The sequence below is a fragment of the Lissotriton helveticus genome, chromosome 1_1, assembly GCF_964261635.1.
Source record: "Lissotriton helveticus chromosome 1_1, aLisHel1.1, whole genome shotgun sequence".
In the NCBI taxonomy this organism is placed as follows: Eukaryota; Metazoa; Chordata; class Amphibia; order Caudata; family Salamandridae; genus Lissotriton; species Lissotriton helveticus.
The window spans coordinates 1739073204-1739145292 of NC_136057.1; the positions used below are offsets into that span (position 1 = coordinate 1739073204).

General features: G+C 45.3%; 1 protein-coding gene across 1 annotated transcript; it reads right to left on the minus strand.

Annotated features, from left to right (window-relative positions):
* Nucleotides 1–14637: 14637 nt before the first annotated feature.
* TRIR (telomerase RNA component interacting RNase) lies at nucleotides 14638–59872 on the minus strand. The gene is made up of 3 exons (XM_078689215.1): nucleotides 59323–59872; nucleotides 44382–44459; nucleotides 14638–17991 (listed from the first exon to the last, which is right to left on the minus strand). The coding sequence occupies exons 1-3, from the start codon at nucleotides 59824–59826 to the stop codon at nucleotides 17884–17886; spliced, it is 690 nt and encodes a 229-aa protein (XP_078545341.1). The 5' UTR covers nucleotides 59827–59872; the 3' UTR covers nucleotides 14638–17883.
* Nucleotides 59873–72089: the final 12217 nt, after the last annotated feature.

Consider the following 72089-nt stretch of genomic DNA (forward strand, 5'->3'; position numbering starts at 1 on the left):
GTGAGGAACATTACACATTGTGGTAATTTATTGTTTTCACTTTTACATTTTACATGTGAGTAAGGGGGGTTAGTGCATTAACCCTTGTCCTGAAGAAGGGGGCTTTGACCTCCGAAACATGTTGACTTTTAATACAGTGGTTTGATACCCTAACACGTATCTCTTAAAACCACGCCCTGCACTTTTATTTTAATAATACCAGCCGGGGATTTAATAAAGTTTTTTACTCCCACGTGCCAGGTATTTTTTAACTACTCACCTTTTTTCACCTCACCTCACTCACTCTTTTGTAATAAACACACACCCCCACACTTAGTTCACGTCAAGTGCTCCTGCGTATTCGCGAGTCGTAGCACGCCGCATTCCGTAGAGGGGTGCGAAGGCCCCAATGATGAAGCATGACACCAAGGGGCCTGTTGGTGTGTGAGGGGCATTTAAACAACATTGTGTGTTCCCCATCACTCTAGAGATCACTATCACCTTGAGTGGATTCCACTTTGTTTATTCGTATGACTCGGGAGACTGAATCCACTGACTCTCTCTCTCCCCCCTCTTGTTAAAATTTCCTTATATATGATAGCCAGCCCACCCCCTCTACCCAACGGTCTGTGCAAACAAAAGATGCAAAATCCGGGGGGAAGGGCGTTCACCACATCGAAATCAGAACTGTCCGCTGTCCAAGTTTCCGACAGGAACAGAATATCTAACTTGTGATCTAAAATCAGGTGGTGAATATGTAAGGAATGCCTCGGTAAGGATCTACAATTCAGGAGAGCCAGCCGTAATGGATCCCTGGGAGGGGGAGCATTCAGAGCCTCTTTGCTCCCATTGATGCAGAGGTCGCAGACTTTGAAAAGCGCATCTAACCTCAGTCCCCTTGGACAAAGGCAGGAGGCTTTGGGACATAGATGCATAAGTTGTTCTTGCGAGTATATTAGGGGTACTCGCACAGCATTGGGCAGCGTATATGGCCCTAGGTCCGTACTGGCCCAGACGGGCTTGCCTCTGGCGCGCCATCGGCGCGCCCGCTGCGCGGACGAGTGAGTGCGGCCATTTATGAAGCGCGAGGGCCTGGAAAGAAAAGGTTTCAATTTCTTGAGGTGTTTTAGAGAGATAAGAGTACTTTTTGCAGAGTTTTTGATGTTGGCCTCGATTGATAAGTTCTTGTCAAGGGTGATGCCTAGAGACTTCACTGAGTCGGATAGGACAAGGGGGCAGTTTAGGGCAACCAGATTCTTGAGCCACTCTTGTTTTATCTGGGTTGAGCTTTAAGTGATTAATGTTTAACTAAGTTTGCATCTCAGTTAGAGTGGCATTAAGGTGTTGGATGTCACTGGGGGTAATTGAACGCATCTGCGTTTTGCTGCGTTAGAATAAAAATAAAGCTCATTTTAATTCTTTGCTACTCAAGCTAAAAACCAGAGTTGGTACAATGAACTGACCTCTTTTTTGGGTTTTCCTCTATTGAATAACACGTTCCCCCCCCCCCTCACGCTGATACTCAGTGCAGACTTCGCCATGGGACAGAGCGGAAGAGCACTCTCTACTGTACAGCTTTCCAAACTTTTCATGTTGGGGACACATTTTTTGGAGATGCATCATTTTGGGACACAGGAAGGCAGTGTAGCGAGCGAGCGTAGCGTAGCATAGCGAGCCCAACCACCTAGGGGGGGGGGGTTCTCACTTACTCTGTCTCCCTCTCTTTCTCTCGCTCTCCCCCTCTCATTGTCTCCGTCTGTTCCCCTCTGTCTGTCTACCTCCCTGTCTCTCTCTGCCATCCTCCTCCATCGACTCCCTGTCTGTTGCCCTGTCTCCCTATGTTTCCGTCCCTCTGTCTTCGTTCCTCTCTCTCCCTCCCTCTCTCGGTTTGTCTCCCTCTCCTTCCCTCTGTCTCCCTCTCTCTCTGCCTCTCTCCCTCTGTCTCCCTCTCTGTCTGTGCAGTACTCAGAGATGGTTGCTATCTCATAACAGAGATCCATATTTGAATGGAGAGTGGATGCCGCTTGTACACTCCAGAGCAGGTTGGAAGGCTAATGGTGCAGGTGGTAACTCAGTGAGTTAAATAATTGCCTCTGGTGATTGATAGGTCACAAGTTTGAATATTGACAATACTGATTCGATGTTCCGTCCTCCAGAAAGTCTGTATATCGAGTATCATAAACTGGGCAATAGTACTATTTTGTTATTTACAGCGCTTAGAAACAGTCTGAAGAACAAGCGTTCCCGACCCATTTTGGGCGTGGAGTCTTAGCGTTGTCTCTGGCGGGTTCTGCTCACCTCCTATCCCGGCTGGTGCTTGGGAGGCTCTGGGGCTCCCTCCGATCCCTGAGACAACAGACAGCGGGAGGGGGGCAGGAACGGAACAAGGAGGTGGGGGGGATGTATAACACTGCCAACGGGAGGGGGCAGCAGGAGGGGGGTGGGAACAGGAAACTAACACGACGAAGCTTCTGATAAGAAGCTAGGTTGCCCTGGACAATGGGAAGCTATCGGCACAAGATGGCGTCGGACTGTCCACAGTCCCATGAACATGCTGTTTGCAATGGACAAATGGCAAGAGCAGCCATATTTGTCCATTGCAGACATGTGCATGAGAGCCCTCGCAGAACTTATTCCAAAAGGTCCTCTCTGGCGAGAGCAGCGCATGCACTGCTTTCGCCAAGTGAGACCTAAAAAATGTAGGGAGAGCTGCGGGTTGGTTCAGATGGCATACGGTCAGCAACTTTGGATCATCTTTAGAACTTTGCCCTGAGACAAGAATCACCAGCAGAATAAGACTGCATCTCAAAATAATCCCAGAAAATAACTTATTTTTCAAAATTACATACTGTACCAGCTTCATGGAGGAGCTTACACAATTGATTCATGGGATGGGAAATAACCACGTTCAGTTCCTAGGCTAGCAAAGGTCCTTCTGCAGTCAAAGTGCTTGAATGGCTATTGCATACGTTTCTTCATTACGTGCTTAGACTAAAGAAAATCTTGCATCTCTTCTGAACAGTGTTATGGCTGCAACATAAACCTTGACTGAGGAGTGCTTTGAGACCACATCCCATGAGTAATAAGTGCAACAGTATCTGATGGGGTTGATTTAATAGATAACACCCCTTATTGCAGTACAGCCAGCAAAATGTGTTCTACATTCAAGCATACCGACTCCCAATAGATAGCCCTCTGAATGCACGGTCAGCATTCTAGTTGCCAAGAAGTCTAGCCTCTGAATGTAAATATGCTGGCATTGGTGTATGTAGCACTTGGTCCCTCTCTTTCATGCATTCTGAGTGAACTCTGAACCTGGAAAGCGTACAAATGTCTATATCCTGATCATCTGTTAACCAACCATTGGCAGGTCAGAAAATAAATACCAGCCGCAAGTGTGTCATTTTCACAGCTACACGGGGTACAGGTGTAAGCAAAGATGCTTATCTCATCAAAAATGCAACTGACAACCTTCAGACCACACTCTCACAGAGGAGTTTAGAGAAACCACTACTGGCAAACTACTGTTTTTGGGTATTGGGGTTGAGGGTTGTCCCCTCGTAACTGAAGATTTGTCACTTGCCAAACTCCCACCCATGGCATGCATTTTTCCCCTGGTCAGGGAATCTGCCAGTTGTCTACTACTTGCTGGCCAACCCTATGTTTGATTTGAAATGCTGCAAGGTGCCCAGTGCTTTTACCATGTAGAAAACACCAGAGATCTTATGAATTTTTTTCCAGCCATAGAACTTTGATAGCAGGTTGTCTGTTCTGATTCGCAAGGATGAAAAGGTAAAAATGGACACACATTCAAACAGATTGCTTATAGCTCCTACATCTTTATTTGAAGGTTTTAAGCACAACAACCTTCCAATGATGCATTACTAGGCAGGCTGAACTGGTAATCTTTTTTCCCAAGAGAAACCAATCCCGATATTAAGAGCATGCAGCCACAGAGACATTTACGATTATTGGGGTTTTCCAATGCTTTGTCAAGGTGACCTCACAGTCTGTCATCACTACACATCAAATGACTCCTGTGTGCAACTAAGAATGTTGAACCTTTAGGATACAAAAGCACATTGAGTCTGTATTTGATTACTCTGCAGGATAGTTTACTTACTCATCACAGGTGGAGGCCTGTCAGTATTCTGACCTGGTCAAATTCGTTTTGATCCCTGAAAATCTGCTTTATCAAGCAGGGTGAGGAACGGCAGAAGACAATAGAATCAGTCAATTCAATGTGCTTTCAACAAAAAGGCTATATTTGAAGGTGGAATACAATTAGCACCTATTGGACCTGCTACTCGTCAGATAGCATTTCCCTGAACTTTTTTGCTTTTTCCGCCTGGGTTTTGCTGATTCTCTTATGTGGCCTCCGGGCACTTTCTTACTATTATTTAGGTGGGAAAATGTGTGCGCCATTCCTATCTGTGTTGGGCAATGGAGCCGATTCAACATTCTGAAACACAGGCCAATCTTTCATTGCAGACTGGTGGGTGCGCACAGGCATCTATAGTGAGTAAACTCATGAGTAGCTTGTCGTTGTAGGCTACTGTAAGTGCGCACCTGCACCTAGGGGGTCAGTGATTGTCTGTGCCACTGCAGTCTTGTGTGTGAACACCCGGGTCAAGTCTGTTGTGCAGACTTGGGTGGGCGCATTTGCACCCCTAGTGCTGGGGACTGTGTGTCCAACCTGCCCTTGTAGGTCGGTGTGCGCACTAGCGCACATGCACCCAGGTAGTGAGGAATACCTACGTGCGCTTTCACAACCTGTGAGGCCGGCTCTTCCCATAGAGTAACATAGGGAAGCAGTTAACTGTATTTCAGACTACAATAGTGGCTTGCAGTTGAGCCACCTAATGAGGTTTCATGTCAATTGATTCGCAGTGCCTAACCCTTTCCATTGGTAAATGAGGTTTGGGCATAATTCGCATAGAAATGCCACTTATAGAATACGGAAATGTCTATGCTCCAAGAGTCTCAGTACCGTGGTGCCTGGCTCCAGTGAACACTAGGGGTCAGTGGGAGCACATCTGTGCATTCCCCGAGTAACAGCCATACACGATGGGCATCCCATGGGAAAGGCAGGCCTCTGCCATTTGCAGACCGAATGGAATAGAGTGAAGATAGAGGTTTTTGCCACTAAGCCTCTAGGGGCCGGATACTGGCCCCACGGCAGACAGGCCTACAATTTAGGGGAGACATATGTGGTTCAAAGGGAAACCCCCTAAACCACACTGAACTTCAAAGACACACAACAGTATAACTATGGGTGCCATTCTTCAGCAAAGGGTGAGATATGCTTGTGGGGACCTGGGACCGGAAATTCGGGGCCGCGTGGTGCACATTCTAAGAGGACTTTGTTGTGCACATGGAGGATAACTGGTCAAAGTGGCTGACCTGGGCCGAGGACCTGCTGAAGTGAGGCACCCTGAACTGTGCTCTTCAGGGGCTCGACCGCAGATCTCCTGTCCTCCCAGAGCCCTCAGGGATATCAAAGATCTCCCGCAAGGGTCCTACACCATCTTCCTAGGACATCTAGTGAGAGTACCCTATCAAGTACCACATCGGCTACTAAATCCAAACGGTACTGTGGTTTGTGTGGAACTAAGACTTGTGTATGGACTGGATTGCCTAGTGCGAAGGCCCAGAAATTGTGGCTGCATTTGATGTGTGTGGTTCCTCTCCTGGGGGGAACCCGATACTCAAGCATATAGCTGGTGATGAGCGTGTTCACCAGTTGCAGGACCCCGCGTGGCCAGTTTCATCAATCATGCTGCATTTCTTGCATGATCACTGCGTGCAGTTTCCAATTCACAGGATGCGACCCTCGGAGGTGGGGTTATACTTGTAGTAGTGCCCGGTTCTACCTCATGTGGCTCTACTGGACTTCCGCTTGTGAGTGTGCATCCAGAGCGCTCTGGTGCAACCTGTATCATTGTGCCCTGGATGTTGTGCCCTTATCCAGGAAGTTACGGAACTGTATCTCTTCGCCGTACGTGACCGGAATTGTCTGGTGCAACCCATCGCAACATGCACCAGTCATTGTGCCTCATTTCCAAGGAGGTGCGGATTTTGCAACTTGCGGTGTTTGAAATCTTAAATCAGCTCCTACCAATACACATCACACACTGTGCCCAGTCTGCATGGGCATGACCCAGATCACAGTGTACAAATCGAGGCGCCTCATCCCATTGAGAGGCTCCCCTGTGTTACTCCCTATTTATTGGTTGTTCCCTTTTTGACCCTCATCGCGGCAGACCAACTGCCCACTCCACAGCTGGCCCCTCCCAAAGACATCTTGCAGCTAGGTAGCAGCAAGAGATTGACTGGGTTGATGGAACGGTTCCAAGAAGCGGGTCAAGAGACTGCATGACTTCTTTGTATTTTGAGACCCGTCAGTGAAACTCCCAAGTGTCTGCTAACCTCTCCCTTGTTTATGTCTACCTCCTAATTAAAACATGCTACTTATTACCACCTGCTTCCCGAGGACCCAGACTTATTGGGAGGTCAGCCGCATGTGGGCCACTGTATAACTTCTACCTGGAGTATAGGACAATCAGGGTGAACCACAGGTGGTATGGAGGCTTGGCCCACAGAGAGTAAACCATTGACCTGCTGCTCTGGCTCTAAAGCAGCTCTGCTGACGTGGCTCTCTTCCTCTAGAGCAGCGCTGCGGACATGGTTTCTCAGGCTCTAGAGCAGCTCTGCTGACCTGGTTCGCTCTCTAAAGCAGCTATGCTGACCTGGTATTCCAACTCTGCTGACCTGGTTTCTCTGGCTCTAGAGCAGCTCTGCTGACCTGGCTCTTTGGCTCTAAAGAAGCTGGTTCTCTCTCTCTAAAGCAGCTCTGCTGACCTGGTCCTCTACCTCCAGAGCAGCTCTGCTGACGTGGTTCTCTACCTCCAGAGCAGTTCTGCTGACCTGGTTCTCTACCTCCAGAGCAGCTCTGCTGACCTGGTTCTCTACCTCCAGAGCAGCTCTGCTGACCTGGTTCTCTACCTCCAGAGCAGCTCTGCTGACCTGGTTCTCTACCTCCAGAGCAGCTCTGCTGACCTGGTTCTCTACCTCCAAAGCAGCTCTGCAGACCTGGTTCTCTACCTGCAAAGCAGCTCTGCAGACCTGGTTCTCTGGCTCTACAGCAGCTCTGCTGACCTGGGTTCTCTGGCTCTACAGCAGCTCTGCTGAACTGGGTTCTCTGGCTCTACAGCAGCTCTGCTGACCTGGGTTCTCTGGCTCTACAGCAGCTACAACTGCTCTGCTGACCTGGTTCTCTGGCTCTAAAGAGGCTCTGCTGACCTAGTGCTCTGAAAGAAGGGTAGGTTTTGTAATCAAATAAGACTGAATTGCTAGAGCCCCCTTTTTTTTCTAAATGCTGGATGATGCCCCCGGTAATTCTGGTGGGTATAAACAAACAGTTTTTTAAAGTGCCAAGGAGATCTTTGTGAGGAGGTAGGCAGAGCACGTGCATATGTTTTTTCCTGCATGCGGAGAGAGGGAGCAGAGCGCGTGCATGTTTTGTCCTGCGTGCGGAGAGAGGGAGCAGAGCGCGTGCATATGTTTTGTCCTGCGTGCGGAGAGAGGAAGCAACCGAGCAGAGCCATACGCATGCACATCTTGTTTAAGCTGTACGCCCACATCTGCTGTCTTCAGTTAAGCTGTTAGAGAGACATACATGTGCACATGTCCTGTCTTGAAAGCATGCACATATGTCCCCCTACGCCCACCAATCCAACATTAGGTCTCACCAAGGCAACAGCGCATGCGCTGCATCGCTAGGCGAAACCTAAAAAGCTATACACCAGTGAAAAGCGCTAAACTCCCATCAATAAGACTACATACCTGGACCAACTTGAAGCAGACATATCCCACAAATAAATTAAAAGGGAAGCAAAACATCTGCACGTTTCACTAGATTTAGTACACGTTTACTGACTCTAAAACATAGGGTACGGATTTACAGCACCCAATATAGGTGCTCATACCTCTAAATTATATGTGCAATTAGCTAATACTGGATTGGCATATTTAACTTGTCTGCAAGTCTCTAGTATAGGGTACTCTCGATGCCTAGGGTCTTTAAATTAAAGAGGAACTAGTTGACTGCAGAAGCTATTGATCCACCACTAAATCACTTGGTTGCTTTTAACACTTTAAAAGGTATATCTTCAATATGGGAACAGCTAAACCCATGGCTCACCACTCAAATGAATTAGAATTTAAAATGTAAAAACTGACGGCACAGTCTGCTTTAAAAATTACTATTACGAAAATGTCACTTAAAAAGTTGGCATTTTTCTGCCTTACGTATCCAATAGCCCTTTCAGATATAATCCCCAACTGACACCAGGCAGCCTGCTGGCAGGTGTGAATGGCTCTCAAGAAATAGAACAAAAGGGTTTTGGCTGGGAGGTGTGACCTTCACCTAATGAGATGGGGGGAGGGGGGGTGTTGTGTGTGTGTGTGTGACAACCATGAAGTGTACAAACTTGCAAGGGGCAGCCCCATCACAGGCCAGTACAACTCACACATAGGCCTACCCCTACCATTGTCCAAGTAGCCAGAGTGGCACCAAAACGAGTGGGGGGAGCCCTGTCTCAGAACAGTTTTTGCAGGGGGATAAAAGCATTTCCCTAGACACCATAGGGGTGGGCCTGTAGTTCTGACCCAGTGAAGGAAGATTAGGACATCTTTAATTTGGGAACAGAGGTGAACTGTGGGATTGTTTAGCGCCAACCCCCCGTATGTGTTATTCCTAGTTTCTGCCTGGTAGTGCACCCTAAAGGTAGCACTTTCTCCCAATTCAATTTTTTGTAACCCTTCCTAAAAATAGTTGGGAAATTTAGAATTGTCCCTAAATATTCCAAGGACTGGAGTTTGAATAGCAAATAAGCCTCCTGGAATACATGGGGTGAAGTATGCTAAATATTCTCGGACTGGAGTTCAAATAGTAAATTTGAACTTCCAGTGTCTGCGACGCCCACTGCTGCCCTGAGGGCATAGTTTAAAGCAAGATGTGATTTCATAGAATCTTTTTCTGAGAAACCATTTCACCCCGTTTAATGGGAATTTGTCCGAAATTGGCTTTTGCATGCTTAATTTTTTAATGTTAAATACAATGGTTGCCAAACGTACTTTTTTTTTAAAAAAAAACATTTTATTGGCATTTAAGTATCAGCAGTACATACTCAATTCGTTCCCCAATCACAACCCTTTCTGGTCCACAGTTCAGAGTAGTGTCTCTAGCTTCGTAGCTGTTCACTTGGCCATATCTCTACTTGTTGCGTGACTCTCCGCCGTGCTATAGAACTCTAGGAGTAAGGGACTGCCGTCCAATATGATCATCAAACAGTTCCCCCCAACTGTCCCCTCCACCTCCCCCCCACCCCTCGCTGCTGTTGACTAACCTGCCATTATGTCTCTCATAGCACGAGTGATCTGGGTCTCACTCTTTATAAGCTACGCCGGAGGCCGGACTCACGGAAGCATTCAAGCCTGTAAATGTTAGGGTGCTATGGTCTACTTATATCGCCCCCTCTCTTCCCTCCTGTTCCTGGCTAGGAGGGCTGGCCAGAGGCGACCTGGCCTGAGGTGTGCTGGGAGCAGACTCTCGATCTACGTTCTTCAGATCTACTAATACTCCCTAAGCCTGCGCTCTCTCTAGTCTGCCTATGCCCCATTGCGCATTCCGAAGCAGTATTCTTTGCTCGCAGCCCGCCCACTTCTCTAATTCCCGCTTCCATCTAACCACCCCAGGGCCCGCTGTTGCCTTCCATGTGCTAGTGAGTTCACGTTTTGCCGGTATATATGCCAGATCCTGGAACCTTGCCGTGACCTTAGTCTTAGCGGAGTGGGAGAACTGGTTGAGCAGCACATGACTGGGGGTGCATGGGATCTCCTTCTCTATGACGCGCGTTGTCTCTCTAACCACTTCGTGCCAGTACCCTTCCAGCTGCGGGCAGCTCTTGCCAAACTTACTTTTGAGGTACTTATTTTAATACTTTCCTTTGGGGACATTTCAGATTTATATATTTTACATTGTAACAAAATTACTTTGGATGCTTTTAATTTGCTGACCTCTCACTAAACACCTTCCATCCCAAACCCCTCATAACCCTTGAACGGCATTCTTTCCTGCTCCCTAAAGATCTCTCACCACACCTAAACCCCACACATCCCTGAACTCTAAAAGTCCTTTCTCCCCCTAAACTCCACCCATGCCTAAAACCCTTCACTAAACCTGAACTACACCCACCCCTAAGCCCTAAACTACACTCATACATGAACTCGACAAGCCCTTTCTGCTCCTACACTCCATCCATTCCTGAACTGTAAAGCCAGTCACTATAAAGCCCCTTACGACCCACACTCTACCCATTTCTGTACCCTAAAACCAATTTCTATGCCTAAACCCAACCACCCCATACTCTTTTAAAACTCCTCAGCTCACCCAAACTTCACTCAACCCTAAAAAAATCCCCACCACCCTTAAATACCACCCATTAATAACCCCCAAACACCTTTCACCACTCCTAAACTCTACCCATCCCTGAGCCCTAAAAACCCTTCTACTGCTAAACTATCCATTCCTGAATCCTTAAAACCCCTCACCACAAATAACTCCACCAAATCCTGAACCATAAAAACCTCTGACCATCCCTAACACCTCTACCCCATCACGGAACCTTAAAAAACCTCACCAGCCCTACTCTGCCCATCCAAGAACCCTAATACCCCTACACTCAACCCATCCCTGAACCTTCAAAACACTTCTTGCCCTTAAACTTCACTCATCCGTGAACCCTAAAAATGTCTCACCTACCCCTAAACTCCATTCATTCCCGATACCTAAAAAAACACCTCACCAACACCAAATTCCATCCCTCCCCGAACCCTAAAAAAACCCTTTCAACTCCTAATCAGCCCTAGACCTCTAAACTAAAAAATCCCTTCAATTCCTAAACTTCACCCAAGTATAATGTAATTTGAATGTCTCCTTAAGATGCTATTTCCTTTCATTTTCGATTTCTTTGTAAGTCCTAAAAGTTATTTTAAAATTGGTTTTCGATCCTCTGGCTTCTTCCAATGTGGTGTCTCAATTTTCGGATTTCCATTAATTACCATACATCGAGTAAGTAATAAAAGAATGGGTGGGGTTGGTAAGTTGTGTGCAAGTCAATACATTCTAACCCTGCTTATCCTTTTTCTAGCCAAGGTCTGGATATTGTGTGGACTTTCTGCAGCAGTGTTTTAAAAAGCCCATTTTCTCCTGCTGGGGAAAAACATTTGCTAACTAGCACAGCCTCTTTAAATCAAATGATGTCTCCTTAACAGCCTGATTCTTTCATATGCCAGAGAACATTTTTGCTGGGTCTGAATAGACTGCTTCAACTATGAACTATAACATTTGTGCAGAAAGCAAATGGACTACAATGATCAGATCTCTGTGTATTCTTAATGTCTGGTTTTATACCACATCTTCAGATTATGTCTCTTTGTACAGTAGACAGCTAGCTTTCTCTTTTGAACACAATACATAAGAACTCTCCTGTACAAGTGGCCTGGGACACCATGTGCTCACTCTGTATGGGTCTGGGTCTTTTGCTAAACTGCATGGTCTGGCAAGGATCTTTAGCTGATGTACCATAATGAACAAGGATCAGATATTTGTCTCACGTCAAGTAGCATATTCTTCTATCACAACTTAGTTTCCATTACAAATCTCTGGGCAACAAATACAGCAAAACCCAAGTGACTACGTTTAAAAATAAAAAGTGTTGCTTGATATGGTTAGCATTCAGTTGTAAATGGACATATTGGCCATAGCTCGTTCACAGAGATAATCATTAAAAAAAAAGTATCTGTGCAGTGAAGATTATAACCTTATATAGTTATCAAATCCCAAAGAGACAATTATCCTCCAACTTTAGTAAACCATGTATTATTCTGGTGACTGCAGCTAAAACAAAGTTATGAAGGCATTTGCAAGATATGATGTATGCCACCTACTTGGCGTCTCAATGGGACACTATGGTGTCGAAGTTACCGAAATGGTCACTAACACTGGGGAACCCCAGGATGATATTCAGGCCCGACACCCACAGCCACCCCCCTCCCCGGTAGGTGTGTTGAGTAGCACCAACTTCCAGAGAGACATGTCCTTTTCAGAATCCCATTGTCATTGGGCCCTGATAGGGCTGGCTACCCAGGCTATACTAGGCACGGTAGCAGGTTTCATGTGGAATCTCTTACCCCCTCCTTGGCATAAGTTGTCCTCCTTTTGTTGTACCCTATGTCCACAGTTTGGCCTAAGATGCACCATGTCTGAAATGTCCACAAGCCGCCCAGTGGTAAGATTCTTAGGTACCGCTACCCCGTCTATGCAGGCGCTATCATGAGACTCCTTTTAGCCTGTGTTGTACAAATCATCTGTTCCTTTCTTTACAGAGGAGTACTGGGTAATATAACATTTGCAAACAAATACCCAAGGCGTATAGGCATTGTTCTGGTTGTATGCTGATAATGAGAAAAAGGTTAGTGAAAAGATTTATGCCACCTACTTTGAAAACTTGCAGGTAGCAATGCAAGTCTCCCTGGGTCACTTGTTTGCAAATAAGCGTTAGGTCACTGATTAACAATGTGCCTACTTCAGATTATAAGGTCCTTGCATACTATTACCACAACCCTGGGAAACCTTTTGAGTGTAAATCCTTTGCTTAAGTGAGACATTGTCAATATTCCGCAGCATAGCTGCTAGAATATGAAACTAGCAGTTAGTACTTGCACTTTTCATATTCATTGCCTTATCTTTTGAGGATAGTACCAGAATTCTCAGCATGGCAGCCATCTCTTGCAGACTTATTAAGCAATATGAGGACTAATATAATAGCTTATAATTTAATGTGTCTTTTTTTCAACCTCAACAAAGGACAATAATGTAATAGCCACGGAAACTGGCTCTCCTTTTACACTGCTGGGCAAATGGCACCAGAGCAGGATATAATCTCACACAAAATGTTTGAGGTAGACAAGGGCAAGGCAGGCTTAGCTCACAAAAAAAAATAAAGTGTCACATACAAAGCAGTGCCTCAAATTTGCGATTACATACTTTATTAATTGTACCCATTGGAAACCACATGAAAGTACATTAAGACCAAAAAACATACCTGAAAATGTTTGAGTTCCACGACATGAAGCTGTGATACTGTTTATGACCGAGGATAATCACAAGAAGCAATAGGGGGGGGGGGGGGGGGAGGAGCCAGTGAAAAAAGTAGCTGTGAAAAAAAGTACAGTTCACACAAGTAGTGATGTATTTATGCACTTTGCACATAACTGCCAAGGGATGCCATCTAGATACTTGAAATCAATTATTTGCCTCTTTGAATCTCTACCCCTCCCACCTCCCTAATACCTCACAAGCTGCATACAATGAAGCCGCTGTACCTGACAACTGGAAAACCATATGCTCAGCTCCAAGCTGTTTAGTAAGCTGGTATGGCGGTTTACATTTTTTTGCTGTAAGCAGAGCTGCCATCTGGCCAGTAGTCACAGCCTGGCCTGTATTTTTAAGTCTATGCTAGTTTAAATAGAAAAGGAAAAGCAGTGAAATAATGTATTCTCTTTTGACTAACCTAAATAGGCACAAAGATTAAAAAACGAACTTTAAAAGTTTGACAGTTTTCTAAATATTTATAAAGGATTAAAACAAAAATATATAACTGCCATACTACAAAAGATATTTACACAAAAGTGCGCTCCAATTACCATCCCTTATAGACCATCAAAACACAAGAAAATTACTGATATTGATTTTTAAGAGATGGTTACCCTAGCTCTGTTTGTGCAAGCAGCCTCAGGTTGGTGGAGACGCAGTAACTGTATGACTAGAGGATAGGGTTGCCACTTGACCAGTATTTCACTGACCCCACCAGCAATTTAAATTATAAGGCACTGTGGTCATGTGGAAAGTATACCAAGGCACTAATGAATATTACACCACAGACATGTTGCGCGAAGAACAAAGGAAAAGGTAGTCCATATTCACCATAGTGGGGAGTTGGAATTAAACCAAGCACATGACGGTCAATTTGCCCTCACTTTTAATTTGATCATACAGACTACGACCGTGCAATGCAGTGAACCCTGTGAGCTGCATGATTCACAGCAGGAAGGTTTCGCTAGAACCAAAAACGAGTATGTTGCAGAATAATTCCTTCAGATTTGCTAGGAAGTAGTGTGGCAAACTAGGCTAGGAGATGGAAGAGTAAAACATTATGCTGCTAAATAAATAGGTTCACGCAGAGGAAAATATTTTGTCTACGGTGGCAACAGTCCATAGGGCCGGGCCTCTACATTAATTTTCTCTAATCTCATTCACCTTCAAGTGCACAACTCTTATTCGATGTTGTGCAATTAAAGTGTTTCTTAAATATGTTAATTTCTACCCAACGCAATGGGAAGAAACTAAAACATCTCTAGAGAACCAGCCTTTATCACCTAGCATAATCCCCGTTTGGCTGACTGATAGCTTTTCTATTACAGATTATAACGGTCATTAAGGAGTTCAGCAAGAAAAAAAAATGAAAGGTACGATTTTCAAAACATTACATTTTCGAAGACTGTGCCAGATTTCATTTCAACAATCAAACATGCTAATTGTCAAACACTTCTTTCTTTTATTGGTAGGCAGTTGAGTATCATCTTAGCAATTAAACAGACAAAAGGCTACAGGAAACATAACTAGCAACACTGAAGTCCCAATACCAGTTGAGAGGAGACTTGTGATTGCACTGTAAATATGAAAAATTCTATATTAAGAAGTTTTAAGAAAGGTTTTGAGACCTTTAGGAGACAATAGTTACCTACCCTATTCAACTCTAAACATAAGTAAAGGAGATCAAGTGAAGATGAATAGTCAAGGAATGGATAATAACCAGTCAACAGTCACACTTCTATTTCATGTAAAGGTCTAATTAACATTCACACCTCCTATCTACTCATTTCAATTAACTTTAACTCTGAACATTAATTATGGTCTATACTGCATCTATGTATAACAAGGAAGAGAAAAAAAGCATTGAAAGAACCAACAGGTCTGGCATGCAAGGAGTACTGACAAAAAATATATATATATCATAAAAAAGACATTTTTAAATCATCAGCAGAGAAAACACAAATGCTGTCTGTATGAATTGCAGCTTGCAAGGGCTCAATAAGATGCAAAATATAACTGAACGCGTAACAGCATATATCAGGAGAAATACACCTCTGGAAAGAACCAGAGCCCATTTTAAGTATGTGTTTAAAAAAACAAAACAAAAAAATATTGTAAAAGAAAATCAGTGACAGGGCTATTGAAAGCTAGACCTAAAATTACAGCTGGGAGGGGAGGGTGGGGTGAGGAAGATCTCAGTATGTGTAAACAGGCGAAAATAAGCACACAAAAAAAAGGGAAAGCATGGAAGGGGCTTAGGGTAGCTTCCCATTAAAAACCCACATATCTGACTACTATTATTGTAGAGGCACAAACAATGTAAAGAACCAAAAAATACTTCCTTCTTTGCAAGTATATAAAATCTGGGCGAACCAAGAAATCTGTGGACATTTTCAGCACAGCCATTCTCAAAACAATCAGAATACGGCCAGAACAAGCATTTCAAATTCTCAATCATGTTACAGATCCTGTTTAATTTGGGCAAAATTATGCGAAGACTATGAAGCATTAGAGCATGGCACCACAATTAAGTGGAATTTGTCTGAAATCTCGGCCATTCCCCGACAGGGAGTTTCCCTTCACCTACAAAAGGCTGTGAAAATGTTTTATTTTTAATTCCTGCAGAAGAACACAGCACAGATTTTCCAATAATCAACGGCTTGTGGTTAATTTTTTGATAGATGATTTTGCCCGATTACCTGTGCTTCACACTGTATAAAAAAGGAATGTTAACTGAAAATCTCACTGCACCTTCCTTCTTCCTTAAATCTGAAAAGCACAAAGTTGTTTAATGCCCTGATTCAGAGTACCTTGCAGTCACATCGGCACAGTCTGAGAAACTAAAATGTTTGCTCTTACATGTATCCCACAATAAATCTTCCAAGTTATTCTTCGAGGCCTGCACAACGAAAAACAGCACCCGATGCCACGGGTTCCCCTTTTATTGCACTCCCCTTGCACCAACTTCATAGCTATTTTGATTTGGATAGAGCACCCACACATTCTTCATAGATTGATCTCTGGGCGTTCCTAGGGATTGAACATACACACTTTTGATGTCCCTCTGGCTACGAGGCCATTAGCCTACACATTGCAGGAGCTTCTACAGACTGGGCAGCTAATCCGGATCCATCTGTACTCTGCTGCTTATTTTTAAGCAACCAGGGACTTATCAGTACGTGAGATATTCGTTCTTTGAGGGGAGAAGGTCCTCCACAATGTCTGTTTCCATCCTTTAGTGAAAGTACAAGGTGCTTAGTATACTGCTGATTTGTATCTCTTGACTAAGCATGCTGTGTTAACTGCTCACCTGTGCAAAACTGCACCACAACGGATCACGGCTATGCGCCACATTTGCAAAACTTCTGGCCAACAGGTCAATTCTGCCTCAAGCACACAAGGCACAATAATACCACTGATCAGCAAACACCAGCTGCAGTCAATGACAAGCTTCTGTCAATTCTCAAGGTACATAAAATAAACACAATTAATCTTCCTCCCCTTTTGGTCAAAATAACACATTTTGTTTATTTGTAATCCCTCGACTCTTGCCATGCACTGCATTGGACAAAGCTCAGCACTTGTCTCCTTACAAGTTTATAAGATACCAGCAAAATCATGAGGAATGGAAAACAGAGCTCTGAAACTGAGATACTACCTTTCGAGTACAGTAAAGTGAAGTTGTTCATATCAGAAAAGCAATAAAACATGTACTGCGTATGGGAAGCTGCAGAACGTTGATGATCCCGAAGTCTTCCAGTTCAACAAAAAGCATAAGACTGGCAAAAAAGACAAGTACAACACAAAACCATAACTCATTTAAACCTCAATCTACTTTTTCTATCTTAACTGAGGAATATATGCAAGATTTGGGGGCGAAGGGGTGGGGCGGGGGGGTGGGGGAACAGAAATGTTTTCACATTTAAGCATATCTTAAAGCGTTATTAGCGAAGTCCTTGTCTCTATGGTCTTTCAGCCAGTCACAGAGGAAGTGGACTCCACAAAAGTCATGGCCTGCACCTGCAGAGCTCCCCTGCAAAGGAGCACCCAAACTAAATGGTATCAGTACACAAAACAGAAAATCAAAAACAAAGATCCATCGTTAGTTATACTTGCTTGCACGCAGAGGACCATCAGTTGTCTTCAGCTTGGACACTTGGTAAAATGGAATACAACGTACTGAAAGCTTTTGAAGGCCAAAAGAGCCCATTATACAGAATTTACTAACGCAGCTGTGCTGGGTACCAGGACCATACGCTTCCATGAAACAAAAGCACACCATGACTATATGCTGAACAGGCTGCTGTGCTGGGAATGATCTACACATTTGGTTCTACTAAGATCCTTCGTAGGTATTGGCATTAATTTTGAAGACTGTTGACAAATCTCAATTATTTTGGAACGGGAAAATGAACAGTAAATTAAGCAAACCTTTAGTACTCAAAAGGTGGACAGCACCAACTTCTTAGACCCGTCATTTACTACTAAAGCTCCAAGGTGAACAAGTCGGTCTTTGACAAATCGATCAGTGCAGAAGTGTTGAAGAATAAAGATCTGAAGTCCGCTGCTCCCAGCTTCTAGAGTCAGAATGTACAGTCCTACTGGCTCCATCCACTTTGAGCTCCTGGTGCACAGCAGTGAGTTTTAAATAAGTATGTACAAAGTCCAGTCATCCCAGGGGAAAGTTATTTAACAAGAGGTCTGGTTTTGTCGTCATCGCTGCACTGGTGAGCTTTGTACTTTTTGACTTCAGCCATATACTGTGCCCATGCACCACCTTTACTCGAGGAGATCTGGAGGGAGAAGAGAACATTACATCAGTAAAGGGTGTACAAACAAGACCAAGAGTTGTTTCGAAAGCAAACCAGCAGGCAGCTGCAACAGGTTATTCAAACATTTGCACATCACAGAACGAAGCTTTAGGAAGGAGATGCACTAAACAGTAAACTCGACAATCCAAGATCATACTAACTCTCGTCCACATCAGGACACAGTAACAGCAGAACCTGAAACCCAAATGACTGATCAGTCTAGAACCTTGATGCAAGCCATAAGCACCCTCTTTCAAAGGATCATTTCATCCTTTAAATCCAGGTTTTAAACCCCTTAAATTTGAAGGCTGACCTTCGTAATATGAATGTCCTCGAACTGTGCTATCTAAAATCCCAATAATGCTGCCCTACCCTCTTAGAATTCTCTTATGAGATGGAAATCATCACTACTATTAACATCAGGACATTTATATGTAATCTTACAGGTTGAACTCTCCAAGTAAAAAGTAGGTTTCAGTGCTTGAAAGAGTTAGATATTAAAGAACTCCAGACAAAATTTGCAAGCATCAGTTCTTGTAGAACCTGGTTACTTAAAATCCTTCTAAAATATGTAACAATTCAAAACTGGCTGTAATTAATGTCACCATTTGTGCAGAATGTTTGCAACGCCTTTTGCTTCAGCCACTTCGATGTCTTCAGGCATTCAACAAGTTTATATCATAAAACATTCAGACTTCTAGGATGCAGTTATTCCTTTCCAAGGAAAACCATCTGGGTAGGGGGCACAGCTGGCAATGCACCATGACGGCTATACTAATTGCTTGGGTACAACCCTGACCTTGGGCCATGATTAGATATCAAATCGTCAGACTGAAGTCCAAGGAAAGAGCACCTATCTCCCGGAGGAATAATATACCTGTACCAGTTATGTGCTGGCTAGAGTCAGGTCAAGCCAAACAAGTAAACAGCACACAGTGAAAGACTGTGCGAGGCTCCTTGTAGAATCTTACTGCGATGGAGGTGATTAACAAGTCCCTTACCTTCAGTAACTTTCTGGGAGACTATCTAGCGGAAGATTACTCCTCTTGAATATTCTGCAGGCATTAGACTGGATCCAGAAACATTTCAGCAGTACTTCTCACTAGTAGGTGGCACCAAGTAGCTCCACACTGAAGCTGTTCTGCTTCAGAAATGACATGTGGAGTCTATATAGGGGTCACTCCCGCATGCTGACTTCAGTTGCTTTCTAGACCGTCTGCATCACCAGACGCAGAGCCCCCAAAGCATATTGTGAACAGTGTGCAGATTCCCAATCTTGGGATTTTATTAATGGATAGAGTCCAAACTCAGAATGAGGAGGGAGACCTGTGCCGATGAGGAACACAGTCTTAATAGTAAGGAGCCGTAAAGGACAGCTGTGAAGCAGCTCAAATGTAGAGCACATCAAATACGTTGTGATCAGGTTAAGTGACTATTGGGGCACTGCAAAATTAGAAAAGGAGAACACTTGTTGCGCCCTTTCAAAAATCTTATCACAATCGGTGTCTTAAACAAGGGCTAAACTGGCAACCGTAAGAAGAGGGTAAGATAACTCGTGTGCCCAAAGCACAGCCTTGCTGTGTAAGAGATAAAACAAACGAATGTCTGATAACCTGGCCTGGAATGGGTCAATCTGGCATGTGACGCACCAAACCATAAATGTGTTCCAACGACCAGCATATACAGTTTTTGTCTAACGATACCTGGCTAACAAAGAAAAACCAAAGGTGGTGATGGACGGAGCGTTGACAATACAAACACTCACCCCCAGTCAACTGATCTGGGTTTAATCCATCACCGTTCTTTAGCTCACTCCGCTACCCCAGTTCAGACATGGCCATATGCAAATCAGTCTGACCCTGAGCCTCATGGGAACAGTCCAGCCCGAACTGCCAAGCCATGTCTTCCCTGGACCGGAATCAAGCTTCCCAGAACCGGTTTCTGGCATTACAGCCGTCTTCAGCCGGGCTTGCTTGACTCCAGTGGCAAAGTGAGCAAGGGACTCACGTCTGGGCATACCCTGCCAACTTAGGGCGTTCTTTAGCTCACTCCGCCACCCCAGTTCAGACATGGCCATATGCAAATCAGTCTGACCCTGTGCCTCATGGCTGCCAAGATTACATCTACCACCTCCATAGAAAGTAGACCGTGTTCAGATGTCACTGCTGAATCTCCAAGCAGGAAGGTGGAGACTGCACAGGCATGTTGATGAGGGGAAACATCCGTTACAACGCAACTTTTACGACGAACTACCTTTACAACGCATTTTTTACAACGCAGGATCCATTACAAACGAATGTCTTTACAACGCATGTTTTTACATCGTAGATGCTTTTACAACGCATGCCATTACAACGTAAGTATATAATTATATTACAAATGTTATTTAAAAAAAAAATATTAATTCATATATTTAGAAATAAAATATTTATTTAAAAAAATAATTTAAGTAATTCTATTATTAATTAATATTTTTACCCCTACGCTATCCAGCACTTACCCTACTATTTCACCCCCCTGCAGTTAGAATAGTAATTTTTACCCCTACACTATCCAGCACTTACCCTACTATTACACCCCCCTGGAGTTAGAATAGTAATTTTTACACCTACACTATCCAGCACTTACCCTACTATTACACCCCCCTGGAGTTAGAATAGTAATTTTTACCCCTACACTATCCAGCACTTACCCTACTATTACACCCATTATTATAAAACACAAATTATTAAATAAAAAATATGTATATATGTATAAAAAATAAAATTAAAGTAAAATTAAATTAAATTATATTAATTTTAATTAATAATATATACTTACCAATACTTACGTTGTAATGGCATGCGTTGTAAAGGCATCTGCGATGTAAAAATATGCGTTGTAAAGACATTCGTAGTAATGGATCCTGCGTTGTAAAGGTAGGCGTTGTAAAAGTATGCATCATAACGTCATACATCCGTTGATGAGACAGTAGATCCTCTGGAGGGGTAGCCTGATCAGAGGATATGTGCTCAAGCTCAGGAGTTCTAAACACCATATTCTCAATTCCCAATATAGAACCACTATGATGACTTGGGTTTGGTCGGTCCCGATTGTCGAGAACTCATATAAGTATCGGTAGAAAGGAATACAGGAGTCTAGAATTCCACTGGAGGCAGAAGGCGTCTTCGAGCGAGACGCCTTGGAAACGCTTAAGCGTGCAAGTGCAGGCACTGCACGTTCTTGGCAATGGCAAATAGATCAAGCAAAGGTTCTCCCCATCCATGGAAGAGACCATGCACCACATCCAGGTGTAACTGCCATTTGTGTTCAGCTAGGGGCTAAACAGCCGAGTTTGTGTGCCCTGAAATTCAATACCCCTGCCAGGTGGCTCAACATCAAGAAAATCCCTTGGAGGTTCAGCCCTTTCCAGAGATGCAAGGTCTCCTAGCATAAGGTCTGTGAACCCCCAACCCACCCAATTTGTTGCAGTATTACATGGCGGAGCACCTGTAACTGGCTCCCATTGATTCACAGCGGGAAGGCTTTCAGCTATAAGTGGATGGCCCTCTGCTCCAGCAGGCTGATGTGGAACCGGAATTCCACCAGAGTCCAGAGGCCTCTGATCGCCACAATTCCCAGAAGTGGGACCAATAAACTGGTCACAAATGGAGCGATCTTAAGCAAATATTTTATTTTACAGAGGTGTCTTTCTTCATCACAAGAGCACCTTTATATAGTGGAGTTCAGCATTTGTGTTATACAAAAAATCTTGTTTAATTTAATAGAATAAAACTTTGTTTAGTGTATAAGAACGTAGCCCACATACAGGAAACACATGACCCCCGACTTGCCTCTTAGTTCACTAACAGCACTGTCATCAGGATGTGACAGGAATGCTTTTCAGTTCATGTTTAAAAGCTCACTTTTAATAAATATATTACTTAACCACTTGGATGCTAATGACAAGGGTAACTCGTCATGGAGTTTCCATTGATTTCAATGGAAAGTGTTAATAAATCTTTCCAGGGCCTTGGCATCCAAGTGGTTAAGTATGATGCGATAGTGCATGGTCATTTACAGGCTACTCATTTCCCACTGAAATGGCCACAAACCTTGCCACGAACATGCAGCTTTGAGATATTTTGAAGTATTTGTGCACTTTATAAGCTATTTCAATGTTGTGTGGTCTACAACCTCTTAATTCGCACATAATATACAGCATAATTGTTAGGCAGTTCAATTTACAAAATCCTCTAACTTTGCAGTCAGAGAAAGAAAAGTAAACACAAACCTCAAGAATAAAATAAGCAGCAAATTGCAAGAAGACAAGCTGCCATGTGACCTCGGTCTCTGAACGCAGAGCAAATGTGACAAGATAAAAACAAGATTGAAAGGCATCTTTGTAGTTCCTGCTCTTCCCGAATGAACAGACCACTAGGCCAGTAAGCCTGAAAAATAGCTTGCCCTGATAATATCTGACTAGCCATAGTGAATGGGCAAGTAGATTTCTCGAGGCCCGTTCAGATCACTGTAGAGCCTGACATGGCATTGGGAGCACTCGATCAGCAGGACGCAGGAGGTCATGAGTGCTACAGCCTCAGTCCTGACCTCACTAAAATCCAGGACAGTGACTGAAAGACTGGGATTGACACGTCGTTCCTGTGAAAAGGCACAAAACTGAACATTGTCCAGAATGGTTCCAATGAAACTGAGTGAGGAGTTAGGTGGGACTTCAGCATGTTGACTGAACTCCAAAGACAACAGGAGGCTCGCCATAGTCTGGAAGTAACTGACAACTGCCCGGGGTGCGCTCACCTTCAACAACCAGTCGTCAAGGTAGGGCGAAGACCATCACCCATGATCTCCGAATGTGTGGTGCCACCACTTTCGCGAGTACCTGAGGGGTGCTGGTTAGATGAAAGGGGAGCACGGTGAACTTTAAATGCTCCTGTCACACCACAAACAGTAGGTAGCATAGATAGGCTGGCAGAACGGATATACAAATATGTGCGTCCTGAAGGTCCAACACCATCATTCAGTCTTGAGGAAAGACAAGACCTGGGTAAGGACGAGGATTTTTTCAATTCTACTACCGGAGGAAGGCGTTGAAAGGGTCCAAGCTGCGAATAGGCCTAAGACCTCAGTCCTTTTTGGGCACCATAAAGTAACAGGAATAACCAAGTCCTACTTCTGGCAACATATCCTTTGGGCAAAAGGCATTGCACTTTCTGCCACAGAACAGAGGGATGGTACTCCACCAGTCACTGAAGGGATAAAGAATGAAGGGAAAGGCATATTCCCTGCGAACAACATGTCAGGGCCCACTTGTCAAAGTTCGTCGCCTGCCAATCAAGTAAGAATTAGTAGACTGATACCACCATGTGGCTGTGTTCTTGTAAGAGCACACTAAAGATGTTTAGCAGGTGGGGGATGTGGTGGAAAGTGGAAGGGTGGGGATACGCAGTAGGAAGGTTTGAGTTGTAGAATGAGCATCTTTCTAATCGTGGACGCGATATGCACCTCAGTCAAAGCTATAAAAAGAGCGATGGAATTGTTGCAGTTGGCGATGCTGATTCAGCTCTCCTCTAAATGCTGGAGAGCTGAATCAGCTTTGTCCTCAAGCAGGCGAGACCCATTAAAGGGCATGTTCATCGAAGGAGACTGGACATCATGAGAACCCAGTTGATCACAACCATCTTGAATCACCTGAGAGACCAGAGGGTCAAAGTCTTGGGCAACACCAGCTAGGATTCATCCCACCAAATCTCAAAGGGCATGAGAGTTTTAAGAGAGTGAGGAACATCCCATCAAACAGCTGGTGTTCACAGCATGGAAGGCCAGGATGGTGGAGGAAAACATTTATCAAATGTTTCCACTCATTCAGATTCCCTATCAGATGAGTGGTAGAAAAGCTTGCATCGCTAGGATTTCTGGAGATGGGTGGTGTTAAAGAAAAACGGTCGCTTTGAGCAGAGCGATGGCTACTAGCAATCTGTTGATTTACTGGTGGGCCGGAGCACGGCTTGGCCCAGGTCCCCAATAAAAAGGTGTTGTTGAAAGGAAGAAGGGACTCAAAACTTCGAGCCAGTTGAAGGACCTTAGGCCAGGCATTCGTCTTAACCTCCAATTTGGGGGGCTGGAGGTCAAGAACTTCAGCCGCCCTGCTAATCGCCATGGCATAGAAAGCCACACCTTCTCTGGCTCATAAGTGGCATGAAGGCATGGAATCGCGTCCAGATTTGTTTTATTTCTTAAACTTACTAGCACAAAGACCAGCCTCAGGAGTGACTCAGTCTACTCCAGAAAAGGGACAGAGACCGAATCCTGGATGCCGAGTGTGCCTTGGAACAGCCCCGGCGAGAGGTCTTCTGCTTGGCGACGTAAAGTTACATATTGCATTCATGGATGCCCTTTGGGTTAACGAACGTGCATTCTCTGCAGGTCTTGGGAGTCGCAGCCAGACGCCACCAGCACACTTGATGGGGATCCATCACAGACACTGGTATGCTACAGTCCCAATAGGGCTTATAACCAGTCAAATTCTTTTTTTGGGAGGGGGGTGGAGCTGTTGGGGCAGTGATTTTCATCCCTGCACACTAATGAAGTTTTTTTAGGTAATGTCTCAGACAGAGTTCTGGAGCTGCATCTCAAGGCACGGAAAGAAAGGTGCTATTCCTCATGCTGACATTAGTTCCTATGTCAGCTCTACACACTTCCGGAGTAGAACGGTGGCAGTGCGGAGCCACATGGCTCCACCCACTGGCACGCAGAGGTTCTTCAGGAAGGTTTCCTGATCCAGTCTGACACCTGGGGAATATTCAAAGATGAGGAAAATGCAGCCAGAACTCAATTAACATGTCTGAATTGCACACCTAAAGTCCAAGGTGGACCATATGGAAAATTAAGCCCAATCGAAGTTTATTTTGGGGGTTACCAGGCCTTCGACTGACAGCTTAAAAATTATAGTACAGTTCCTTCTATGGCAGTCTGTTTTGGATTGAAAAATACGGCCCACAATGTTAAACTGCAGACCATTTGATTGCCCACCAAGTGTTACGCAGGTTAGGAGAAGAGTTTGGACACTGTGGGAGCTGAATTGGACGATTCAGTTCCAGACAACTTGTGACCAAAGTTGGTAGCCAAAAAATCTGAAATTAGAGTAGTGCACATCTTTCTGGCTTTCAAGCACCGTGCTGAAGTAAAGATAAGATGCAAGTTGTGAAGACAGTCGATTTCCCAGGGTAGCCGAAGAAAATGGGAGGTGTGTTGGGGGGGAGAAGGGTGTGAAGTGAAAGGGGTGTTGTCCTTACTTATTAGGTAGAGCATGGGCAGCGCATGCGCTGCTCTGCGAGGCATGCTGTATTAGTGTATGCACTTTAAACTGGGCCCACTCTCCGCCCATATTTTTCATTGGCTTGTATCTTTGTCCTTTGTAAATGCTGGCTTCTGATTTGTTTATCGGATTGTTAGTCCATCCATAGTACCGCCTTGTCTTCATTTGTAACCTCCCATGAGGACTGGCCCCTTTACTTCTGTAGTTACACCGTCTGTGTTATTTTGTCTGTAAGCACTATTTTCTTTAGTGCGTTTTGTCTTACTGCAGTTAAGACGTGCTTTGCAGCAACATTTAGGGCACCATGTGCGCTTTCACTTTCAATGCAGCCGGGACAATGGCGGCCGCTTCTTTGCTCGACCACAAGTCTCACATTTAGGAGAGTTTGAGCTACTGGCATAGTAAATGACAACTTAAACTCTAGCAAATGCAAGACTCATTGCTTTACAAAAAAAATGTTGTGGTGGTTTCGCAGCGCCCCATGCCGCGCTTGCACTTCAGAGCCCACACCCCTTTCTGTAGACGAAGCTCGTCTAAAGACAGTGGCGTAGCCTCTATTGAGTGCAAGCGCGGCATGGGGCGCTTGGAATCAAACAATATTTGCAATTCAATAGGTCTTGCATTTGCGAGAATTTAAGCTACTGACATTTACAGTGCCCAAAAGGTCTGGTTTTGTCATCATCGCTGCACCAAGTAGGTGAAAGACTCGTAAATGCGAGACCCATTGCATTGCAAATGCTCGAGATTAACAGCAATAACGTTCATAATGCAAATAAGGATCAAGAAGATTCCAAAAGCATTAATTATTCCACAAACAAATAACTGTATATGTATGTCAGGTACCTAGCATTTCAAACAGGTCTGCACAGTGTTACTATGAAGAAGATCTACCAAGAAATGTATCAAATTTATGTAATATGAATCTAAAAGCAGCCAACCCCCTGCACCAGCAGTTCGTTTCTGCATCACATATAACTTAATTCACACCCAACAAGTTTTAACCTCCAAGCACACAATGGTAAGGGTGGTTTACTATTGTAGTTTATACTAAACCTCTTGCGATCTTGCTCATCTGTCCCCCACTAGGCCTACATCCTATACTGTCGCCAAGTACAGTCATGCTACCTTTATGTTAAAAACGCTGGTGCAGAAGAGCACATGACAAGACATTCTATAACAGACATCTTTTCAAACAAACTCTGCACTGTTTTAGTGACTAACTTCCGGAAAGAGAGGCCATCTGGCATTTCTCTCCAAGGTTTACAGTGGTCACTAGCAGTCACGAAAAGAAATATGGGAACCCAAGCCAGCAGGAGACTTACAGCAGTTTTGAGAGATGGGAACTATTCAGTGATAACTGGAGCCATATTTCATGATCTTGGGGTAAGGAATCCCATTTGTTGAGAAGAGAACAGACCACATTATCTAAAAGGAGCCGTGCACACACACATAGTTACATCCATTTTGGCAGCTGTGAGGCACCCTGTCCTAAGACTATTTTTGTACCAAGTGCTTGTGACCATGCACACCTTCTAGAATTACGACGTTTTCCATATCTAAATGGAATACAAATTCAAATAAACATATTCTGAATTGATGCAGAGGACTATGCACAATGGATAAGGAATCTCAAGGCTGTAAGCGAATGCTTAAGAGACACTGCTAATCTACTTTTGTCTTTGTCAAAGTAGCAGCACATTGGGCCATCCTATACGTGGTGGGGGGAAACCAATAACCTTTCGTGGAAGACTCACCACAAACTAACTTGGCAAAACACCTGTTAAGCTGTTTTACCCTGACATCATCTTAGGGCTGTGGAATCTGGATTCCAACAAGTTGGTTAAAGGAAGAGAAAACTGACAGAATAGAAGGAACATTAGCTTCATGCTGATGGTTTCCCTCTTTCACAACATTCAACCCAGTTGTCTGCTGGTTTCTCCTGAACCCAAGACAATGAGTGTCTATCATACCCGAATCAGCAAAGTCTGAGCCAGCTCCCGCAAACATCTCCAAGAAGCCGGAGGATGAGATTAAGCGCAAGAGAAGCAGGAAGGAGAGCTATGCCATCTGGTTAAGTACATGCCATGCTCAAACCACATGTAGCAATGCAATTTCTGAGAACCATGATGGGACACTGGGCTATGTGCTGGTCAGGCCTGGGCGAAGGGAGGTGACCCATTTTCAAGTGTTGCTTCACAAAATTGTTGAAGTGCCAGCATTTTGAGGATACATTTTCCTGTCCTGCCTGTGGTGCAAAAAGAATTGTTGGACAGAATGCCGAACAATGTCATACATTCAACCCAGTACAGAGATCTGGGCCTAAATCCATCGTTTTTTTGCTCACCAAGCCATTCCAGTTTGGACCCAGCCATATGCAAATCAGTCTTGACCCTGCTCCCAATGGGAACAGTCCAGCCTGAACTGCAAAACCAGGTCCTCCCTGGACTGGAAACAATTACCCTCAGACCGGTTTCGGGCTTTCAGCCCTCATCAGCCAGGATAGCTTGACTCTATTGGCATGGAGAACACGGTAAACACGTCTGGGCATACCTGTCCCACTCGGGGTGACAAATGCAAAAAGAACAAACTGCGGTAGTGTAGTGGGCAAAAGAACAATGGATTCAACCCAGATCTTTTGACTGGGGGAGAATGTCTGAATTATTCAGCATTCCGTCCATCATTTGTTGCAGTTATACTTTTCGCCCTAAGTGAGATAGGTATGCCCAGACGTGGGTCCCTTGCTCACTGTGCCACTGGATTCAAGCTAGCCTGGCTGATGAAGGGTGACATACCCTGAAACTGGTCCCAGGATGCTGGTGTCCGGTCCAGGGAGGACCCGGCTTGGCAGTTCGGTCTGGACTGTTCCCGTGAGGCACAGGGTCAAGACTGATTTGCATATGGCTGGGTCCAAACTGGGGTGGCGTAGTGGGCAAAAGAACAATGGATTTAACTCAGATCTTTTGACTGGGGGAGAATGTCTGAATCATTCAGCATTCCGTCCATCATTTGTTGCAGTTACACTTTTTGCCTGTGGTGCAAGCAGTTCCAAATTGGATGTGAAAGCAAGAAAAAAAGAACGACAAAGGAACCAGGCTCAGAAGTGGGACAACCGCACAGAATAGGACAACCTTGAATCACATGTAAAGAACATATTTGTTCACCTCCATCAGATCAAATTCAGCTGAAGTCATTGGACAGACTGTCTACTAGAAGTAGAGAGTAGGGCACATATCCACATCTCCTCTATAAGACCAGGACAACAGTACATTTCTCCAGCAATTACCAGTTACCATCCCAGAATAATTTTTGTTTTTTAGGATAAGACCCAGGCAGCAAGCAGCATTTGAACAAATTTAAGATCACAAGCTTGATATAACCATGGCTAATCCTCTAAAGAATCTATTGTGCCTTTATAAAGGTTATGGTGGGCATAGCGTCAAAAGCATTCAATCCCTACCCACAACCACTCTGGAAAATGTGTGGTATGGAAGGTGATGAGACTTGCCATGGTCATCTAAGTCCACCCAAAAGAGGGAAAGGTTGTGGTAAACGTACCATGCACTGAAATGATGCATGATGCGTCAGTTATGTGGAGCATGTAGGTGCAATTCCTTGCCTTGTAATTTTTTTTTATGTACAGCAGGAGGCTAAAGGTTACAGAGGATAGTAGATTAATTGGTCTTATGGAGATCCCACCCAGCAACAAACAAATGGCATCTATCGTCAGCTAGGAGATCTCATGTGCAGACAGAATGAAGGCTGACTGCACGTTAAGTACACCAATTGTTATTGGAGGCTTAAGTCGGGTGGGGGGGGGGGGGGGGGGGGGAGTGTATACAGTGATGGATTGGCCAGACTGGATGTGTATGGTTAGCTGAGGGTGGGTCCCAGATAACTTGTGCAAAATCCTTACTGAACAAGCTGAAGGGTTAACATGGGAGCGTATTCTTGAATGACCATTTGCATGATGATTTTTATTTGGAGCCTGGAAAAAAGTCTTTGCCTTGGGCTGGGTTTACTGTAGTGGGTTAAAGGTTTGATTAAAATGCATGGGTGCTGTGGGGTGACCAGACAGATGTGGATGTATGATCTTAATACAACATTAAGTTAGCAGTACTAATTATCTGGGCGATGTCGGTTCCTGAGATACTGTAAGCTGAATTCTTATATGAAGGAGGACATGAAAAATTTCTTTGGGGTCTCATGTTCTCTCTTGCTGGCCTGAATTACCACTGGGCCAACGGTATTATTGTTCATTTTCAATTCCTGTAGTAGGTAGAGAAGCTAGCAGCATTAAGTTTGTTGCATTTTTGTAACTTTGCTGTAATTGTTGCATACTTTTATGAGAATTTCTTGCCAATCGTTTGAATGTCGTTTCAGTCGTTTTCATTTTTTAGGCTTGCATAAACATCAGTAATGAGGAAGCCTGTCTTTTCTTGGTTGCCATTTTAAAACTAAGAAAATTTAAAGGAAGTTAATTTGGGGTATGTAATACAGCTCAGAGGACCAGTATTACTGACTTTTCCAGGCAAAATATGCAGGACACAGTAGTGATACATCTGTAGCGTTCAAATGGGTTAATGAATCTTGCTGTACCCATCTTAGATGGTCTTGAACCAGACAAACAGAGCGTGGCACCAGGGGCCCCCGCTGAAGAAAAGTTGACCAAGAAGCTAGACACTGAATGGATCAAGACTGACATAGGAGGCAATGAAGAGGAAGTGGATCTGTATTAGGACGCTACTGTACATTGGGGTAGTTTCCCAGTATTTGATTAGCATGGCGTGTTAGGTCTCGCTAATAGAAGTCTGTCAATAGTGTTTTAGTCAAGTGTGCAAACCAGAATGCACTAGTAAGGAAGGTAAGATAAACAACCAGGTGGGTTGGAGGAGTGCCACAGATTGCTTGCATATGTGAGCATTGCAATACTGACCACTGAGCCTCGTTTGGGCATAAGTTGGCACTGATGACTAAGCCCAGAAGGCACTATCTTAGAGTAATAACCTGCACCAAGTGACTATTTCTCAAAGGGATGGTTAAGAATACTGCGTTTTTTTTAAATTGTAAATTTCTTATTTCGAGTAATATAAACGAGGTTGGTATGAGAAATGTTTTTTACATTCTATAAGTACTTGGAAGGTGACAGGTTCCTCAAAGGTTTCAGAACGATTTGGTTTTCCTAATCCTGTTGGATTTTTGTCTCAAACTGGCATACTCGACACCAAAGATGTCCAAATATAATTTGAGTTGAGGCTTCAATGATAGGTGAAAAAGCAAGCTATGTTTCATGTGTTACGTTTTGCTATGAAACTCCCTATCAATGTGTTAAATTATGCTATCAACCTACAAGCAAGATGACCAATTGTGTTGTGTGGTCCTGTGAAATTTGTCACACTCGTAGGAGCTGTGCTGAGCGTACATGGCTATAGGATGGTAGGACCCTACAAAGGACCATAGCCTCCACTAGCTCCAGTCAGCACATCTAATCCTCGATCAGCTAACTGCAAGCTCAGCAAATAGGTCAGCACCACAGAGAAAATAGAATGTGGACACCAGGGAAACGGTCACACATGCGCTATGAATTTAGGCCGCCTTACCTGTAAACACTGTGTGCTTCCTGAAAGTGGAAGCCTAGCAGAAAAGATCCTAAGTCCACCACGTTTTATCTGCATTGTGTTCATCTGCTGGCCAATGCAAAAATGTTGAATACTCCCTTATTTTACCCTCCTCAGCTACTTGCAGGTGAAAATTCTACTGCAGGGTGGCAACATTCAACGTTTGCTGAAAATCACAGAAATAACCTCTGGATGAAAAGTTGATCATTCGAGGATAGACGGCTCTGATGCATTACGCTCAACTGATTTTTAGAGAATAATTAGAAAGCATACACCCCTTTTAATGTAAGAGTCCATGCAGTTAGCCCAAAAAATAAAAAGCGGGTCCAGCGTTTTTATGTTTAGGAGCTGATTTCAACGCTCTCTCCTAAGAAACTTACACTAGGGGTCTTGATAAAGACACCTAAAAACTGGGGGATCGTCTCTACCCCCCCCCCTCTCTCTCATCATGCTTCCTAAACAAACTGAAGCTTGTTGAGATACCTGGATCATCGAAAATTCTATTCAAACTGGGGCACCTAATCCTCAAATAGATTCATAATTTAGAGACATTTAATTAAGGTAGAAGGTCGTCTATTACATAATAATAAAAAGAAACAGAGCTTTGCCCTCTATTGGAGAGCAAAAAGAAGAAAGGTCAACCTAAGCAGGGAAAAGATCATAAGTGAATGTATCACAAAACCTAACCCATCGGCACAGCAGGCTCACCAAACAGACAGCAGCCGAAACATGGGTATTTGTGGGTTCAACCTACATATTGAACAATCTACACATCTTCCCTGTGTACAATGCTAGATAAATATATTTTAAATTCCTACTTCCTTCAATACCACTGTGCAACAAAGGCATGGCGGATACTAAGACAAAGATGTCAAAATACTCAAATGTCTTCAATGATTTTTTTTTTTAAACAGCAAAATGCATGTCGAGTAAATATTTCAGTCAGCGGGGCTGACAGAGGCTACAGCGCCAAACTTTCCACATAGCAGAGGCCTATTCCCACACCACAGAAACGGAGAAAACAAGCATTTACAATGCAATAGGTCTTGCATTTGCGAGAATTATGATTTCCGGCTTTGTTCTTCATTCTTTGCATAAACTGCGTGTTTTTAATGGGGACCATCTGGATAAAGAGTATTATAAACAAGCATTGGAAATGCAATAGGTCTCGCAGCATTAGAGTTAGTGCTTTTAGAATTGTTTATGGGTTTTTGTGTAAATCTTTAGCATTTTTGTTTCCTGTAGCCAATGCTAAAGAATTAAAAAAAAAAGCCATAAACATTTCTAAAAGCTCTAACTCAAATGCTCCGAGACCTATTGCACTGTGTGAGGGTGAGGGGTTGAGGGTGAGTGAGGGTGAGTGAGGGTGAGGGTGGGTAGTGAGGGTACAGAATCAGGTAGCCAGATTTTGATTTAGTATTGGTAAGATGCTACAAAGGACCCTAACCATCGACCTCTTCACTGGCTCTTAGTGAAGCAAAGAATTGATTGAAACATTCCCTGGACCATTGACAAAGACACCTGCAGGTACGATTCCAATGACCCCACTACTGTTTCCTGCCAGGATCATAAATCCAGTATCGAACACGTGTAGGTGAAGTGGAAGAATGTCTAAGGAATAGCTTAAAAAACAAAAAGCAAAAATCCGGATCCTTCTTGCCGGTGGGCGAGAAGGGGAGATAAAGTGAGGGGGGATTGCCAATCAACAAACACTAATGGAAAAGCTGAAAATAGTAGCTTTTCACGCACTTCCTTAACTAGACTGACTTTTCCTGTAAGCTCGCCAGCTCTCCTTTCGTACACCTGTCACAGTCCGCAGTTGGCCACCTATATTTGTCTATTCTTATAGAATGAACAATTCATTTAGTCCCATAGCATCCAATGCATAACTACAGCCAATGCTTACCCAAGAAAATGGGGCAGACCTCCGCATGGAATGAGTCACACAGCCTCACCTCTTCACCGTGAGCAAATTTTAACATTTCTGATTTCCTATTTGGCTTGAATGGCGCAAAACTGCTAATTTGACGTAAAAGGCCAAAAGCCATTGGAAGTGAATGAAGCATGAACCGTAGGGGTATTTTTTTTTTTGGTTGAATTTGTGAAAACAATATTGTTTTGCATTTCGAAATGTTTGCCGAAATCTCCCATTACTTTTTTTTTCATGCAAAAGATAACTTTGAACAAAAAAGTCACATAAGATGCTGACAAACGACTATTTCAAGCGCACAATGTATCTACGTGAGGTATCTGAAAACGAGTTTCCCACGAGTGTAAATGCGAGACGTGGCATAAAGTGTAATTTTGCGTAATACGAAATTCCTGATTTTTGCAACATTTGCTGTCCTAATTTAAATTTTGCCTCGCCTACATAGGTGTCTTCTGCAGTCATTACCTGCCAAGAAGCTGGTGAAAAGGAACCGCATGCTGAAAAGCCCTACACATTTGCCGAGTTAAATCCTGATTTAAAACATTTGGCTGGAAAATGATGCAACATTTTAGACGAAGCTGACAATTGCTTTGGTAATCGCTGGGAGACGCACATCTTGCGTGCCTTCTGCCTTTGCTTTGAAAAGCGAATAAAAGAAAGATAGCATGAAAGATAACTCCCTGCCTTTGGTCGAACATTTCCACTAAGGAATCGTTTAGCAGAGGTGACCTACTTAAACCTGTATTTGACGCTGAGCTCAGAGGCTGTCTAGTTTCACATATCTAATTAGCGACGGCCTCGCCACGGAGCACACCCATATATTTCCTGTTTGGGGCCACTTCTGACCTTTGGATGTGGGCTGGATACTGCCAGGCTTGTTCAGACAGCTGACGGGAGCCGCGTGTAGGCGTGCACAGATAGCTGTGGAAACTGTTCCTTTCAAATGGAAGTCCATTGTATGAGTTGGTGTGTTTTCCAAAGCAGTGTGGCCCGCTCCAGTGGCACACAGGCTGGGGAGGAGAGGAGGAGGGGGGAGGAGAGTAGGGGAGGCACGGCCTAGCGGCCGTGCAATCAAGTAGTGAGGGGGCGGAGCTGGGGGAGGGTGCGAGAGAGAGTAGGCAAGGCTAGCGGCAGGCAGGCAGGGGAGGAGAGGAGGAGGGGGGAGGAGAGTAGGGGAGGCACGGCCTAGCGGCCGTGCAATCAAGTAGTGAGGGGGCGGAGCTGGGGGAGGCTGTGGAAGAGAGTAGGCAAGGCGACACGGCGGGAGGGGGCGGAGCGGGTAAACAAAGACGGACATGCACGCGCCCGTGACTTTTAAGGTCAATGCGCATGCGCATAAGCTTAATGCGCATGCGCATTGACCTTAAAAGTCACGGGCACTGCAAGGAATCGCCACGATTCCTTGCAGTGTGGATAAAGAGTGGATGAGCCCCTATAGTCTCGCTTGCTCGATGCGCATCGACAGGCGAGACCTAAAAATGCCCTGTCTTACTGCGGTGCAGAAGTGACTGCATCGCCGGATGCGCAGTGTATGGCAGTGAGAGTGACAGAGAGGTAGCGAAAATGTCACCCGTTAATTTTCACACAATTCAGACAGTAGGCCCTTCTTACTTAAGAGCAAACAGCGTGCATTTCCCAATATTTTTATTACTTTTTAATCAATGTCACCGTTTATTTTTCTGTTGGTGTCATCCAGCAGCAAAACATATTAAATGTAAAAATAATGCAAAATCAAGAAGCATCCAACCGATAAGAATGTTATGTAATCAGACCTCCAGACTGCCGAAGGCATAACCTGTACTTCCACGCTTTGATATTGGGGTTATATTTGTCAGTTTCCCTGCACGACACTTACCTTATGTACCAAAATGGGGCTATTTAGAAACAGGCCGACTACAGTATTATACTCTGTATAAAATATTGAAAATGCAGAATCTCTCTCTAGTATTAAGTTGGGTTCAAAGTGAAAACACACCATATTTTAAGTCTTATCTGGATGAGCAGAGTGTTGTTCGCTGTACTACGAAATGGCATTATGGGAATGATTCTCAGTTTTTTTGTAATGGTTGCAATTAGCCCGCACCAAAATAATGTCAAGTTGTTTGGATTATATGTGAGCAAATTGGTCACATGAAACGTCCATGTATGCACAATGAGAGGAGGCAATGCAAGTGGGTGGAAGACCCACCCTAGCAGCAGCGGCTATAGACTATATTTGTTGGCGGAGAAAAAAGGGTGGTGAAGCCATAGGATTGCTCCGCTGTTCCTTGGCAGCAAGAGTACTTCTGCTCCAGCCTGTCATAACTCAGAAATGTCAGGTGTGCAAACAGATTTTTTTGGGTAGTATTTCCAATAAACCGACTAATTGGCTCATAAAGAGAGGCACTTTTGTTAACTATAAAATATTGTTTGCCCATGTTGCCTACTGTAATGTACAAGTTGGATATTCAGGGCTTGTGCCCCGAATTACATACAATTGCCCGGCTGTCTAATGACGTGCAGTTTTGGCACAAAACGCAAGAAACTGTCAATCAGCAGAAAAGCAAACTAGACAGATATGCACACACACTCAAGCGTAGCTTGAGAATGCAGCACGTTAGCAATCTGTTTTTTTCGCAGCCTTTATGAATCTGCACCAGAGCAATTGCGGGAAATAAACTGCTGATTATAACATCAGAAACAAGTATACGTTCAAATGATCGAGAAATAGAATGTGAATATTAAAAACAGAATGGAAAAAGAGAAGAAAAAAAAATGAAAGCGAAAATGAAGGGGCAGGCTAATGAAAACAGCTCTTCATGTACTCTTGCTTGTGCTGGCATCCACGAGAGCGAGCAGCGGCATGCAAGCAATCTGTTTTCAATTAGTACGCGCTGCTGCTCGCTCCCGCAAGGTGGATGCCAGCACAAGCGCTTGCAAAGTCAAGACCGATCGCTAAAGGCCCTCTCCTAGAGCAGCACATGCACGCTGCCTAGGCGATGCCTAAAAATGGATCTAAACAAAGCACTTTAGAGCACATTTTATTAATAAAAATAGCTATAAAGTAAATGATATGCAGGCAGTTCCTCGGTACATAATGAAATATTTCAGTGCCTTTTGTAAAGCATCATAGTTAGGCCAGCAGTGACCTAGAATACATAGCTCCATAGCCAGTTACTAGGAAGCACTAATATTAAAGCAATATCCCTGCATGATTAGCCTCCACTTCTAAAGGACACCGGTATCCTCAAAGCCCCATTATGTAAAGCACTATTCCTCGGCCAGTGTCTAAATTGTCCATATACGTAAATCATCACGCTCGAGCCACTGCCCATAATGCCCCATCAGGTAAAGTGACCATGCACGACTAGCATCAGCAACCTCCAGGATCTAAAGCACCATCTTCAGGTCAGTATCTACAGTGCCAGCTGACATAACAGCTCTTATTCAAGGCACACCGCTTTTGAAATAGTCTTAATTCTGGTCATGCCAACTTGTGTCTCTCAAGTGATGTTACGATATAAACACTCTGGTCAGGGACCACGTCAATGCCACCACGCAAAGCAGATGTACATTTTCGCTTTATTTCAAACTGGTCAAAAAATTACTGGTTGGGTTGTAGTGAAAAAGCTTTATACTTCCATAGTTTATTAAACTGTCATCAGTTTTTCAAAACTAACTTGGTCCTCTTTTCCGTTCCACATTCATCTGTTTAAATTGTAATTTTTTTTAAATAATCTTCATCACATTTAAACTAAAGATTTGACTATGAGTATATATATATATATATATATATATATATATATATATATATATATATATATATATATAAATAAATAAATAAATAATTTCACGCCACACGCCACCGCGTATCCAGCAAATGTTACCGCAGGAAAAGAATGACGATGAGCAAAACCCAGGTCTGGTGCAAATTATTTCAGTGCTTTTATTTCGTGCATAAAGTCGCCAGCATGTCCGCCATGACTCGTTTCGCCTCTCTCCAGAGGCTTGATCACATGACATGTTGCAAAGCAATGGAGAGGGTACCTATAGTTTACAAAAGGGCGGGCATCAATCACCACGCTCAAAATGATTAAACAGACATAGAAAACATATTTGCAAGGATTACTCTTCACCCTCTGAGGCGGAAGCCGGAGGTTCTTATGCTCTGTCTTTCACTACATAGCCAGCAGACCCACGCTTGACTAAAAAGGCATTTTAGTTTGATTTTAAAACTTATTTGTGCCAATTCCCTCGCTTGATTTTAAAAAGCGTTTTCACTTGGGATCTGACTCCTCCTACCTCCCTCCACCGCCTGGGCCACTCTCAGCTGAGTGTGGACGGTGAGAGTTGGTCCCGGGGAGGTGAGGGCGGGACAGCGGCCATATTGTGTGTGGTTGCGCCCGGACGCGCTCTAGCTGTGTACAAAAGGGGCTTCGCTCCGGCGCGCAGAACATTACTCTTCACCCTCTGAGGCGGAAGCCGGAGGTTCTTATGCTCGGTCTTTCACTACATAGCCAGCAGACCCACGCTTGACTAAAAAGGCATTTTAGTTTGATTTTAAAACTTATTTGTGCTAATTCCCTCGCTTGATTTTAAAAAGCGTTTTCACTTGGGATCTGACTCCTCCTACCTCCCTCCACCGCCTGGGCCACTCTCAGCTGAGTGTTGACGGTGAGAGTTGGTCCCGGGGAGGTGAGGGCGGGACAGCGGCCATATTGTGTGTGGTTGCGCCCTGACGCGCTCTAGCTGGGTACAAAAGGGACAGGCTCACTCCGCGTAGCGGACGCGTTTGCGGATGCCCGCCGGAGTCACGCCAGAGTCCAGCCCGTCTGCGCCCGTCCACGCTGAGGACGGGCTGGACAGCTGGACGTCTGGTCATGCTATCTCTAACCCCCCTTTTTTTAAATATGCCCCTCAGACACTGCTCGCACTTAAACCTTCGAGTCGCATATGCTCGCACACCTACCCCCCTGAGGCTCTGCTACGCCCTCTCACATGTGGCTGCGGGACCCTCAACGCGGTAAGCCCCACCCCTCTTCTTCCTAGGTTTGGACCCAAGTCACTCGCTACTACTCCGGTAAACCTGTTTGAGACAGAAAGGGCTGTTCTTTTGAATGCTCGCTCACTTATCAAAAACAATGTCATATTTAGGGAATTTGTTTCTCTCAGAAAGCCCTCTATGGTCTTTATTACTGAAACATGGGCCAAGGAATCCTCTGGTCCAGATCTTATTGAAGCTATACCGGAAGGTTACTGCCTGTCCCGTCATGATAGACCAGGTCGGGTGGGTGGAGGACTCGCCATCCTATATAGAGACCATCTTCACTGTCATACGGTCGCCATTACTGACCCTAAAGACAGTTTTCAGGCCCTTTCCTTTGCCATAAAAAGTGGCCACAGAACCCTCCTAAACGGTATCTTGATATACCGCCCCCCTGGCCTTCGTACCAATTCTGGACAACAGCTGCTCCAAGCCCTTGAACCCTTTTTCGGCCAAAAAGACCGTACTATATTAGGAGATTTTAATTTCCATTTAGAAAGGTCCGACAACAAAGATACCATCTCTCTACTGGACATTATGTCAGCCTGCGGCTTTAACCAGCTGGTTAAAGGGGCCACCCACCGAGCTGGGCATACGCTCGACGGCATTTTTACCAATGACGAGAGGATCTCGATTGAGGAATCTATCCACCTGTCATGGTCTGACCATTTGGCCGTCCCATTCCTACTTAGTTACCCCCATACATCTGTGCCCCCTAACACACCTAGCAAACAGGAACTCCGTAGGAATTACAAAGACATCTCAAATAGTTCCCTCTCCAGGTGGGCATCCAAATGGTGTCCCTCTCAGGAAGAAAGTGCTCCCATAGCTGCAATGCAGTTTGATAGAACCTTGACGGAAGCTCTAGATGAATTAGCCCCCCTACAACTCTGCCGACGTACCAGGAAAAGACCCTCAGCCCCTTGGTTCTCTGAACACCTGAGACTTCTGAGACAGGAGGTTAGGAGACAGGGGCGCCTCTGGCATACAGGATGGAACCTAAAAGATAAGGATGCTCATAAGACCCTGCTTAGAAAATACAAGGCCGAAATTATTAAAGCCAAACAAGAGCACTTTACGACCCTGACCACTTCACTGTCCTCTCCTAAAGAGCTCTTTAGGGTTGTAGATTCACTTATAACCCTTCAATCCCCTGATCCAGTAGTGGCGTCCCAAGAGCTTTGTAATAACATTGCCTCTTTCTTTCAGACAAAAATATCTGACATCTACTCTGCCTTAGAGCTACAATAATCGCTCATGAGCGGGCCCCCTACTTTTGGGCCTATGGACCCTGCCCCGGTAGAAAAAACCCTCCCGGGAACCTTAGACTCCTCCCCCCCTCTTTCTGTGGATACGCTGGATAGCCTCCTTAACAAAACCAAATCAGGCTCTCCTCTGGATATATGTCCCTTAAGGATTCTAAAACAATGCAGGGTAACTCTCCTGCCTCCTCTGGTAGACATTATGAATAGAGCCATGAGAGATGGTGTATTTCCCATTCAATGGAAAAGAGCGGTTGTAAAACCTCTTTTAAAAAAGCCCTCCCTGGATCCGTCGGTCTTAAAAAACTTCCGGCCTATTTCCCTACTCCCTGCCCCAACAAAAATGCTAGAGGCGCACCTTAATACGCACCTTGCCGCCTTCATTGAGAGCTCGGAATGTCTCGACTTCTCCCAACATGGTTTCAGGAGGGAACACAGCACTGAGTCAGCCCTCACCATAGTGTTAGATAACATACGCACACAGGTTGATGAGGGCCAGACCACCCTCCTGATCCTTCTAGATCTCACTGCGACATTTGATACCCTCTCTCCCTCAGTACTTACATCTCGGCTGAGGGAGATTGGGGTGCGTGGAGCAGCTCTGGATCTTCTCACGTCTTTCCTCACCCATCGAGTGCAGAGAGTGAAGCTGGGGGAGTACCTATCTCCATCCCTCCCTGTGCATTGTGGGGTCCCTCAGGGGTCGGCCCTTACTCCGACCCTATTTAACATCTACGTGACCCCACTTGCCAGGCTTATCAGATCTTATGGGATGGAGATAGTTTCCTATGCAGATGACACCCAGATCCTGGTCTCTCTCCCACGCACGCGTCCCGACCGCCTCCAATTTTAGATCTTGTATGGAGGCGGTCGGTAAATGGATGATCACAAATTCGCTCAAATTAAATGGAGAGAAGACAGAGGTGATGGTGTTCGGAGGGAAAGAGGAAGTATGGTCTTCCAGTTGGTGGCCAGACTCATTAGGAGCCTGTCCTACCCCCACCTCCTCCGCAAAAAATCTGGGGGTTATGATAGACCCTGCCCTTGATATGAGCAAGCAGGTCAGTTGAACCATCTCTACCTGCTGGGGCATCATCCATATCCTGAGAAGTATTAGGAACTCTCTCTCCTTCCAGGCAAGGAAACAGCTAGCTGTTGCCCTTGTCGGCTCCAGAATGGACTACTGCAATGCGCTGTATGCGGGCTTGAAAAAGAGCCTACTGCAGCGCTTGCAGGTAGTCCAGAATGCTGCTGCAAGGTTTGTCCTGGATCTTCCCAGGCGCACCTCAGCCACAGCAGCTAGAAAGTTGTTACATTGGCTCCCTGTCGAGTCGCGGATCCACTTTAAGACCGTATGCCTGACTTACAGGGCCCTGGCCAAAAACAGCCCCACTGGTCTAGGATCTATCCTGTCCCGCTACTCTCCCACTAGGAATCTACGGTCTCCCGGTAGACTCCTGCTATCGGCCCCCTGTTTCAGGAGAGTGAAATGGGGTGGCAGGGCTTTCTCCACCTTGGCCCCTAAGTGGTGGAATGCTCTTCCCCTGGAAATAAGATCACTACCTTCCTTTCAGGCATTCAAAAGGGCTTTGAAAACTCACCTTTTTACGCAAGCGTACCTGTAGCGATGCAGCAATTTCATTTTTGATCTGTTTTGTTAGGCGCCTTGATGCCTTCGGGTTACTGTTTGCGCGTTATAAATTTTATTCATTCATTCATTCATTCATACTTCGTCATTGAATAAGAGACAGTGTCTAAAATCCGAAAAGAGTTCCCATATTAAAACCAATCTGTAATGGCAATAAATATGTGCAAATATACCTAGTATAAATACTTTTAAATTCATATACATTTCTTGAGTCTTCCATGTACATCAGCTGAAAAATACTACCCAAGTGGGTTATTGTCCTAAAATGGGCAATTTAATTTAATCAATTCTATAAACTATGTACATCTCCCACATGTGCAAAATTTAAAGTGCTATTTACGTGCAAATTTCGCATTAAAGTTAAACTTGTGCAATTCTATAAAATAATTATTTCAAAAACATGGGTCCAAGAGGTTTGCCTACATATGCACTTCGTGTGTTATTGGTTCTTCCAATTGTTTGACAGAACCCACAGATTCATTATGTTGGTCTTATTGCTCCACTTTCTAGTTAATCCTATTACTACAGCCATTTCTCCTATTTGTGAATTCCCTCCTGGAACTACAGGCAGGTGTATAGATCTTCAGTTACATTAAGACCTGCCGGGGTCTTACTGTCTAGTTCAAGTATATATCTTGTTTCCAGGAGGCGTACCTGTGCTTCCCGGTTTCCTCCGTGTTTCAATGGAAGCACGGTATCAATCAAGAAATACTGTAAGTGTTTAGGATCTCTTTTGTGTGCACTCTCAAAATAATGGGCAACTGGGTAAGCTTGATCCTTCCCCGTAATCGCCCTGATGTGCTGCTGGCAGCTTCATTTATGCAATTCATTCCTCTTAACTATCCTGTCACTCTTGTTGAGCTCTCGTTTCTTTTACTCTGCAATCTTTTAGCTCATTTACCCACAATGTCCATTTTACCTTTCAATCCGTTTTTGACTTGTCTAGTTCTGCCCTCTACACTGTATATCACCTTTCATCTCCCAACCTTGTATTGTCTGCAGATATGTGTTTTTACTGGCAATACCCTCGTTGCTCACAGTTCCATAGCTTTTCTTCCGCATTCTTTTTGTAAGCATATATTTTCCTAACTCCTATTTCAATGATACCGCTTGCGCTTTAATTCGTTCTCCTTTCACCATCAGTTTTTTCCACGCCATTTTATCCCTCACTGCCTACATGGGTACAGGTCAGTGTTTCTCAACGTTTTTAGAATCATGACCCATTTTTTCTTCCTGGCTCACCTAGCTTTAATGGGCGAGGAAGGAGATTTTTAAATGTAGCTAATACATCGTGTGGTATTTCACTCACAGACAGCACATTTTCGACTGAAATGGCCACTAAACTTGCAGACAGTTATACTGATAAAACTATATTGCACACAAATAAAGTGGGGAAATGGGTTTAAGAGAATACAATTTGTGAATGACCCAATGGAGTGTCTTGATTTGATCCTATTAAAATCTTTGTTTCCACCATACTTCAAAATAACAAGAAACGTGCTTACTTATTGCTTTCCTAAATGCTGACCGGGTGCAGTTCGTTTACAGGTATTTAAGTATTTTGCTGTGCATTACAAAAAATAGTAAAGCGAGCCATGGTCCCTAAGCAGTTTAAAGTTAACATAATACTTTGGGAGAAAAAAAAATATTCCCAGAAGTTGTTCCAGTGAAAATAAGGAAGACTATTTTTAGGGTAAGAGACAAATTAGACAGAACAAGTGTTAAAAAAAGACAAACTAAAAACATATAGGCAAAGAGCAGATGGTGTCAAGCAATCATATGCAATATTAATGTCACTAATTACAAGAACAAAGCACTTCTGCACCAGGGCCAGACTGGCCGTAGCGGGCACCGGGCATTTCCCCGGTGGGCCGCCAGGGTGGGGGCTGTTTTTAGGCCCCAGGGGGCCGTTTTTGCAGCATAGCTGCAACATCGGCCCCTGTAACAAAATCGGCCGAAACCAGCATTGGCGACCAGCTCGGCCGCACCTCCAAATCCCCGGGGGTTTTGCCTGGAACCGTGAATCAATAGTACTGTGATAACTATTAACACACTACCACAGTATACCAATAAGTCGGAGGTTGGAAGCCCCAGTGGGGCCAATGTTCATATCAACCATCTAGTCCAGATGGAATTGGCAGCACTTGAAACATCAAGTAAGGGTTCAGCCACAGTCCAAGGTGTAGTCACAATTCAAAGCTGTATGTAACCAAGAGTACTCCTAGACGTCTCATTCCAGTCCGAAGAGACAACCGCACCGGTGTGTTACTAAAAAATACAACCTAACAAGATTGTCATATCATTCACTTGACTTTCTAACTGGAAAGTGGAATGAGTTTGTGAACACCAATCCCCAAATAAAAAAAAAGAAAAAAAAAAAAAAAGCAGCTATTTATCAGAAGACTTAGCCTGACATTTTACCTCTGTCTGGGAAGAGCAGCCAACGTGGCGAGATAAATATAGATTTTAAAAGACATCTTTATTCTGCAGCTTGGACTTTCGTGACACCAAAAATCGGCTTGTGACCCACAGTCTGTGTAACACTGGTATTGGTGCAGCAGACTGAGGTTCACACAGTTTCTGACTTTCAGCCCATAAAAGGTATCTGTACATAGTTCACTCGTCCAGCTGTTCAAGAGAGGTCCAGTAGCCAGCATTCGATCAGCGGTATATCCACATATACTTTTATCTATCTTTTCTGCTCAGTGCTTCTGAGGGAGAGGTCGTCTTCCTGGAAGATATTAAGGCGCACTGGGGTGTATGACCTGCAGCAGGCGCGGCACAGGAAGAACTGCTCCAGCAAGATTTCTTTTAGGATAGGATAGCTTGGCAGTCAGGGCCGGACTGTTCCACTTAGCGCAAGGTCAATACTGATTTGCATATCGCTGGGTTCAAACTGAGGTGACATGGTGTGCAATTTAAAAATGGATTGGGATGTGGCCCTGAGTAGTTACCAATGTCTGAGAATAATTCAAGCATTCCATCCATCACTTTTTGTATCATTTAGTGTGTCGACCAAAGAGGAACAGGAATGCCAGATGTGGGTCCCGTGCACACCGAGTCACTGGAACCCATGTTGTACCCAGCTGAAGAGTCCATATTAGGGCAAAACCAGTACTGGGTTGCTTGTGTTCCGGTTCAAGGAGGGCCTGGTTCAGCAGTTCTGCCTGGGCTATCTAAATTGGAACAGGGTCAAGAATGAGTAGCAAATAGCTAGGTCCTAACTGAGGTGATATGGGGTGTAAATTAAGGATGGATTGGGATGCATCCCTGGGTAATTACCAGTGGCTGAGATTAATCCAAGCATACCACCCATCACTTTTTTGTGTACTTTAAGAAAGGACAGGCAGCTGTGGTATAAGGATGCTCCCCTGGAATCCCCAAGGCCCAGTCGATGGTTGACTGTCAACTTATTCCACTATCAAGAAAACACTAATTCTACAACTGGAAATTGGAACATGCATGCAATAAACTGCCATCAACATCTTCGGCTAAGTATCTTTAACGTAAACTGCATTCTAATCTGTGTAACTAGAGAACTTTCAGTTATTTAAGAAAGGGAAACAAAATGCTGCTTACCTCATCCTCGGTCTTTTGCTTCTTCGCAACTATTCCCGTCTTGAGGGCTAGCTTGGTGCCACCTCTCCGTTTGCCCACCTGGGTTAGGGGAATAGAAGACTGCAACCGTTATACGAGCCCTGGCAGCTGCAATGGCACTGTGGCCCACTATATAATGGAACAGGGATTACTTGCGTTAGAGTATACTGCACGTGGTTAGGTGTTTACGATCACATTCATGGATACAATGCAGTACTAAGCATCAACTCTGTAGGGAATACACTCAGAATCAAGGAGGGCAGACAGCAACAATTCAACCAGTTTAGCACCGCCAAACAATACTTAGTGGGGTTCGAGACTGAATTTAAAGGAATTCTACCCTACCAACCCAAAACTGGTACCGGTTACCCAATTCCCAGCCTCTTTAGAAGACACTTGTGGGTTTATATTTTAGTGCACCATTAACATGTGGAATGTATTTTCGCACTTTATTCCACATGTGTGCATTGATATGATATTATTTTTGAAACAATCTCTATATAATGTGTAGAAAAGAGTCTCTCCTACTATGTGTTAACTGGGTCACAAATTAGGTACATGTGCCATCTTTTGTAAAATGGAAGTCACCTCGGTTAGTCACATTCTTTCCACCTCCGCCCACTTCTCTCAAACTCTGTGGCACGCATTAAAGCCGAGATGTACAGGGTTATTTACACTGTTTCGTTATTTTGCTCTCTGCGAACTTTTCCCATCTCAGTCACAATCTGCAACATTCCCACAGTCCTATTGGCCCAACAATATTATCCTAAAAGCTGTATAGAGCACACTGATTGACCTGGTTGTAAATCTTACACTTTGACGAGATATACGTTGGGCTAAGCAAAAATCTCATGGATAAAAATCTGGACTTAAATATCCAGGGGTAAGCCGCTCTAGTAATATAAAGGATTTTGAAGAAAACCCGACTTGAAGTGCTGTTCCTGAAAGATTTGGATTTCAAGTATGAATAGGGCAGAATGATTCTGGTGACTACTTGTTTCTGACAGGGATATGGAGTTGTCGAGTCTTGCACTGTGAGAGGAAGTGTTAGGATGTATGTGAAGCACATAGATATTTGATGTCGATTGTGTTCAACTGGTAGCTTGATTACTGTTGTCTTGATGTACTATTACTCTTTGCATCGAAAATATTTAGTCTGTTCTTGTTGTTTTGGTTACCGGATTAATCGCAATCCAGAATCCAGTTTTCCTGAATTAACACATTTTCCTTTCTAGGAGTTTGTGTGCCTAATCTAGGTTGGTGCCTTTTGCTTCTAAGTGCACGGGAGTAAGTACACAAATCCAGGTCAGACTTCAGCTGGGCAGGGATCTGCATAGTGTGAACTGTGTTTAATTAGAGCTGCTCTTGCTTTATTGCTTGTAAGATACGTCTTACCCTAAATTTTCACCTATTTAAGTTGAGCAGGCAGGTTTATTTTGGCTGATTTAGTGTACATTAATTGCCTATTCGCAGAAGTGTTGCTGTGACTGGTCCGTACTACGATTGGTTGACCTTTGGCAGAACTACTATGTGGTTGCTGTTCAGTACCTTATTCTGTACGATTTCCAGAGAAGAAACTATGCACTTTTTACTGCCTCTGGTCTCGAACTCGATCTTATTTTGGTAACGAGACCGTTTCATCGGTTTCTCCTAACAAGATTACGCTTGAACTTAATACATTTTATGCTTGGCTCCTTCCCCATATGGACTAATCAGATAAGGCTAAACCCTGTGACTGACAACTTTTCAACACAGGACACACTACATTTTATGATGTTTTGCGACCACTACATAGAAATTAGGAAAAAATACCTCCTGCCAATTTTGAGGGCGGCGGGTTTCACCCAGGTGAGGCCCGCACTACTGTTCCTGCAACTCCTATCTAGCGCACGAGTCACTTTTCATGTAGCAAGCTACTTGGTAGCATGTGTTCGCGTTAATAACAGTCGCCGTAGGTCTCAGGGCATTCTCCCCTAGCATATTAACTAATTGTTTGTTTTTAAATGTAATGCTGTAAAATTGTTTTAATTGTATTTTAATTAAGTGTTATTTATATTAATGTCACATTTGTTCCTACTGGACCGCTACTGTCTATTCCTTGTGATGTATTTGTAATCATGTCTTTTTTTGATTTTTATTAATCGAATAAAAGTATTTTGACCGACTGACTGATTTCCAGATTGTCTGAGAAAAAAGTGAATGCGTTAAAAAAAATGTCTAAAGCTTCTAGCGTTCCTTCTACTGAGTCAAAAATTACCTGCCGTGAGAAATCCTGCATATAAAATGATAGACAATGGGTTCTATATGTGTACCTCGTTTTATGAATAGCATGAATACATCTCTTCTGATAAGTGCAGTTTCCCTTAGAGGGTACCATTAACATTAAAAAGCTCAATTTTCCTGAGCCAGACAATGAATGACAAAGCAGTTACCTAAAGCTAGGAGGTGTGAGACATTGAATAAATTAGATCAAATGGCTACACAGAAGGAGAAAAAAATGTTGAAGCAGGTGAAGAGTTCATTTCGACAATAGGTTGAAATCAAGTCGTACTAACACAGAAGTGAGAGGTTTACCTGAAATAGTCAGAGACAGAAAAAAAATATGATGGATATCAAGGGAAACAAAATTAAGTCTCAGATGAGGAGGATAACCTTCAGGATTCTAGACGTCTATATCCCATTGGAGTACAGAGACAAGGACAGAGTCCTGTTGTAGAACCAGATACATTGCAGCTGGAGACACTGTGGGTGAGCAAGCACAGAGACCAACTACACCTGCGAGGAAAATATCTAGTGCCCAATCCGACTGCAATAACAGCACTGCTGAGTACTAGTGGAGATAAAGGCGTTGCTCTAGTTCCAACTGATCTGCCGTTGCCACTGCTGTAATTAAAATAAACTCTGAAGGAGAGTTAATCATTTTGGGCTTTTAAAGACTGAAAGAGAGGAAATTATACAAGGAACAGCGGACTCCAACAGATGGACATACAATATCGATGAAATAAGGCATTTGATCAAAACAGCAGCTAGATTTGCAAATGAAACATGACAAACTCGAAGAATTGGCTGATGACTGAAGTAGCTAGCAGTAAAATGAAAAAAGGGAGGAAAAATTAAAAATAAGCTGTCAAATGATAAAATGAAGGAATTAGGTTTAAGAACCCTAAGATCCCACATTAAAGATTTAATAAAAGACGAAAGAATGGAGCAATCTAACCGAATACAGATAAAACATGGACTGAAGAAGCTACTAATAAAAAAGTTTTTAATGAATGTTTCAAAGTCAGGGAAGAAAGGGACAACTAGTGATTTGGAAATAGCGACAGTTTCAGATTTCCCACAAACAAGTACTTGGACGGAATTAAACGCACGTGCCTTGGCCAAGAGATTGTCTTTATAGCTTTACATTTTCCAAAATTGCAATAGGAACCTGAAAAGTAGCACAAGGAAGTTCATAGATCAAACAGGTGATAGAGCATTTGAAAAAGAAGGTGCCAGAGAGATTCATTGGGCAAAGATTTACACAAGAACTGAAAGAGTCAGTGCATGCCCATTACGAGAGACTAGTGCAAATTTTTTTCCATGAAAAACAGAAGAGTTGAGGTCCTAGAGAAAGATGGTGCAATTGGTTTAATTTCTGTTTTTGTTATGGGTTTGCACCCTGACCTTTGTTCCCATATACAGCAAAGTGGGATGTGCTGGCAGACAGAGTATCCGTGAAATCTTGAAATTTACAGTACAGTAGTGATTAGTTTGATGCAAAGCAGAAAAGGTTCAACGAAAAGTTGATGGTTGTCCAGATGAAGTAGTTTGAAAGCAATGGTGGTAATCAGCTGATGGGCTCCGATATGGCTTATGTGCCATCTAACGAGGCAGGAATGCAAGATGCGAAAATGGGAAATAGAATGAAGTAGACGTAGGTTTCTGGAAGAGGGGTTGTGAAAATGTCTGTCATTAATGCAAATATTGGCCTATTTAGGAATAGCACTGCTAATCATTTCTGCTGCAAAATTGGGCATTGAAAGTGGGAATATCAAAAAAATCCAAATCAAACCCAGAATGATTTTTTTTCTCTTACGCAGAAAAATGTGAATCAGACAAAGATATAATCAACGGCCCCAGCCCAACCAGCTCCTATGTTGAACATTCACGATCAGAAACATATTTGAAAGAATGTGCCCATAACCCCAGTGCTGCAACAAAATATGAAAGACAAAAACACTACGTAATCCAGGGTACCAATAGAATCCATTGGCTCTGAATAATTTTCCTCAGTTTTCACTAGAGAATGATTCCCAATGACTGTGCCCCGAGAGGGGAGGAGGACTGCTTACTTTGAGCAGTCCTGTAGGTAGGCCAGAGCGAATCACAAATTGAAGATGAAATCACTTGCCAGTCCGTTTCTATCTTGATAGATACAGGGGTACCCATTCTACAGTTTGTTTTGTGGAGGCTGCTAACTTATCCCCTCAGATAGACTAGTCCTAGTTGTATGCTTCATCAATATACAGATTGTTAATAGGGTCACAGAAGACGTCCCTGATAAAATAGAAACAATTGGAAAATAGTCGAAATTTCATTTTGTGTGATTCAAGTCCTGTAAACTTGTTGTGCAGAGATTTGCTGTGAAAGATTAACTGTATGATTTATTTTACACTGGATGATGTCGCAATTGAAACCCAAGATGAAGCTTCTGTGTTTGAAATTAAATCACAAGACTCAAGAGTCCAGTTCCAAGTCCTGAACAATGATGATTTATCTCTAGATCGAAGAAATGCTGTCAAAGAAGTAAAAAACTGTCACCAGTAAGGCTGCTGTTCAGCATGGCTAAAAGTGGGTTGAGTAGTGTGGGGTAAACGGTAATGTGGTAAAATGGGGTGGGTAGATTGAGGTGGGATAGGTTGGGGCAGAGTGTGCTAGACTGGGACAGGTTGGGGTAGATTGGGCCGGGGTACACTGAGGTGTGATAGATTGGGGTAAGGCATATTGAGGTGAAGAAGATTGGAATGGCATAGTCTGGGGCAAATTGGAGTAGGGTAGACTGTCGTGGAGTAGATTGGAGTGGGCTAGAGTATGGTAGATTGGAGAAGGTAGGTATGAATTGCAGTGGGCTAGGTATGAGTAGATTGAAGTAAGGTAGGCTGGAAAATTGAATGGGTAGATTTTGAGTGGGGAAGATTGGGCATATATAGAGGTGGGGCAGGTTAGGGTAGGAGATTTAAACTGGGTACATTGGGTAGGGTGGATTAGTTTGGGGTAAATTGGAGTGGCAGACATTGTGTTAGATTGAAGTGGGGTAAATTGTTGTGGACCAAATTGGAATGAGGTACAGTGTTGTGGATTGGAGTGGGTTAGATTGAAGTAGTAGGAGTGTGCTAGGTTGGAGTAGATTTTAGTGGGGTAGACTACAAAAGAATGGAGGGGTAGACTGATGTATGTTGCAGTGGGTACATTGTACTGGAGTAAAGTGGAGTTTTGTAGATTGGAGTAGGATAGATGGGGTAGATTGGAGTGGGGCAGATTGGAGTGGGGGGGGGGGGGGAGTAGATGAGGGTATGCTGGAGTAGGGTAGATGGCAGAAGACTAGATTGGAGTAGACTAAAGTGTGATGGAGCAGTGTGGAATAGGATGTGCTGATGGGAAGTAGTAGCATGTAGAGGAAAGGAGAGAAGCAGTGCCGTTAAGATGGAGGAGCTATAATGTGATGAAGACTGAGGGACAGCAGGGCCAAGAGGTTTTTTTTTGTTTTTAAATCAAAGCCGATTTTTTTTAACTACTTTTTCGGCCCAGACATATTTATCCAATGAGTCTGCAAATCTTGTAATTCACATGCAATATAATGTTTGGAGGTTAGCCTGAAAACATTGCTGTTCTACTAGGGATGTTGTCCGTTATTCTCCCAATTTTGCTGGTCATTTGAGACTTTGGAATAAAATCTGAACTTTAATTTATCTGAATAACTCTTAGATTGACAGCCTTCATGACATTACGTGCATAACGCTTATTTTTAATTTGCAATAAAACCCCTCAGCTTTTATTTTAATCTAGAACACAGTTACTGAGAGGACCCATTAACTCAATATTATATTTCTGATTTTCACGCTGTGAGGGGTACCTTAACATGGAGACACAAAAGGTGACAGAAAAAAATACATCTGAAGGTGCAGTCAGTCTGAATGACCAGCATCATAAAATGGTGTACAGCACCCCCTCCCCTTTCATGCAAATTGACAAGGAGGAACTAGGTGTTTCTATTGGACGCTGCAAGTATTTCTTCTTGTCAATTTGGGTGGTTAGAGCTACTTCCTTGACTGACCGGGCAGTGTCTACCGTCCAACTAAAACGTGATTAATGTAGGCTTTTAAACATTACGGTTGATAGCACTTCAAACATTTTTTGCTACACACAAAATGGCCACAATATTCTACTCCAAACATTGTTGCCCTTCACCTTAACTTTAACACTCCCCTGCTTAACTCACCCTTTCTCTAACTTTTCTTAATACATTTCTTGTCTTTTTTCTTCTACTTTACCTAAACCTCTAAACACGTTTTTCTTCTACACCGCTGCCAAAGTAAGTAGTAGCAACATGTGATTGTGTCAGTTTAAATTGTATTTACAAAGAAACATAAAATTGTTAGCGCTTTGATCACATACTACTAAATAAACAAACTAGAGTCGTGTCTCAGGAAACTGATTACTTTGTGCCTGGCTGCCTCAATCTTTTTACCCCGAAGAGGGGCTCGGATTGAGAAGAGCAATTTGATTTTTTTTCCCCTTTTCCACATGTGGCAATTTTGAACGGCTTTATTTTTTTAGGTTGGGGTAGACTGTCACTTCTCAACAAGCGAGTTGTTACAAACACCCTCTTTTGCGTCTGCTCTCAACAATGGCTCCCACCCCCCCCCTCATTTTTTTAAAACCTTTATTATTATTATTATTATTATTTTTTTAAAGGTAGCCTTTTTCAGACATTGGCTTGAACCTTTGCCAATCATATTGCGGCTCAGCCCGGACAAGTATTTCACTCTCACTGGATGCTACTGGCTGTGAGCATCTTTACACCCCCAATGAAATGCCTATATTGAACTGCATGATGGAATGCTTTACAACTGTAGCAGCTCCCTGTGTGTCTTGCTCCCAAGCCTGTCACCATTTCTCATCCCTTCCTCCTCCTGCGTACTACTCTACTCCAACCCCTTGGGTCCTCCTACTCACCCCCTTCCCTTTTAAGAGTTACCCTTAAAAGCCCATCCTCTCTCAGTGGCTTCTAAGTAGTGCCACAAGTACCTGGTATTTTTTTGTTGTTGCTAGCAATGAAATGTCTATATTTATCTGTCCTCTTTTTGATTGCATGTCGAATGAAGGTCAGGCGGCTGGGGTCTATATTAAAGTCCTTCTTTCTAGATCGGTACTAAAGTATCATAATGAAGACTCCCATGCCATCCAGCTTTCCTGCGACAAAAACGAAAACAGGACTGGATTGAGGGCTTAAGAACTTTCAATATAAACATCCTTTAGTTTCTTTGTCCGGCTTTAATTCGCTTATCCTCTATGTTTTAGCACAATAAACCAAAATCTACTGCCTTTTCCCAGGTTGATCAGTAGTTGAAAATCTCAATTTCCAGGGCTTCGATATAAAAGTTGTAAGCAATAGTGCATACATTTGTGGCACACTGTGCTTAGTTTAAGACACAGAGCAAGAGAGAGAACAGCACATAAGGAGGAGGAAAAGAAAGACAGAAAACCTTTTTTGTGTATAGTGATGCTTTGATTTTACCAGATGGATATGATGCAATTAAAAGAATAGCAAATAAGAATGAAATATATTTGAGATAAATACTCCAGCACACGAGATTAGTTTGGTAAAAGCACAACATTCACTTCAATTTGGATTAATGGCCAAGTGAGAGTTCCAATTATTCTCGAGTTTTGACATTGATCTCTCCCCACACATTAGGCCTTACTGGATGAAAACCCTTTCAGTTTAACAAATCTATAATGGGCATTGTACCCCCTCACCCTTGGCTTTTTGCCCAGACTCTTTAGGGCATTGGCATGAGATTAACCATCACATTCCGGCTTCTGCCAAAGGAATATTTATCACCCTCGATTGTACTGGGAGGTACGGCTCCATGTCCAATGAATGCTTGCATCGAACTGCATGAGGACCTATTTCACAACTCGTCTACTCTTGTTGCACCCTGCTGCTCCTCAATTTCCAGTTTCTCATTCTATTTCTTCCACCTGGATGCCGTCCGTAACACTAATAGCTATTAGGACTTATACACCCATCTCCATTAAGAGGATTTACATTGAACTATATGAAAGATTCTTTCACAACAATATGCATTTCTGCCCGCTCTTACAGGCTCCCTTTATTAACCTTCCTCTGCGCCTTTATCTTCCCTGCGTGCTCCTTGATTTACACTCACCATGTCTGCTCTTTCCACCCTTTTCCCTGCGTGCTCATTGCTTACTCCAGCACATTTCTTCCAGTAGGTTCTCATTAGTTTCAATGGGGTAGTTTATTTTTCCGTTTTCTAGAAATGAAAGGCTGATTGTATTAAAGGTTCCCTTGCTTTCAAAATCTTCTGCAATTTTCCTAGAACAAATACAAGTTTGGAGGCAAGGGAGCCATTATTACACGTTTTCCTTTCCTCCTATTTTAACAATGAAAGGACAGAGGCATCTGCCATGACAGGAGGGAAATGTGGTGGGGCAACGCAGGGAACAATAATACATTGAAATTAAAACGTACCTGCAGCCTCGGTGCTCTTCTGATCACAAGCTCACAGACCCCCCTGCACCAATTCGGGTGCTGCTCATGCTGGTAATACTATTACCCAGCATGAGAGCAGCACCAGTATTGGGCGTAGCGGTTTGGTTTTATGCTCCCAGGGGGACTGGGAGCCTGTGTCTGCTGTTCTCCATTAAATAGCCGGGAGACATTTAATTGTGTACTACAGTTTGGCTGCCCTAAGACGGCCGGCCAAACATACATGCGCACTTGCAGGGCCCACCACTGCGAGTGCCCTCCATGCTTGCCTGTCAGAGGATTGCCCCGCACCCAAGACTTGGCCCTGCAAAAATAAATTGATAATAAAACTGCTTTACCATCATTTCATTTTACGTGTTTTTAACTGCTGGCTGAGGCAGTGGGGCGACGTCATAACAGGAGCCGCTGCTGCGGAAAGAGGATTACAATGAACAATCCCTTGCCTATCCAACGCAATTTTAAAAAACGTGTCCTCCTTAGGACACACAATTTGCGATGGCTTCATTTGTCCGTTTCCACAAGTATATGCCACAGAAGACATCTTTTGGATGCTCTCCTAGATATTGTTTAAATATTCCTTGTAGTCCCGCAACTCACAGGACATTGAGCTTATGGGACTGCACCTCATTTGGTACCCAATGAAATGGTCACAAATGGAAAAGCAAGTAACCAGAATCAATGATAAGGCTTAGAGTTATCAAGATGAAGCACCGTTAAACATTAATGGTTCAGCTACTTTCAATGTCTGGAGGGAAGACGTTTTGTGTATTATTCACGATCTAAATACAGGGTGATGGACCAAATGAATGTCACCATACGTTTATGGTACACAAGAGTTATTCAAAGTAGCTGGCTCAAAATACAAAAGGACCGATTGTGGTTGTCACACATGTCCCTCTCAGAGCTATGGTTTACCCTGACCAATCAGGTCGATAAAACAAAAAGGTGTTGTCTAGAATCGGATACAAATGAAAAAAATCCCCAGCTCTCGTAACAAAGTTACTGGAGCTTTACACCCGGTGGGGTAAGACTGCAGCAAGGAAGCTGCATTTTTCTGCAGGCACGCCCAGGCTTGATTTTGACCCACTTCAGTAATAAGGGTGATTGTCTGCCTTAGCTGCTTTTCAGTAGGCCTGGGGTTTCCTCGTGCTAAGAGGCATCCCTTCCTTGCCTGCAGCCAAGCCTTCTTCACCCCTTGCTTGGGGTCCCTATATTTGCTGGGCTTCGCCCAGTGCCGTTAGCTCCCCCTCTTACCTGGTGGGTGTCCACCCCTATCTTACCGTACTTAGGTCTACCTAACCTGCCCATGGAGGAGGAGGAGGATGTCCAGTATTTTCCTGCCACAGAAGACTTCTGTGACGCAGTGGACGCCTCTATAGTGAGGGCAGTTTAGGAGGCAATGGCCCCCTAGAGAAGCGGCTCATTGAGCTGGTGCAAAGGTGCCTTCCACCCCTTCCTCGGAGGGAAGCTCTCCCAGGGCCTTCAGCCCCCAAACATCAGGAGCAGGCCACTGATACTTCCCCAGAGAAACCATGCAAGCAAGCCCACTCGGAAGGGTTTGATTTGGATGCATTCAATAGACAAACAAGCATCCCTAGACACTAGACTCCCCCCCCCCCCCCCCAGGCAGAACCTCCTGTATCAGTTTGGACCAGGGCGCCTCCCCCCAACCTTCAGACGAGTCCCCTCCGGGATCAGACGGAGCGCGCCTGACCATCATCGGCCATGGCGCCCCTCTCCCAACCCCCCTTCAGAGAACCCCCGTGAGGGCCAGTCAGATCTTCTGGATCCGGAAGAGCTTCTTCATCCCCACTCTTAGGAATGGTCCCGTTTGATAAGGTAGCGATGTAAGTGGCCAATAGACTGCACAAGCCAAGACCAAGAAGTGCGCTCTAGGCTGAGGGCAGAGTGTCCCTGGTCCTCTTAGGAGGGCAAAATGGCAGTTACACCAGAAATCGATGCCCGAATGGCGACCTTCTTGACTAACTACATCAAGGATCTCAAGAAGGGCATACACCGGTATTGGCGAGCTTGCTAAGACAAGCTTCTTGATATTACACGCCCTTTAGTCAAAATATTTGACATGGTAGAAGATGCTAAGGCCTGATACAACCTGAAATCCTCTCCAGCTGGGCCCAGAGAGCAATTATATTTCTGGGAAATGCCAACTGCGCAATTTCCACTGAAAGGCGCAGGTTATTGCTCATCCAATTGGACCCAAAATTGGGCGAATTAGCCACTTCGGAGGCAGGCCAGGTAGCTCAGTGGGGGCTTTTTGGAGATCTTTTTGTTGAGGAACTCAGGAAATGTGTTTCCACCGTTAATTCTTTAGAAAAGGCCCAATCTAGGGTCAAGCACGTATTTAACATGAGTTTTTCCTCTGGGGGCGGCTGCAGTATGGGGTGCTCAGCTGGCCGTTCCTTTTAAGGTGCTTCCGGCAAAGGACAGCAATCACAGAGAGGGCAACAACAGGACTCCTCGCGATTCTGAGGTTTCTATCCAACCAGGGGACGAGGTCAACAAAAGGGACACGGAACAGCTCCTGTGGGGGCGGCAACAACTCTTCCCACGGTGAGTCCTTTAATTCACTCATGTGTTTGTCTATGTCATGTGTTTGTGTATAAGTCACTATCTAAACACAGGGTGATGGACCAGATGAATATCACCAGACGTTTGTGGTACACAAGGGTTGTACAAAGTAGCTGGCACAAAATACAGAAGAACCGATTGTGGTTGTTGCACATGTCCCTCTCAGAGCTATGGTTTACCTCGACCAATCAGGTTGATAAAACCAAAAGGTGTTGTCTAGAATTGGAAGCAAATTGCCAGAAGGGGGACGGTTTCCGTGATCAGTAAACTGGCAAGAGGCAAAATAAGAATCCATTTGAGATTAAGACATGGTTGGTGGTAGAGTTTCAGGCTACAGATTAGAGTATCACCCAGATATGTACTATTTTATTACCAGTCAACCTATATGGAACGTAATTCTCCCATCATCACCTATTAACCACTCAGAATCACCCTTTCAACAAACAACCAGAGGTTCTATCCGTCCCTCAATCCATCTCCAACTTTACTAAATCCATTTAACTATCAATTTCGACTTCTGTGTACCCCTAAGCTCCATCCCCTGTAGTACTGCACCTCAACTACTTTGAGCATGGCAACTTTAGTGCAGTGTTCACAGTTACTGACCTAGGGCACTGGCTTGCCAATGGTAGGGCGAGATGTTGGGACAGATAATGGAGGGGTGTATCTGCTAAGACTATAAATATGTGGCCTCAGAAAATTGCTAGGTTCAGTGCATGATAAGTAAAAGTTCTTGGGACCTTTATAGCACCACCCGGTTCCCGATTCTGCCTTAAGTGGCAATTTTGAATATGCAGTTTAATCAATTGCCACCTATCTCAACTAGGGTTTTCACATGATACTCAGAAAAGCTCTGGCAGTGGAAGACCCAATGAAGCTCAGCCAGCAGCATTTTTTTCAAACTCACATGCATTAAAAACACCTATGAAGCAGTCCTTGCTCTGCGATACCAGTAGGCCTGGGCAAAATATAAATTACAGAGTAATTCACATAATTTCAGACATTTAGTGTTATGCACAATTCCTTAAACCATGCCCTTTGCGCAACTACGCTCCAATTGAAGTAAAAATGTACCACAAACGCACAGAACATGAGCGGCTGTTCAGTCCTTTTTGTGGTTTTGGTACTTTTTTGGGTGTGTGAAATGTGATCTTGAATCAAAAAGTGATGTGATCGCATTTCCAGCTGGAATATATCCCAAAATTAAGGACCGTGCATTACGTGAAATTACCCAATTTTGCTGAAATCTAGCATAATTATGAAAAAGCATATTACGCACATTTTGCCCACCCCTAGATACCAGCTGCTAATATCTGCCATATCAATGTTTGGAGTTGCTATCACTTGATTTCTCAGATTTGAAACTAAATATTACCACATATTTTAAATCGTCAGGCTGGTTGAGGTCTGGTAAGTATCTATGGCTTTAAAGAGATGCCGGAGCAACACTGTGGTTGCTCCCTCACAAACGTATCCCCCACAGAAGCCATGGGTCATGTTTATGGGCTGATATGACAAACTAAATGCAGATTAATGTCATCATATTTCGTCCTGGAACACTTCCCTTACTCCTAAAGTGGGACCTATGTTTTTCTTTTTAGCGTCTTTCCAAGAATGGAAATTAAAGACAGTTTTTCTAACTGTCAAAGACACTCTTGAGCTTGCTCAATGATTGCATCTGGTTCCCTCAAAGTCAACCTCCGATTTACATTGCTTCTTTAGCTCAAAGTATTTAGCTTAGGGATTCATCTTGCCACTTCCTTGGTAGGTGCATCCTTTCCCTAGATGAGATGTATTCAAGGTAGAGATCACCATCTAAATTTATAAGCAGACAAAACTGCATCAATTTGAGCTACCTTGGCATGCTAACTTCAAGGGACTCCCTAGCTTCAGTATGCAAGTAAACTTTTACAGCGTGAACTTAGCTGGACAGCAACACAGTGCAGTACAAACAAGGGTGTGAAGCAATTCAAGATCAGGAAGGGAATTCTTGTATCTAAGCCACAAATACTACAATTATTTTCTGGTATAGTCTGGTAACAATGACCTGGACCAATTCTAGTGGAGGCGGCCTCAAATGCACATTTAAAAGAGGACTGAATTACTAATCGTAACGAGCAAAAAAAGACAGCACGAGTCATTTGCGATGGAACGGTATCCCAGTTCCTTGACAATGCGCAGTTTCTTGCAGGTAGTTTTTTTTTTGCACGGGGTTTAGAATCCATAATCTGCGTCAAGTGAGGCTGCATATATTGACAAACCTAAACCCTCGATTACAGGGGTCATCACATACATGTTCAGCGCGTCAGTAAATGCATTACTGTAATGCAGATGGACATTGTTAACACTTATCTTAAACACGGAATAGACGGGGAGGCCCCACTGCTGTGGGCATTATGAGCACCTGTGTTTTGCAGTAACGCCACACACGAAGAAGATATAAAGCAGGATCGTCACCAAGCACATGAATACTCGTGCATAGTTTAAAACATGATCCATCCGTGTCATAACTGTTCTACGCTAGTCTTCACTCAAACCATTAACCGCGTCCCTTGAATTGGTCTGTCGTGTCCATAATCCACAGCCCATTACCAATCCCTTATTTCCAAATAGTCACTTTTCATGCGCCTGTGACTAACTCACGCGCACTTTCCAACTCAAATCCGTCCTCCATTCAGCAGCCTGCTTCATTTCAGGGTCCAAACGAAGTGACCACATCACTCCTATCCTGTCTTCTCTCCGATGGCTTCCCATCGAGGCTAGAGCTATTTACAAAATAGTGTGCATCACCCACAAAGCTTTGCAATCTTACTCCCCTCGCTATCTGGCGCATAAACAAATTGTCTGGAGGCTCAAGACCTTGTTGGAATGCGGAAAAGTTCCTGCTTGAGCCCCCCTCTTACAAAAAGGAAAAATGTATGCCGCAATCACTCTCAGGTAATGCGGTGAGAATCTGGAACTCGCTTCCTCCTTTGCTCCGTGCCATCACCTCCATCCAGATCTTCAAAGTGGACCTCCAATCTCTTCTATTCCAAAGACACTTTCAGAACTAATTCCCTCCTCCTCAGACCCCGTCAGGAAGTTCTTTAGTCATTGTAAATTTGTCTTATATATTTATATTTGTGTTTGTACATTCTGTGCTTGTTGCGTTTGATATTGTATTCCTTTTGCCTGCGTTGTTTTGATTCTATGACCTGCTATTTTTCGCAAGGAAGTTTTTTAGTCATTGTAAATTTGTCATATATATTTATATTTTTGTTTGTACATTCTGTGCTTGCTGCATTTGATATTGTGTTCCTTTTGCCTGCGTTATTTTAATTCTATTGCTTGCTATTTTTCTTTGTTCCATTTTTTTAACAGTTCTCTCATGTAACGTAACTGGTTCTATTGTACAGTACTCTGACACCTTTGTGTAAAGTCCGCGCTTTATAAAAATGCATTAAATAAAATAAATAAAACCTCAGTCCTCACCACCATTCTACTGAGGTCCCACCCCCCGCCACCACTATCCCTTCAGCCCCCTTTGCAATTGGCCCCTGCCCAGGGATTCCTTACAAAGCTGAAAGCGGTGGGCCTCTTCTTCTCCTGCTCCTCGGTGGGAGCAACGGTTGCAGCCGGGGGCTCAGGGTTCTGCGCCGCCTCCATCTTTCGCTTGAAGAGCTCCAGGAAGCTTCCGTCATTGGCAAATATGTTCACCCCAGGACCACCGGCGGACCCTTCTTCTGATGCCTTGGGAGCCCCGCGCCCCTCCTCGGTGGCTTTGGAGACACCATGTTCCTCCTCGTCTGGGTGGAATCCTCCGTCTTGGCTCTCATCGTCGTCAGAGCTCTGCTCCCCGCCATCGCTATGTTCGGTACTGCTCCCAGGCTCGGGGCTGCTATCCCTCTCGGGGCTGCTCTCTCCACCAGAGCTGCTACTGTCCCCAGGGCTAGGCTCGCCACTGGGTTTAGTTTCTTTCTTCGATGTCTGGCGAGATTCAGACTCCTCGGGTGAACTCTCCGTTTCCTCCGGGCCACAGAACCTTCTGGAATCTTCCCACCGACTCCGCTTTGCCGCCATCTTGGCACCGGACTCGTAGAAGGCCGAGAAGGGAGGGGCGGGATTCGAAGGAGAAGAGCGTGGGGGCTGCCGGGAATTGTGGACGCGGAAGCTTTGTGGCTGCCATCTTGAAACTGGCAGTTATGCGAGAGAGTATACATTTAGGTACTAAGCAGCGTCGGACATCTTAAAATTGTGCCTATTTTCTAACGACGTTATGAGAAACAAGGAGCGTTCGGGTACGAGATTGGACCAAATAGATGATTAGTAGAGGCACGCTACAGGGAGCTGCTATAAGCATAGCTGCCATGGTTTCAGATTGCCATGTGTGACATTTTTATAATTTCAATGAAATTAAGAGTGACATTTTAAGAGTGACATTTCAACGACTAATCTTAAAATTGTGCCTATTTTCTAACGACGTTATGAGAAACAAGGAGCGTTCGGGTACGAGATTGGACCAAATAGATGATTAGTAGAGGCACGCTACAGGGAGCTGCTATAAGCATAGCTGCCAAGGTTTCAGATTGCCATGTGTGACATTTTTATAATTTCAATGAAATTAAGAGTGACATTTCAACGACTATGAGTGACACTTTCTCGCGAGCAAAACTCGTGCAATGAAGACGGGGGAAACTTCTAAATATCAGAAATTACAGCAATTTGAGCTACAAGAAACTCCAAGAACTTCTTGAAACTGCTGCAGAGCACCAGAAATGGAAGGACACTAACCCTAGTACTCCCCCTGTAACCTGACTGTACTGTAAAGGAATGCATAACCATGATATTAAACAAGTTTTTTTGATAGCAGTACTTTATTAAGTTCTGTGTACATATGCTGACACATGCACAGTTAAATACACAAATATTTACTGGATGCAACAGATGGAGCGGAGCAGAGAGCCCTAGTGGCAAAACACGCATGGGCACCCTGTAGTCTGAAGATAATACCCTCAAGTGATTGATGTAGTGTCCCAGATCACAGCCAGCAGTCTAGTGTTTTGTATGCCAGCACACTGAACACCCACCCACCACTGATGTCACCGGTCAGGTGACACAGCTTTAATAAAAGGGGCCGAGCCCATGTGCTCTGGGCCAGTTGTACCATGTAGCCCACTGAGTCTGCGTCAGTCCTTTCCAGCATGAGGGCCCAGGGCCCCCATCATTACATTGGCGACCAGGAGGGCGGACGCTAGCCACGCGTGCCGCATTTAATAGAAGAAAAACCCCCGGAAAGAAGAAGGGAACTGCCCATGTGGAGGGCACCCTCCCGGGGAAGCGGCGCCGTCCGCTGAGAGGCCTGCAGGGCGTAAGCCGAGCCCCGGGCCTGCCTGCAGACAAGAAGGTGACCGGTAGCCCACCCCGCACCTTCTGCATGGGGTGAAGAGGAGCTGACTGACCAGAGCCCACCCGCTTCGGCCGCGAGAGAGTGACCCCCACAGAGTGAAGAGCAGACCGACCGGAGCCCACCCGTGTCAGCCACGACTGAGCCCCCCTGCCTGGGGTGAAGAGAGAGCCCTGCAGAGCCCACCTGCATCGGCCGCCATCGAGCCGAAACTGGATGCCCCACAGACGCGGCAACCACGGTGAGACCTCCGCGGAGCCCTCCCGCGTGGAGGAGGAAAGCCCATCGGCCGAAGGTGAGCCCAAGCACCGAAACGATCACAACACCCATAATGGCGGCCGCCTGCTAGCGCCGCCCGGGACGTGTGCAAAGCGGAGCCCACCCGCTATAGACATAAGCATTGCCGGATAACCAAGCAGGACTCGCGGAGCCCACCCGCGGCCTGCCTGCAGCGTCCCCGTCCCCCGCCGCGCAGCGCGTGAGAAATGAGGCGGCGGGGTGAATCGAACTTGGAAGCAAAGCGCCCGCAGCATGTGGAAAAGCTGCCGGGCGGAGACAAGCTGAGCGGAGCCCACCCGTGGCTACACAGAGCAGCGCTATCACCCCCCATCCCGCGCAGCGTGTGAAGTGCAGAGCTGCGGCGGCAGGGTGAAAGATAGTGAAGGCGGCACCAGCCGGCACCACAGAAACTGAAGGAGGGGCAGGCAGGAAAATAAGACTGCCGAGAGCGTACAGCCCAGGTGCGGTGTGTGTGTAAAGCGGAGCCCACCCGCAAACACACCGTTGTGCTAGAAGGAACTCTGCCCCCAACTGCGCAAGCAGGTTTTGGCAACAGCGCTGACCATCCCCCGCACCGCGTTGTGCACAGAAAGGCTGGTGCGGGCGGGGAGAGCGAGGAAGAGACAGCTTGCGGTCCGGAGCCGAATTGGAACGCCTAGCACGAGGTGCATTGTGCCCCCCAACCAAGTGGACAGACTGCCAGTAGACTGCATGCCGCCAGCACCGCTGAAGCAATTGAGCGGCGAAATTGGGAGGGGGTTGAGATCTCCAAACACCAAACGTGCGTTTTGCCCTTTGCCTGGCCAACAACAAAATACACAAAAAGACTCGCTCACTGGCTATATCGTGGAAAAGCCGACAGATCAGGGACCCATAAGTACACAAACACTCACCACAACAAGGAGTACTGTTTCCACAGCCTGAAGGAGTCCTGGTAAACGAGTGTGAGCAGCAGCCATCGGCGAAGGTGTTCTTTCACGAGGACAGTGAAAGCAAGCCTAAGAAAGGCAACAGGGCCATTTTGAGAAACTGCGCCCCCAACATGAAGGCATTGAGCAAATGATGGCAAAGTGAGATGCTCCAATGAAAGAAAGGACATGTAACGTGTTCAGGCCAGATCTGCTCCAGGTACCAAGGAACAGCCCGCAGCATCCCTGAACACCTTTGCCCGAGTGACGCCCAGAGACGGATAGAGAACCAACTGCTGGCAGGTGGCTACTCCCAAGAAGAGACTGCGCCGGAACGCGCCACAAAGCACAAGGAAGGTCCGCAGCAAAAGACTACGAAGGGCAGCAACCTGCCCGCCGTCACACCCAAGGAAGTATACAAGCCATCACACAGCTGGAGAAGACAAAAGGCAACGGCGCAGGAACGCGCCAGAAGAGTAGAAACATGCCACGAGGCGCGAAGAACGTGCAAGGAGTGAAGGAACTCCACACCCCAGGACAGAACAGCACTGCGCAGGAACGCGCAAGGAGTGAAGGAACTCCACACATCAGAACAGAACAGCACTGCGCAGGAACGCGCAAGGAGTGAAGGAACTCCACACCTCAGGACAGCACAGCATTGCGCAGGACCGCGCAAGGAGTGAAGGAACTCCACACCTCAGGACAGCACAGCATTACGCAGGACCGCGCAAGGAGTGAAGGAACTCCACGCCACCATGACGGAGAGACGCGGGGATCGCGTCCTCGGAGACCTGTCAGTAGGTCACAGCGAAGATGACTTGCCAGAAAGTCACCGCCAGACGCGGACCAGTCGGATGGTCGCCCGAAAAGAAAGGAAGAAGCTGACCAGGCAGATGGTCGCCCGGAAAGAAAAGGAGAAGATGACCAGTCAGATGGTCGCCCGGAAAGAAAAGGAGAAGATGACCTGCCAGAAGGTCACGACTGCGAAGACATGCCAGAAGGTCAAAGCTAAAGTAACTGAATAGTCTGACATGAAGACCGACGTGAAGTTCAAGAAGAGGTCCATGGACGGGACCCAGAAGAGGTCTGATAACACCGACCCGAAGTAAAGGAGGAGCAGCAGGAAGAAAGGTGCGATGCCTGGTTTTGGTCATCGAAGAAGAGAAGGCGTGTCCTAAGGGTAGGACACACCCAGGGAGACTCGTGTGGAGTGCACGCCACACAGAGATGGCCTGGGTGGTTGAAGACAAGAAAAGGGACCGACCACGTCGTGAAAGGAAAGGAGGAGAAGAAGGGAAGTGAGTGCCATGGTGCCACTAGAAGACCACAAGAAGAGAAGAGGCGTGACCAATCATTTCACACACCCATCAGAAGAAGATGGTGACATGCACCAGAACACCGGAGTGCAGCGGAGAACAAGGCCTGGCATGAACACCGGCGGCACAAGTCAAAGGTATCCACCTACGAGCCATCCATCCAGGTGGTGATCGCAGAAGAGGGCAAGTTTGGACTGTTGACAACAATCTACCTTTGGGGTTGAGCGGAAGATTGGATGGCGAGAGTGCTCACGCATCCGGCTGAGGAACTGACCACTCCACACCAACCCGTGGCAGCCCAAGAAGCAAAGGCCTCAAGGGACTCTGGTGGCAGCAAGTCCCGCAAGAGAGACAGATCCACAACGGTGCATCTGCAAGACCCACGGAGAGGAAAGCTTCGCGTGCAAGAAAAGAGTCAACAGTGTAACCTTCAGGTGGAACTAGGACACAACGGTGAGGCTCGTGGAGCGCCCCGCTCACGGCCCGAAGGCTATGGTGGAGCAACACGACCGAAAGCACCAGTCCAGTGGAAGCCTGGCAAAGAGGTCCTCCCGGACATCCTGTGAGAGAGAAACACCGGCGAGAGGGGCATCCTAGTGAGAGGGATGTATGCACCTACTCCTTTTCATCTGCCCAGAAACACTTTTGAAGCCTGCCCAGAGACATCACCAAGGACCAGGACTGAAGAGGAGAACCGAGAAGACAAACAATACTCAGATCATGTCACCCTTCTCTCTAGCTACCAACCGTCACCAGTGGTGCGAAGCAAAGACAAGACAGAGAACAACGTCCAGGCGGCGCAGACAGAAGATAGGACCCGCCGAACAATGGGCAACCATACCACAATGACTCATTGTCCTGGTTGCAGTAACTACACCATCTGCGGCCTGCAATCCCCCAAATAGACTAGTTTCAAATCATCGAGTCCAGTGTTATATTTTCTGTACATTTTCTTTCCCACAGGTTGAACTTTTGTTGTGGGGTTTTTGCAAACTGCACTTTTCCTCCCATAGGTTTTGGACTTCCTTTTGTCCCAGAGTCACAGCCAGCAGTCTAGTGTTTTGTATGCCAGCACACCGAACACCCACCCACCACTGATGTCACCGGTCAGGTGACACAGCTTTAATAAAAGGGGCCGAGCCCATGTGCTCTGGGCCAGTTGTACCATGTAGCCCACTGTGTCTGCATCAGTCCTTTCCAGCATGAGGGCCCAGGGCCCCCATCATTACAATTAGTACTGGTACCCAAGAAGGATGACAAGACACAGCAGCCCTGCGGCCAGTGCTGAGATTATGACTGTGATTCTGTCTGAATTTGAAATGAAATCTCAGATCTTGCAGATCACGTAAACCTCAAGGATGATGAGACAGACCAGCCCTGCACCTGCAGATTTTACTGTGTCTCAATCAACAGATATCAGCTCATCTGCAATATGTGGTGGCGCGCTCTGCGCTGTGAAGTAAGTTACAACTGTGATCATCATGAGAGCGGACAGGGGGCCTCTGAGGAATCATGCGAGTCATAACAGACCCCCTCCCCCGCCTAACCCAACAGTGCCGAGAGAGCAGAGAGAGCCCTGATAAAACTGTCACGTACTGACCAGTAGTCTGTGACAAACCCAGTTAGTACTGTGGAGCCCAGTGATAAGGATGGCAAGACAGAGCAGCCCTGCCTGCAGATCATGCTGTTGTGTGTGGAATTAATGTTTCTGATCAGACTCTGCGACTACAAAAAGGTTATCAGGGCAGGCGGGCAACTAGAGCCAAATTTCGGGGGGGGGATATGCTGAAAATATTTCGGGGGGGGGGGCTTATTCTTCCAATCACGGACAAAGTGGTTGTGAGAAGGGGTGACCACACAACAAAAGCCTCATTTACAACTAAATGGTCTTTTAAAGACCTGTTAAGTACTCGGGTGCGGGTGCAATTACATGCTCGCCAGCCCGCGAAGCTGTGTCAGCCGGGCTGACAGGCACGACGGGGGGGGGGGGGGCTGAAGCCCCGTGAGCCCAATGGGTGTTGCGCGCCAGTATCAGGGCATGCGCTATCTACTGTTTATGAGGCACAGACCCCACTGTTTGAAATAGCGCAGTGGACCAAATCATCGCTAGTTTTATTCAGTAATTACTCTGCTCTTCCCTGCGTTAGTGGTATAATTTGCAGCCTATACTGTCCTTATTCAGTGCACTACGTCACTTGTGGCAGACCGGGGCCTCACCAACACTGTCGTTGCCCCCGCAGCAGTCACACAGAGCCCCCTGCTATTGTGCTTCCTTCACTTTAAATCAATCCAGCATCCTCCTGTAATTCTTTCTTAGGTCAGGGTCTGGGTCTTGACAGTACATTACACAGAGGCTTGTGTGCTCTCTATGTCGCACGGCGCTGCATACTTTCACTCACCACGCTCCAATCGCCTGCCCTGTGGCTGCTTCGCCCCAGCAGCGTATCTACAATCCCTGCAACGTCTTCAGTAGGGAGCCCCGAGCCTGGCTCCCAGGGGCCAACTCATAAAGCAGCCATCCCAGACCAATGGACTGCTACTTGTTACTCCTGCGCCGCAGCAGCACACTGATCCTACACTGCTGCGCCACTAGACGCCAGGGCAGAAGGCCTGTCTCCTTCAGCCCGGCCTCCCAGACGCAGCCTCAAGCACCTCCCCTCGTGAGCACCCAAAGTCCTCTCAGACGTCAGTCGCCGCTGTCGGCTTCCACTGTGCTCAAGCCATAAGGTGAGCCACCACCCAACCCGGAGGCCTCTGACAGCCAGGGGAGGCTTGCCACTTCAGCCCCTCACCACCTGGGAGGCCAGACCATGCCACTGCCATGAGCCCAACCACTTACCGCAGCCTGATCCCGGTGGGTGCAAGGACATCTCTCCCCTGCCTATTCAGTGCTAGGCAGCACCTGCTGGACACGGACTCGGAGATCACACCACTAGACCAGCAGTTTCTTCTCCACTCCGCATTTTTTGATGCTCAGCGGCAACGCTGACAGACACAAGTAATGAACTGGGTACAGTCAGTCACTCACGGCAGCCTCTGCCTGGCGCTCAGCGCATTGGCCAAAGTAAGTACTGTAACAACACTTTACTTACTTAATGAACTAGACTGTCTATGCGTCGTCGTCCCGGTCCGTCAGACGGCCGCGGTATGAGCCGCATAGGGACCCACCCTGCGGACGCACAACAGCTGCAGCACATTGCATCATGATTCACTCTGCAGCAGTCTTCTTCCAAGACACTGAGTGCACACTCACTGACTCGTCCCCCACCCGGCATCACAAGTTTGCGCCCACGATCACCGAATGCCTCTGATGGCAGTGTCCACAGTCCTATTGCGTCGCTGCGCACGGCACCGCAGGCAGACTCAGATTGAGTCCCCTGCCGCTTCTGACCCAGGTTACCTCACCTTAGTTCCCCTTCCTCCGGATATGAGGAGGCACTAGTACGGTCACATCTTATCCCGGGTCCCCCATGGTGTGCCCAGCCAGTAGCAACCGCTGAGGGCAGGCCCCGTCCCGGCTTCTAATTAGTGTCCAACCCACGTAGCTCCACATGAAATATACAGCCAGGCACGACAGGAAGCCGCTGGCCTGGGCAAAACAATTTGGTAACATTGTAGCAGTCACGCTCAGCCGCTCTAGCTGAGAGTAGACAAACCATTAACTATTAAGTTACTGAGGCAGCAGCACTTCTCGGAGCAGCACTGAGAGCCGGTGCACAGGTGCCGGCAGCGTATGCTGGCACTCTGCATAGCCAGAGTTTCAGAGTGTGGCATTAATGCGTGACAATGCATTTCAGTGCGGTGATGCGGAACGCCACACTGAAATGCGTGAACGTCACACCTGATGCGTGATACTTGGCTGGCATGTATAAGACAACTTGGTCACTCAACATAAGTCATGGGTAGAGTGATGTGTCAAAACTAAGGAGTACTTCACTCCGATATTTTAGCCAGGAAAATGTGTAGAAACCAGCGAGATTTTTTTTTGTCCAGAAGTTGCTACACATTGTATTATAACCCACCTGTTCCCTGTCTTACTCTTAGCTGCCACGTTTTCTGTTTGCTGATGTGACCTTCCCAAAGTTAGGATGTCGACACAAGTGACATTCTTATATCAAATGTCTGATATTGCAAGTCAGCGGTCGAAGTGCAGTAAAAAAATGTATGGGAACCAAGATAATGCATGCAATGGAGCGGGGGTCAATGGTGTGGCTAATAAAAATATTCTGTGAGGATTTTTTGGTTTTTAAGGTAGCTATAATGCACAGCTTAAATGAAAAAGTAATAAAAAAGCTGTTACTCAGTAGGAAATGCAATATAGTACATTATGCAGGGCTCGAGTCGGGGTACCCCGCGGGTGGACCGTATCCTCCCATTTATTTCACCGGGTGGACGCCGTCCCCCCTGCCAAACAGCTGGACTTCACTCTTTGGCCTCTCTGGGAGGAGGAGCTTGGAGTTCACAGCACGCTGCTCACACGCTGACTTCTCAGATGCAATCGCATCTAAGGGGTGAGCGAGGGGAGGCAATGAGCCCGATGGTGCAAGCCACCTTTTGTGATGTCACTTCCTGTCGTGTTGTCACTTCCGGTGACATCGTCCCCCCCACTTCTTTTTTAGGACATGTGCGCTGACATTATGAAACCTCTATTAGTTAATGCAGTACAGAAGTCTGTGTGATATCAGACAGCCACCTAATTCTATGTCAGGACCGGAGGCTCCGATTCTGTTTCTCATTTCTTTACTAGGAAATGCTCAGCCACCAATCAGATTACAGTAAAAAATAATAACACTACAATACCCATGAACACTCTTCGTATCACATGACAAGCATAGATAATCTCCTATAAAGGGACCATAAGAGAATACTACATCCTCTTTCTCTGCTGCTCTGCAGCAAGTTCAGTGCTTTACCTTCATGCTATATCGTTCTTGTGAATTGCATTGCATTTTGATTGCTTTATTTTGCTGTATTTGCTTTACGCTGCTGCCTGTACCTGTTTATGCACTCTGTTCGCGGTCTGCACGCTGTGGTGCTGTCTGGTACTTCGTATTTCTGCTGATTGGCGCTCATCGCGCTTTCTGTTTTGCTTTGTATCCCTGTTTTTGTTCCTTTTGTGTTAGTTGCAGGGAGCATTTCTGCCGATTGGCGCTCATCGCGCTTTCCGTTTTGCTTGGTATCCCCGTTTTTGTTCCTTTTGTGTTAGTTGGAGGGAGCGTGTGTTCGCCTCCCCGGTTCGGGCGCTTTGTGTCCGTGCTTGATTCTGTGGAGCAGGAGAGCGGGGCTAAAGGACTACGCACGTCAGTAGTCCTTTTTCTATTGTGAGATAGACGTCCGTTACCGCTCATGTGCTGTGGCCATTTTGTTTGTTTACTTTGTGGCGAACATTGCAATTTCTAGCGCGGGAGCAGCGCTTTCTTTGCTCATTGTCCAAAGCCTGTCCCAAGCCCCAATTTACGCCCAGCTATCAAAAATATCCATTTGGGCAGCATAATAGAGCATACGCTTTGCCTAGAATGGCCTCTTTGTTGGCAAGCCCTCCCTCCACGTTTAATTGACTTCATTTTCAGGTTACTTTGTACCTGTGTGTTGGCTTGCCTTGGGGATTTTTTCCACTCCCCTCTTTGCATTTGCCTTTGGCATACTTGCTTGATACTGTTTTATTACTTCCTCTTGTGGGCATTATTAACACTTTACTGTGTGTGACTATGGCTGAATATTACGATGAGGAAGAGTATTATTATGATAAGGGAGCCTCTGGCTCCATGGAATAGGATTTGGTTGAAACTCTTGATGTGGGTGTTCAACATTCAGTAAATAAGGTGCTGGTCCGTGCTATTGAGCCCTTAAAACGTCACCTGTCCAATTATGCTTTGCAGCAGGGCTGGCTGTCTACGTCTTCAGGGCGTTCTTCCTCAAAGTTGCGAATCCTCATAAGTCTGACTTTGTGAAGCTTGCCAAGGCTCTCTCTACTGAGCATTCCTATTATCAGTCTTCTAAGGAGGCTCTGGCCTCTCAATCTCGCCAGACGGACGATGGTAACACATCTTCTACTTCGTCCTCAGATCATTAAGTTTCTCCTCCTCCTCCTTCTAAGAAGACTCGTAAAGAGCATTTTGTGGATGCGCCGTCGCATCCCCAACTCCTTACATTTGACCCTTCAGACATTGTGCACCCTAATTCTTCCTCTTGGCTTCCGTCTGCGGAAGTAGCGGAGTATGTCCAGACTCATATTCGTCAACCATTTGACAAGGACGTGCGGACCCGTCTACGGTCGGAATGTCCACGACCTGATTTAGCTGACAAATTGGCTGACACTCCGGAGGTGGCTCCAACTATGGTTACATACTTTAAAAAATATGCTAAGGATCCTAAAAAGGGTATTGATAGAGCATGGCGCTGATGTCAGGACAAATTATTGGATTTACTGGGCTCTCTCACAAAGATTTTGGACTTAGGGTTTCGAGCCAAGGAGTCTTCCACCACCATTGACCCGGATGAGTTAATTTGGTGGTCTCAGAGAGCCATTTGCCAATTGAGAAACGCCAATTGTGCCATGTCCTGTGAGCGTAGACGCTCTATCCCATTGAAATTGGACCCAAAATTGGCAGAGCTGTCCACTTCTGAGTCTGGCCTTTTGGCTCAGGGATTGTTGTTTGGTCAACCTTTCCTTAAGGAGTTGACTAAATTTGTGGCCAAGTTTAGTAGACTTGACAAGGCTCAGTCCTCCCTTAGATGGGCTTTTCGCCTGGTTTTTGGACAGGCCGGACGATATAGGGGACGATTGTTTGGCCTTGGGTTTAACCAAAACACCCAGCGTGGCTATCAGTCCCATCGTGGAGGAGGTTAGTATTCCGGCTACAACAACAATAAATCTTCCTTCTATCCTTCACGCAAAGGAAGAAACCAATTCAAGAAGGGACACTATGGTGGAAATCAAGGAGGACATCACGATTCCTCAACTTCAGGTGAGCCTGATCTCGACTTCAGAGGTCTTGTTGGGGGGGCAGAATTCAGGTTTATTTTCCAAATTGGCAGCTGATCTCGAGCGATGCATGGGTGTTGGAGACTGTCAAAGGTTACAAGATAGAGTTCTTCAGTTGTCAGAGTCAACCCCATCATCCTTCGCCCCTGGTTTTTTCCCTTCACGATCAGACGGTAATTTCCGCGGAAATATATTCTCTTCTAAAAAAAGGGCCATAGTTCGGAATCCTCGTCACCCTCAGGGTTTCTCCAGCAATGTCTTTCTGGTCCAGAAAAAAGGGGGCCGTTCCAGACTGGTTCTCAACCTCAAGGACTTCAACGGCTGGGTTGTGTACTGCCACTTCAAGATGGAGGGCATCCATCTTCTAAGGGATCTTCTTCAGGAAGGGGACTGGATGGTCCGTCTCGATCTGAAGGATGCGTATTTGTCGATTCCCATTTACGGTCCTCATCGTCGGTTTCTGCAGTTCCAATGGCAGGGAGCCTGGTTCGAGTACGAAGTCCTCCCTTTTGGCCTCTCGTCAGCACCTTGGTGCTTCCCGAAACTTCTGAGGCCTATCGTGGAATCTCTGCGAGCACGGGGTGTTCGTCTGATAATTTATCTGGACGACATTCTCATCATGGCTCATTGTCCTCGGCTGTTAATGACCCATTTGGATCTATTACAGTCACTCTGATTTCTAGTGAATCCTCAGAAGTCTGTTTTCATTCCCTCTCAATCAATGAAATTCCTTGATTTTCTCGTCAATTCCCTCTCTTGCCACCTCCTCTTGCCCAATCAGAAGATCAGATCTATCAAGAGGGAGTTGAGATTGATTTTACACAAACAGATTATGTTGTTGAGGTCTGTAGCTCGGATTGTCGGTCTGTTAGCTTCCTCGATCCAAGCCATCTTCCCGGGTCCTCTCTATTACCGAGCACTTCAGCGACTTAAAATCCGCCATCTCCAGAAAGGCCTCCGGTATTCAGATCGGATTCCTCTTTCAGAGGTGGGAGATGTTGTGGTGGTTAGAACACATGGAGTCTTAGAATGGGCGAGCCCTGTTCGGAGTGTCCCCGGAGGTGGTGATAGAATCCAACGCTAGTCAGTGGGGATGGGGAGCCAGTTGCGGTTAGATGTCCACGGGAGGCCGGTGGTACCAGGAGGAATTGTCTCTCCATATAAAATGTCTGGAGCTTCTGGCAGGGTCTTTTGCGATTCATTGTCTGTCTCCGCGCATGACAAACTGTTGCATACTCTTCCGCATGGACAATGTGTCAGCAGTTCGGTATGTCAATAAATTAGGGGGGACGAGGTCCAAGATTCTGGCAGAAATTGCCAAGGACTTTTGGCACTTTTGTCTTCAGAGAAACATCACAGTGATTGCGGAGTATCTTCCAGGTCGCAACAAACTGATTGCAGACTGGAATTCACGTCACCTCCAAGATTTCAGTGATTTGAGAGTTCATCCT

Coding starts and splice junctions, on each gene's coding strand:
- TRIR (XM_078689215.1), bottom strand. CDS start 59,826: ATGGCGGCAAAGCGGAGTCGGTGGGAAGATTCCAGAAGGTTCTGTGGC. Junction 44,460..59,322: donor GGCCCACCGCTTTCAGCTTT/GTAAGGAATCCC, acceptor CCCCTAACCCAG/GTGGGCAAACGGAGAGGTGG. Junction 17,992..44,381: donor AGCAAAAGACCGAGGATGAG/GTAAGCAGCATT, acceptor TTCTCCCTCCAG/ATCTCCTCGAGTAAAGGTGG.